The sequence below is a fragment of the Podarcis raffonei genome, chromosome 16, assembly GCF_027172205.1.
Source record: "Podarcis raffonei isolate rPodRaf1 chromosome 16, rPodRaf1.pri, whole genome shotgun sequence".
In the NCBI taxonomy this organism is placed as follows: domain Eukaryota; kingdom Metazoa; phylum Chordata; class Lepidosauria; order Squamata; family Lacertidae; genus Podarcis; species Podarcis raffonei.
The window spans coordinates 10,651,954-10,718,682 of NC_070617.1; the positions used below are offsets into that span (position 1 = coordinate 10,651,954).

The 66,729-nt window shown below is 49.5% G+C and overlaps 3 protein-coding genes across 7 annotated transcripts; 1 reads left to right on the plus strand and 2 right to left on the minus strand.

The window, feature by feature from the left end:
• Window positions 1–5,173: 5,173 nt before the first annotated feature.
• Window positions 5,174–19,586, minus strand: YIF1A (Yip1 interacting factor homolog A, membrane trafficking protein). Its single transcript, XM_053368592.1, has 8 exons — window positions 19,381–19,586; window positions 16,791–17,011; window positions 15,391–15,495; window positions 13,224–13,302; window positions 11,728–11,785; window positions 10,508–10,663; window positions 8,469–8,562; window positions 5,174–6,390 (listed from the first exon to the last, which is right to left on the minus strand). Exons 1-8 carry the CDS (start codon window positions 19,409–19,411, stop codon window positions 6,241–6,243), a joined length of 894 nt encoding a protein of 297 aa, XP_053224567.1. The 5' UTR covers window positions 19,412–19,586; the 3' UTR covers window positions 5,174–6,240.
• A 13,010-nt stretch (window positions 19,587–32,596) lies between these two features.
• TMEM151A (transmembrane protein 151A) lies at window positions 32,597–45,366 on the plus strand. 3 transcript variants are annotated; one of them, XR_008327984.1, is made up of 3 exons: window positions 32,597–33,206; window positions 40,374–43,522; window positions 43,559–45,366. XR_008327984.1 is itself a non-coding variant. In XM_053368590.1 (2 exons), the coding sequence occupies exons 1-2, from the start codon at window positions 33,114–33,116 to the stop codon at window positions 41,733–41,735; spliced, it is 1,455 nt and encodes a 484-aa protein (XP_053224565.1). In that variant the 5' UTR covers window positions 32,597–33,113; the 3' UTR covers window positions 41,736–45,366. The 3 variants fall into 3 exon arrangements, 1 of the variants encoding a protein (XP_053224565.1); XR_008327983.1 differs by having other exon boundaries at window positions 40,374–43,333; window positions 43,378–45,366; XM_053368590.1 differs by having other exon boundaries at window positions 40,374–45,366.
• A 5,080-nt stretch (window positions 45,367–50,446) lies between these two features.
• LOC128403636 (homeobox protein SIX6-like) lies at window positions 50,447–60,441 on the minus strand. 3 transcript variants are annotated; one of them, XR_008327986.1, is made up of 5 exons: window positions 59,277–60,441; window positions 56,426–56,783; window positions 54,575–54,738; window positions 51,326–54,046; window positions 50,447–50,952 (listed from the first exon to the last, which is right to left on the minus strand). XR_008327986.1 is itself a non-coding variant. In XM_053368593.1 (3 exons), the coding sequence occupies exons 1-3, from the start codon at window positions 56,822–56,824 to the stop codon at window positions 53,878–53,880; spliced, it is 732 nt and encodes a 243-aa protein (XP_053224568.1). In that variant the 5' UTR covers window positions 56,825–57,970; the 3' UTR covers window positions 50,965–53,877. The 3 variants fall into 3 exon arrangements, 1 of the variants encoding a protein (XP_053224568.1); XR_008327985.1 differs by lacking the exon at window positions 59,277–60,441 and having other exon boundaries at window positions 56,426–57,970; XM_053368593.1 differs by lacking the exons at window positions 50,447–50,952; window positions 59,277–60,441 and having other exon boundaries at window positions 50,965–54,046; window positions 56,426–57,970.
• Window positions 60,442–66,729: the final 6,288 nt, after the last annotated feature.

Consider the following 66,729-nt stretch of genomic DNA (forward strand, 5'->3'; position numbering starts at 1 on the left):
TAAGCTACATTTCGTTTGGGAGAAAGGATTACAGAGGGAAGGCAAAGGGCTTAATAGAAAAAAATTGAGTTTTGAGAAGCGATTTGGAAGAAAACAAAGAGGGAAAGACGGAGCCCTGCTGACTCAGACCACAAGGCCTCCCTCTCTAATCCAGCAACACACTTCCTATAGTGGACTGAAACTCCAGAAGGAAACCATCAGGCAGGACCTTCAGTGCAATCGCCTTCTTCTGCTATTCAACCCTGGTTAGAGGCTAGATGAATTTAAGGCTGTTTGGGACAGAGGTAGGGATCCTTTAGTTTAGCACACCAACTGTTGGTGGACTACAACTCCCATCATCTCCCATTGGCCACACTTGCTGCAGCTGGTGGGAATTGTGATCCAACAACAATTGGAGGGCCGAAGGTTCCTCACCTGTCCTTTAGGATGTCCCAGCACCTGCTTGAGGTGGCCTCATTCACTATGGATCTGGTCCTCCAAGTTGTTGAACTCCAACTCCCATCAACTCCAGCCAGTGTGGCCAATGGTCAGATGATGGGAGCTGGAGTACACCAAGACTTGGAAGGCCACACGCTCCCTACCCCATCCCTGCTATAGGGCATCAGAGGCTGTTACTGCTCTCACCTGAGCAATTCACAGATGTATCCCACGGAGCCTGAGCCATCCGCAGCTGGATTCCTCTTGAAATAGCAACGCTTTCTCGAAAAGCGGCAGTCCCGGCAGAATTTCCCTCCCCAGAGGAGCCAGTCAACCTGGAAACATCCTCTGCCTCCTGGCCGTTCCTTTTTCTGCAGCGGTGCAGAGGCCTCTTGCTTGATTTGAAACTAATGCACAAATTGATTTCGTCCGGCCAGGTGAGTCCCTCGTCTCCCATGCTCACAGAACCCAGATGCTTTGCCCCAGGGCAGAATAAGTCCCGCTGTTCCACACATACAGCCCAAACGTGCACCTGGTCTCCTGTGACTAGCAGCTACAATGAAGGACTGCAGCTGGGCCCTTTTGTGTACAACAGCATCTCTCTCTGGATGCGGAACAGAGGGGGGAAGGAATTGGTTTTCTGTTAGTTCCACGGTCCTGGCATTCAGCAACAATTGGAGAATTAATGGCGAGCTGCGCTGTTGTTTTGCAGCAGCAGTTATTGTGTTGGGAGGTGAGTGGCCCTCAGCCTGTTTTTAAACAGCAAACCTGTGTTCACTGACTGAGAGACCGTTCCCTAAATAAAACACACATATGGCTTTTGTGGCCTGCATTCAGTGACAAGAGGGCAAATGACCAACGGCTCATGAGGATCTAAGCTTGTAAAGGTGCAGGATCTGTCCCCGAGCATTGCCTCTTATCGGAAGAATCCTAGGCTGCTCTCTGCCTGTTTCCCTGCAAAACCCAGCACAGAGTGGGGTCAGCTGTTAGACTGCGTCTGAGAATATTCTGGGGGAGAGGGGTGAAATGCGTATGTGTGTTTTGTATAGGCACAGTTTATAAGAAGTACTGTGAATGGGGTGTCTGCGAGAGGGAGGGAAGACAGGACACATGGAGACGCTATTACACACACAAACAGCCGCCCCCACATCCACGAATGTGTGCAATCTCCACTTGTAGGCTGCAAAAAAAAAATGTAATCTGAAGCCGTTTGAAGGCTGTCAGCAGACCCATCTATCCATCTCTCCATCCTTCCACACTTCCCCTCCCTCTCCGCCTTAACCTTCTGCTTGCGAGGCTAAACATAGCCAGTTCTTTTCAGTCTTCCTTTCTCCTCTTATTGCTTAGGATTTTTTCCCCTTCTTCTGCCTCAAGCCAAAAGTGTAATTGTGCTCCATGATTTGGTTTCCTTTCGTGATTCATTTTAAACGCCGTGCTAACCGTTCTGCGTCCCCTGCATACGTTGGGGACAGATGTGCCTTTGTGAGAAGGGGGTGATGTTCTGAACTGGGGAGCAGTGGGGGGGCAGTCGATGGCCACCAAACTGGATGGCTTTAAAAGATTAGACCAATCCATGGCTGGAGCCCCACTGGTCCCATCACCTCCTGGCAAATAGAAGGGGAAGAAATGGAGGCAGTGAGAGATTTTACTTTCTTGGGCTCCAGGATCACTTCAGATGGTGACAGCAGCCACGAAATTAAAAGACGCCTGCTTCTTGGGAGAAAAGCAATGACAAACCTAGACAGCATCTTAAAAACTAGAGACATCACCTTGCCAGCAAAGGTCCGTATAGTAAAAGCCATGGTTTTCCCAGTAGTGATGTATGGAAGTGGGAGCTGGACCATAAAGAAGGCTGATCGCCAAAGAATGGATGCTTTTGGATTATGGTGCTGGAGGAGACTCTTGAGAGTCCCATGGACTGCAAGAAGATCAAACCTATCCATTCTGAAGGAAATCAGCCCTGAGTGCTCACTGGAAGGACAGATCGTGAAGCTGAGGCTCCAATACTTTGGCCACCTCATGAGAAGACTCCCTGGAAAAGACCCTGATGTTGGGAAAGATGGAGGGCATAAGGAGAAGGGGACGACAGAGGACGAGATGATTGGATAGTGTTCTCGAAGCTACCAGCATGAGTTTGACCAAACTGCAGAAGGCAGTGGAAGACAGAAGTGCCTGGCATGCTCTGGTCCATGGGGTCACGAAGAGTCAGACATGACTAAATGACTAAACAACAACAACAACAACATGGCTGGAGCCAGTGTATGCCTGTATAATGGTTAGAGCAGGTATAGGCAAACTTGGCCCTCCAGATGTTTTGAGACAATTCCCATCATACCTGACCACTGGTCCTGTTAGCTAGGGATGATGGGAGTTGTAGTCCCAAAACATCTGGAGGGCCGAGTTTGCCTATGCCTGGTGTTGGGACTAGGAGAGACCAGGGTTCGAATCCCCCACTCGGCCACAAATGCAGCTCACACTGGGTGTGACCTTGGGCCAGCCACTGTTTCTCAGCCTAACCTACTTCACATGGTATTTATGGCAGAGAGAACCATAAGGGGGAAAATATGGTAAGATACAAATGCAATCAGTAATGACTACTATGAATACTAGTTGCTGGAAACCACAGGAGGAGAGAGTTGCTGATACTCTCTTGCGATTTGGATCCATTGGTTCCGGTCCTGCCCTCTAGGGAGCAGCAGGAAACACTCTTCCTCCATCTTCCAATGCGACAGCCCTTTAGATATTTGAATATGGCTATCGTGTCACCTCCCAGCTTTCTCTTCCCCAGGCTAAACATACCCAACTCTTTCCACCGTTCCAGCAGGGCTGTCTGTACGCCTGTTGCACCCCTGCCTTCTCTCCCGACTTCATTAGCAATGCCACAAACGCGCCGCCTCTGCCCACACAAGCAGTGCCCACCCTCCCCGTTGCTTCCTGCGCTCATGGACCGAAGAAACAGCCACTGCGCGAAATCAAAAATTAAAGAGGTTTTGAATTTCTTCCTCAGAGCACCTGGCATTTGAGATGCAAAGGGTGAAGCCCTGGGCCTGGGAGTTCGGAATGGAAGGGAGTGTATGGAAAAGAGGCTTTGCGCAGATTAAATCCTTACACCGCAGTTTCGCATCGCAAGTTATGCAGCCTCTGAAGGGCTGCGTACGGGCACACAGACATCTAAGGCAACTTTGAAGAAAAGACAGGCCCTTGCAGGTATACATATCCAGGCACGTAGAAGAACACAGACAAGTATTTTTTTGTGTGCATTGTTTTTTTGCGTGCATTGTTGACTTTAGCTTTTAAATGTCTCCAAATATGTGCCAAGCTTCTTTCCAAAGGATAATTTTGATGTTTTAACTTTTTTTTGTAAACCGCTATAAGGTTTTTTATTACAGTTGAGTGAGATATAGAAATTTTGTTACATAGCAAGATATAGAAATATATATATATGAGAGAATGACTTTGGAGGGCCTGAGGTTCCCCACTTCTGCTGTAGAGTGAATACACTCAACACACAAATTATGTCCTAGAGAGTTCTGTGGGGCTTGGTGCTCATTATGCAGTTATTATACCTGCTGACAACGCAAGAAAGCAAATAAGAAGAGTGAACACCGAAAATCTCCTTAAAAGCTGCGTCCTACCATGACCCCCTGCAGCAGAGGGCTTTGGCCTCTCACCTTTCTGAATCTCACCTGTGTGAATTGACAGCCAAAGGGAGAATAGGAAATGCTCAGCAGCTGCCAGAGAACGTCTCCTTCAACTCCCTCCTGGGAACAAAAAACTGGTCCTCTGAGAAGTTCCCCCGTAATTGCAAACAGTGAACAAAATGTTTTTTTTTCTTCACTCCAATAAACGCTCCTTCAGACAAGCCACTGAAACACAAACAGGCACGCACACAGCCAAGTACCAAACCAGTCTCTCTGCAGCTGGTCCGTGATGTGTCTGCTGCCGCCTGGCGTCAGAGGTGAGTAACTATTCTAAGCTAAGAGGATAGCAGGGAAGTGAAGGCCCACATTCACTCCACACATTTAAAAGCACTAGTGTACCACTTAAAACAGCCGTGACGTCACCCAAAGAATCCTGGGAAATGTAGTTTGTTAAGGGTGCTGAGAGTTGTTATAGACTTGCCTGTTCTCCGTTCACAGAGCTACAATTTTCAGAGTAACCCTGGCCATTAAATCACTCTAGGAATTTTGGCCCTGTGAGGTGCTAGGTAGTCTGTGAACGATACTCAGCACTCTTCGGGGAAGTTTTTAATGATTGTTTTACTGTGTTTTTAGTATTTTGTTGAGGGCCACCCAGAGTGGCTGGGGCAACCCAGTGAGATGGATGGGGTATAAATAATAAAATTTATTATTATTATTATTTATTATTATTATTATTATTAACACTCCCCTATTCCTCACATGGCTACAGTTCCTAGAATGGCTACACAATATATCCCTCCTCCCAGGGGACTCTGGAAATTGTAGCTCTGTGAAGCAAAAAGGGGAGTCTCCTCACAGCACCCTTAACAAATGAGAGTTCCCAGAATTCTCTGGGGGATGCCATGACAGTTTAAAGTGTTATCATGCCCCTTTATGGTATGAATGTGCCCAAAGAGAAAACCATGAGGGGTTGCTTTTCGCAGCAGTACTAGATCAAGCAAAGCTCATTTAGTCACACCCCATTCTTAAAATAAAGAAGCACAGGCGCTTTGCTCGGGGAGGGAGAAAGTTGGCAGCCACCCCCCAGCCGGATGAAATGTGAACACACGCACAAGTTGTCAAGCACATTTTTATCGTCGCTTCCAAGAACGAACTCTCCCATAAACAGATGGGGGGAAAGTTGAAATGCGAAGTCTTTCCTCTGAAAGTTGGCTACAAGACACAACTTAGCGGCTTTGCAGATTTCGTTAAGATTTCCCCCCTGTCTCCCCAAACCCACCTCTTTGCTGGCTTGTATCTGTGGCAGTAAAGACATTTTTAAAAAACCCCAGCAAAGGTTAATTAATTATATATATATATATATATATATAAGAAAACAAATGGGGAATAGTTTGAAAGTACCTCAACAATACAGCATCTGAAGTGTTATGACCAGTAGTACACAGTCCTTGAGAGGTGAGGGCCTCTGCTCTCTGACAACACAATAGCAGAGGGTGGGGGGGGGGTTTGGGGGGTGCACTGTCAATACTCAGCTGGTGGTCAAAAGACCACCAGGTGGGGGGCAAGCAGGAGAAGTCATTTAAAGTAAACCAGCTGATTTTCAGAAGAGGGGGAAAGGGTGCTTTGCTCCAGAAGGCAATAATAATAATACACCAGAAGTCATGTTCTTAAAAATTCTTTGCATAGCAAAAGTGCTCCCAGGAGCACGAAGGGGGTGGGGGGAAGTGTCTGGAACAACCCTGCCCCACCCTATCTGAGTCTGCCCCCATGAACACCCCAAGCAAGGAGACGTTTGCAACGACCAGTGGAAATAGAACAAGCCACAGATTTGGGAGTCAAGCCGAGTGGGGGTGGACGGGCAGGCAGTGTCAAGCCTGGATAGTTTTGGCAGTCCTCACTTCCCCTCCGCTCTCATGATTTTGTGGGGGGCAGGGAGCCCCTCGAGAAGACGTGGCACCTCCCTTATTCGGCATCATTCTTTGCGTCAGTCGAGTCCCCGTCCTCCTTGGCGAGGCCCAGGATTTGGACGGCCAGGAAGAAGTGGAGTGTGTACTTCAGGGAATTTGGGGTGGGTGGGTGGGAGAAATAAGAGGGCAGGAAGAGAGAGGGGTCCTTGCAAAGCCAGCCCCCCCGCCAGGCAAACGTTGGGGCCGCCACGGACGGGTCATCTCCTCCACGTCGCCTAATGAACCAGCTGTGCAGTCAGCCAATAGAGGATCAGAGGCTGGAAGGCGGCGGCTGCTAGGGTGACGTACATCTGCGCCCTCCCGCTAGGCCGGCTCATCCCTTCCTGCACCATCGAAGGAAGGATCTTCATCCGCAAGGAGCGTACCTGGTTGAGAGAGAGGAAATATGCCACACATCAGAGGTTAAGGAAGAAGACTCGCCTCTCACCCCACCCCACAATTCACTCCTTTATTGTAAAAGCAAGGGTGGGCGACCTGCAGCCTCCCTAGGTGTTCATGCAGCTAGAAACTTGTGGCCCTGCTATCTCACAGAATAATATCGAGTTGGAAGGGGACGCTGGGGCTCATCTAGTACCAGTCCCCTTGACCTGCAAGAATAAGCAGTTGTCCCTTAACGGGGATCGAACCTGCAACCTTGGGGTTGTCAGCACCACGCTTTAACCTGCTGAGTGATGTTGCTGGACTCCTCAACTCCCATCAGCCCTGAGGCAGCATGGCAAATAGGGATGGTGGGAGTTGTAGGCCACAGCCACATTTAAAGCACTGTTATACCACTTTAAACCCTCAGGGCTTCCCCCAGAGAACCTTGGAAAGTACAGTTTGCTAAAGGTGCTGAGGGGTGTTATGAGACCCCCGTTTCCTATATATATATACATATATATGAAAACATATTGTCAGCAATCATTTAACACAATTTCATATCTTATACAATTTTTTGACTTCCGTCAATCACGTCTGAAAATTTTCCAATCTTTTCCACTTAATTTACATTTCTTAATTTCACTATTACTTTTAATTTTCTTAACTAATAACTCTCTTCATAATCTTCCTTGCAATATTCCATATATTCCTCCGTACAAAACTTCTGGTATTCCTACTAGCATAATCTGTTGATTACAATTGCTTTTCAAATAGTTCACATATTTATTCCAGTCCTCTGAGAATCTCTGGTCCCGCAGGTTTCAAATCCTTCCTGTCATCTTATCTAATTCTGCAGAGAGACCCCTTTTCCATTCAGAGCTGCAATTCCCAGAGTTCCCAGGGACAGATTGTATAACCACTCTGTGTGATAACTGTTAACTCGGTGGGAGTGCCGCCTGATAACTCTCTGCTCCCTTACACAAACTGCAGCTCCCAGCAGGGCCGCCTTACCCATAGGCGCTAGGGGTGCAGAGCACCCGGGCGCTGGGCTCTCAGGGGCACCAGGCCGAGAGTCCAGGGCCTGAGAGTTGAGTCCGGGGAAGAGCCCACCCGTCAGTCGGAGCACCGCGGCAGGCTCTTCTCATGCAGGCAGCTCTGTGCCTCGAGTTCGGGAGTGACCAAGCCAGCGAGACACTGAGGCGGCCGGCCAGCCAGTTCTGCCCTCCTGCGCGCCTGGGACTGGGCAACCGGGTGGGGGGGGGGCGAGGTGGATCTTTGCACCCTGGCGCCACATATGCTTAAGACAGCCCTGGCTCCCAGAATGCTTTGCGGGAAGCCATGACGGTTTAAAGTTATCGCCCGCTTGGACTACTGCAATGCACTCTACGTGGGGCTACCTTTGAAGGTGACCCAGAAACTACAACTAATCCAGAATGCGGCAGCTAGACTGGTGACTGGAAGCAGCCGCCGAGACCATATAACACCGGTCTTGAAAGACCTACACTGGCTCCCAGTACATTTCCGAGCACAATTCAAAGTGTTCGTGTTGACCTTTAAAGCCCTAAATGGCCTCGATCGTTCTGCCCGGACACTGAGGTCCAGCGCCGAGGGCCTTCTGGTGGTTCCCTCATTGCGAGAAGCCAAGTTACAGGGAACCAGCCAGAGGGCCTTCTCGGTAGTGGCGCCCACCCTGTGGAATGCCCTCCCACCAGATGTCAAAGAAATAAACAACTACCTAACATTTAGAAGACATCTGAAGGCAGCCCTGTTCAGGGAAGTTTTTATTGTGTGACATTCTAATGTATTTTTAATCTTTGTTGGAAGCCGCCCAGAGTGGCTGGGGAAACCCAGCCAGATGGGCGGGGTACAAATAATAAATTATTATTATTAAGTGGTGCCATAAATGTTTTAAATGTGAGTGTTGTTGTCGTTATCGTCTAGCAGCATGCAGAAGCTCGCAGGCTCCTCATTCCCTTTGGTCTGATCTACCAGGAACTCTGTACGTCCCCGGGAAAGGCCTGCTGACGAGACTTCCTGCCCCATGGCACCCTGGGAGTGCCAGGGCCCAGATCCCAGTACTCACCATGAAATACATAAGAGCACAGGAAGCCCAAGCCAAGGCGATATAATAGCCATTGCTGCCAAACGCGAGGCCGCCCACCACAGCTAGGATCATCCTGGAGGAGGAGGAGGAAATGGCAAGTGTGATCATGGCTGTTAAATCCCCTCCTGTCAAGGCTGTCATCCAGATCCAGCATTCTGAGATTCACAGCTGTTGTTAAGATCTCTGCCAATCACCCCCTTTTAGTCAGGCGAGACGCATGTCGGTTCTCAGCACTGAAAGCTTTATAGAAATTTTTAAAAGCTTACGAGGTGCCGGGACACAAAGGTGCCTACGCAGAGCATATTAAAAAGAAACTTTGGGGAAATGATGTAATCGTGAGGGCAGGAGATTCTTAAAATTGTTGGCATAAATATATTCGGCGCTGGAATCATACAAGTTCAACTTAAAATTTTGGGGGAGTAATACTGGAAGCATTATGGGAGGCAAAAATTCTGTTTATTAGTAAAAGCAGATGGCGGTAGTTTTTAAACAAGGTAACTGCAGAACTGTTTCCTTATATGTGACATTTATGTGTATGCATAATTTAGGGCTGCCAAAAGTCAGCAGTCAGAAACAGTGTCCAGGCAGAATTCACTTAAATGTCCAGGAAAACCCATGTATGGAAACCCATGTCTGAAGTCTAGATTTTGGCGACTTTCCTTAAAAACAGCTCAAAAACTTCAGGGTTGGGTTTGTTTTTTTTGAGCTCAACAACTTGTGTCCTAATTTTCACTTTTTGAAATGTGGCAACTCTAGCATAATTGTACAGACCCTCTGGATAGATACTGCAGATATCAATCACATATTTGCTAACTTACTGTGTTGGGAAACTTCCCCAGAACAATCTTTTCAGTTATAAAATTTAAATGTATATCACAATTTCAAATTTAACCAAATAAATATGTCTGTGCACGTGTGTTTTTAAAAGGCTGCCTGTACGTTCACCTTCTGAGTCAGAAGTCTTTGCTTCCCATCTGAACATGGATGGGACATTAGGTGGTGGCTGCATTTGGCAAATGCCCAGAGGCACATTATAGAGAATTTTTGGAGAGTGGCAGGACCTAGAATGGATGGGGAATGTGGATGGTGCTCCAGGTGTTGCTGGACTACAATTCCCATCATCCCTGATCCCTGCTGGCTAAGGCTGATGGGAGCTGGAGTCCAAGAACATTCAGAGGGCTGCACCTCACTGAGATGCCACCACAACACTGCGTGGAGGTGTGTGGCGAAGTCATTGCAAAAAGGGGGTGGATAATAATAATAATACTACTCTGTATATTCCTCACAAAAGTGACCCAAAGCAACTTACAAACACAAGGTAAACACTATAAACAATTGCAGCAAACACAACACTTCTAAACACAAACCAAAAACACAACTACACACACAAAAGACAGGTCTTACAGATACAGCCCCACTGAAAGAGGCCACAGGTACTCTAATTAAGGGCCAAAAGGTCACACTAAATACGTTATTGCCTGGTGCCTATAACTAGATAAAGAGGGTGCCAGGTGAGCCTCGCTGGGGAGAGCATTCCACAAGCAGGGAGCCACCACTGAAAAGGCCTGTCCCCATGTTGCCACCCTCTGGACAGCCCAGAGAGGGGAACACAGAGAAGAGCCTCAGATGGCAGGGTCTGATTCAGTTCGTGTGAGGAGAGGCAATCCTTGAGGTATTGTGGTCCTGAGCCACATTAAAGCCGCAACAAAGAAAATACAAGAGTCAGTTTAAACACCACTCAAGACCCCAAGTGGAAGAGCCAAGTTGGATGAACACATGACAAGAAGTCTGATCTCACATAAACACAGCCTCCTATGGACCCAAGGACTGCTAGGCCAGAGATGTGGCCCTCCTGATGTTACTGGACCCCAGCCGCCGTCATTCCTGACCACTGGCCTTGCTGGCTTGGACTGATAGGAGCTGGAGTCCATCCAATATTCAGAGGAATTATGGTTCCTTCCCAGTGCGCTAGGCCGACATTGTACCGGCCACAAGGCAGAAGGTAGAGGCGCACTTACCCAACGTATTTGTAGCCGCAGTAAGCAAGCAGGTCAAAGGTGCCCAGGTCGCTCTGAACCGTCACAAGGTACAGGCCCAGCAACAGGGCGAGAACCTCAATCACGACCCACACGAACGCCGTGCTGGCACACATGCCCAGGACCTCCGGTGAAAACCTAGGAAGGAACAAGGCAGAAAGAGCAGAACGGAATGAATGTCAGGAACGAACATAAATATGTAAGAAGAGTCTGGCTGTTGGAATGCAATGTTAATGTGCTGTCTAAAATGTCTAAGATATTATTGGATTGTCAGACAAAGGACGAGCAAGTAAAATCCTCAATGATACATTGGGCAATAGATATTGGTTATAATATAGATATGGAAGTGTGGGAACGATTGTGGAATTCGGATATAAAATTCACAGCATGCTACGGCTGAAGAGAAAAATATATGGAAATATTATATCGATGGTATCTAACACCGAGTAAACTGGCAAAAATGTATAAATTAAAATCGAATAAGTGTTGGAAATGCAAAGAGAAAGAAGGTACTTTTTATCATATGTGGTGGTCTTGCGGCAAGGTTAAAGCTTACTGGGAAATGATATATAATGAACTGAAAAAGATGTTTAAAATAACATATGTAAAAAAAAACCCCCACAAAAAACATAGCTTTTCTTCTGGGAATTATAGGGAGGGGCGGAACTACCTAAACAGCATAGAAATTTATTCAGCAGCAAGAACGTTATTTGCCCCAAAATGGAAAGAAGCCCCAACGAAAGAAGAATGGATACAAAAACTTACGGACTATGCAGAAAAATAAGAAATCAAGATAACAAACTTTTTATAAAAGCATGGAAATTGTTTATTGAATATTTAAAAAAACAAATTGTAAACAGATGAAGATTGGCAGGATTATTGCAATAACATGCAGTTTCATAAGAGTATATAATTAAAGTAGATGAAGAAAAGAATAAGTTAATTTGTAATATGCAGGATATGATAAAAATAAAAGTAAGGAACCACAGAAAGAGGAGGAAGGAAGTCGAGTTTTACAAGAGCATCTCTGCCTACTTGTAATCATAGAGTTGGAAGGGCCATCTAGCCCCTCCCAACTCTATGATTATTTAGCACCATTACTGCAGAGGGCAATTTATGAAATGAAGCAGGAATAAGGAATCTGTGACTCCAGATGTGGGAATTAAGAGTTTTTTTGGGGGGGAGGAAACCTCGTCGCTTACCTTTTCTGTAAACCAAGTGCCATCCCAGCAAGTAAGATATAGGTAATGAAAGCCATACCTAGAGAGAGGGGAAGAATAAGAATCACACTCATGAGAACTAGCCACTTTGATGGAACAAACTGCAGTTTCCCAGGGTGGCAGGGATGGAAAGGGTAGAGAGTTAGCTTCTACTATAATTAGCTATCCTGTCTAGCTTAACTCGAAAACAAGAACGGGGAGCCTGTAATTCTCATCAGCCCAGGTGACGAAAGGTTTGGGATGATGGGGGCTGGAGTCCAATGACACCCGCAGAGAAACAGGCTCCTCATCCCTGCTCTAGGAGATACACTAAAAATTCAAAACAATTCTTTAACACTGTTGCTTTGGAAACTGGATCCCATCTGCGCTGCACGTTTAAAGCAAGACCACAGCACTTTAAACAGTGATGGAGTCCCCCAGCAAATCCTGGAAAACCTAGTTTGTAAAGGGTACTGCGAGTTCTTAGAAGACATCGCCCCCAATTCCCCTCACAGAGCTGCAATATCCAGGGCTCCCTGTGAAAAGGGATTCATTGTTAAGCTACTTTGGGAGTTGTAGCTCCGTGAGAGAAATAGCGATGTCTCCTAAAGCACCCTAATACACTTAGTCCTCTGGCCCTGCCCACAAATTGAATGCAGCCCCCAGGAGGCTGCGCACACAGAAATGTGGCCCTCAGTCTGAAAACCACCCACACCTCTGCTTTAGAAAGTGCTTTTTAAAACTAACAAACCCTGTGTATTAGGCCAGGGCGGAGGTGAACATCAAGAAACACTGCTATGAATCACCTGTTCAGTTTTCCCAAAAACTATCAATACAGTGGTACCTCAGGTTAAGAACTTAATTCGTTCCGGAGGTCCGTTCTTAACCTGAAACTGTTCTTAACCTGAGGTACCACTTTAGCTAATGGGGCCTCCCGCTGCCGCCGCGCGATTTCTGTTCTCATCCTGAAGCAAAGTTCTTAACCCAAGGTACTATTTCTGGGTTAGCAGAGTCTGTAACCTGAAGCGTCTGTAACCTGAGGTATGTGGACAGGCAACATAAAACTTTGCCACTCTAAATAAATTTTGGCATGGACGTTAGCTAGGATTTCAGCAGCCCAGTAATGGAAAACCTTGAAAAAAAATATGCATTTGTGGTAAAAAAACAACAACTTGTGGACCTTGGCTACTGCAGAAAAAATAAACTGTGTTTCTGGGGGTACAGAAAGCTGGCGGAGGATCCAGAATGCTTTCTTGTCATCGGGTGAGATTTTATTTCCTGTGCTTCGTACTAAACATTCACCCTCCACGCCAGCTCGGGAAATAAGGATGGCCTGATTTATACTGGTGTGCCACCATTTCTATTGTTACTGATTGCTTGTTTGCTTTGAATATGGAACGATGAAACACTGTACTACCGTACTTTTGGGTTGCTACTAATGGTAAAATAAGGAATAAGTAAAGAAACCCTCGTATGTTCAAGAGAGGGCCTCCACTCACTAGGAATGTAGAGGTCTGGAGCGTTGACGTCCTGCCGAGGCGTGAGGGGGACATCTCTGTGGTAGCGGACTTCCCAGTTCTGCAGAGGAAAGAAAACAGGCGCAGGTGAGGGCAGGCTGCCCAAGACCCCTTTCAAAATACTTTTTTTTTTAAAGGGGGGGTTCACGTTTGTTCTCAAACAGCACTGAAGCTGAGGTGGGCAAAGCTTGGATATTTTATTTTTATTTTTCTGTACAGCTGTATCGTAGAATATTTGAGCAACGTTCACTGTTAAAACATAGGTAAAGGTAAAGGGACCCCTGACCATTAGGCCCAGTAGTGGCTGACTCTGGGATTGTGGCGCTCATCTCGCTTTATTGGCCGAGGGAGCCGACATACAGCTTCCGGGTCATGTGGCCAGCATGACTAAGCCGCTTCTGGCGAACCAGAGCAGCACACGGAAACACCGTTTACCTTCCTGCCGGAGTGGTACCTATTTATCTACTTGCACTTTGACGTGCTTTTGAACTGCTAGGTTGGCAGGAGCAGGGACTGAGCAACGGCAGCTCACCCCGTCGCGGGGATTCGAACTGCCGACCTTCTGATCAGCAAGTCCTAGCTTCTGTGGTTTAACCCACAGCGCCACCCGCATCCCTGTTAAAACATAAAGCACCACAAATTTTGTTTAAAAAAATACACATAAGCATTGAGGTGACGGGCAAATTAAACTTGAAACATCTGCCCAGGCCTGATAGCATTAAAAAGTCTTCAAGAGACTCATGAAAGTCAACAGCGAGGGTGCCTGCCGCATCTCTGACTGAAGTGTATTCAACAACTAAATGCCCAACTTTGAATTGAAGCCAGGCAGGGCCTCTGTAACACGGGGGAATAGCAAGCCACTCTCCTCCACATTATCTCAGTGATTGAGCTGGGATACAAGGCCTCTCAAGTAATCCTTAAGGTATCCTGCAACCAAGCTGTCCATTTCAAACAAAATGTAGGAGCATAAGAAGCTGCCTTCTAAGATGCCAGTCCTCATGGTTCCAAAATAAATGGCTGACATAACTTGAAACATAGGAACCTGCCTTATAGTTAACTACATATGCCGTGTGAAGAAGCCCTCCCTTTCATCTGTCCTGAATCTACCCCCCCCCTTTGCTTCAGTGGATGGCCTCCATTTCCAGTTATGAGAAAGGGAGAAAAAACTCCTCTATACTCTTCTGTACCATGCATAATTTTGTAAAACTTCACCTCGGCTCTGTATACCTGGAGATTCCCTCGTTGTGAGAAGTGAGGCTACGGGGAACCAGGCAGAGGGCCTTCTCGGTAGTGGCGCCTGCCCTGTGGAACGCCCTCCCATCAGATGTCAAGCAGATAAACAACTATCTGAATTTCTGAAGACATCTGAAGGCAGCCCTGTTTAGGGAAGTTTTTAATGTTTGATGTTTTGCTGTGTTTTTAATCTGTTGGAAGCCACCTAGAGTGGCTGGGGCAACCCAGTCAGATGGGCAAAGTATGGATAATAATATTATTATTATTATTATTATTATTATTATTATTATTATTATTATCCCCAACCACCACCCTTGCTGAAGCCCAGGCCAATGGCATGGGAAAGGCACTCTGTACATGCCTGGAAATACTGTGAGTACATGTCTTCTCTTTTTTGAACACACCCAGATTCTTTCCCCCACCCAGAGAAAGCAGAGAATGAAATCCAGCAGTGTAGTCTCTAAGTTGCTATAATCTTCTACCCATTAAGTCCCTTCCTGTGAATATCCTAACTGCTGCCAAGGAAAGAACTATGTGGCAGAAACTGTCCTGTCCTCCTGAACTAGATGTCTGTCACCTGCTCTGCTCCAGGATCTCATCCATGGGAGCGACACTGCTCTTTAACAAGGGCAAGAGTGCCAGAACCGCCACTGACACAGACTTTAACACTAAGAACTGTAACTTTGGAAACCTGTGCTTGAGCTTGCTATTTTCCTCCTCCCTCCTCCATCCTTTTTCCTCACGTGACACATCTTTTTAAGATGCTTAGCCTGAGGGCAGGGAGGGACCATCTCAGAACTGTACGCCACTATGAACAGCCTTTTCCAGCTGAAGGGCGTGATGTAGAAGCTGTAAATAAATAAAACAAGACCCCCAAACCGAAACAGCGGGCAAAGCGCCACCTCCCTATCTGTACCTGGTGTACATAAGGAAACACCAACAGGGCGAGCTTCTTCATCACGTAAGTGGTGTCCACTGCAAAGAAGTATTTCAGCTTGTTCATGGACATAAACCGATGGATCTGATGGAAGCAAAATTCAAGAATGAAAAATTATCCAGCTCAGAGGAAAGTATTCTTCTGAATTACACACCTACTATACCTGGGAGATAGCTCAGCCGATAAGAGTGTGAGATTCTTAACCTCAGGGTCGTGAGTTCGACCCCACATTGGACCAAACATTCCTGCATTACAGAGGGTTGGACTAGATGACCCTTGTGGTCCCTTCCTTCTCTACAATTCTACAATTCCATAAGGAATCTGACAACTGGACAGGATAAATGGATTTACTGTGCCCTTACTACACCCAAAAGACTGATATTGATGCACTGGGAATATAAATCTATGGCCCCTTTCAGTCAATGGACGGAAGATTACGACAACAATCACAACTTATGAACACATTGATTATAGGTGCAGACTTTGTGTGGACAAGTACAGTGGTACTTAATTCGTTCCGGAGGTCCGCTCTTAACCTGAAACTGTTCTTAACCTGAGGTACCACTTTAGCTAATGGGGCCTCCTGCTGCCGCCGCGTGATTTCTGTTCTCATCCTGAAGCAAAGTTCTTAACCTGAGGTTCTATTTCTGGGTTAGTGGAGTCTGTAACCTGAAGTGTATGTAATCCAAGGTACCACTGTATAATGATATCTCTTCCCCTATCCCTCCCCTCCACCAGTTTTGTAGCATGCTGGCAAAAAAAAGAGAGAGTGTTTTATATTAGAGAGGGGGTCCCAAAAGCATGAAGTGGGGCAAAACCTGTAGCTAGTTAAGAGCACAGGAAGCACACAAAACCCAGAAGGGGAGGATGAACCAACCCTAAGCTCAGCCCCACCTGCATTACACATTTAAAGTACTTTATCCAGTCATGGCTTCCCCCTTCCACCATTATTTGCTAATGGTGCTTGGAATTGTAGGTCTGCAAGGGGTGAACTACAGTTCCCAGGAATCTTTGGGGGTACGGAAGGAAATATGCAGCCATGGAAGCTTATGATACAATGACTTTAGGCCCCACATGCACCATACATTAAAAGCAGCACCATACCACTTTATACAGGCTTCCCCAGTTGACCTGGGAACTGTAGTTTGACATCGTTCGGAGACCCCTAGCCTCCTCCCAGAGCTGCAATTCCCAGATTTCCCTGGGAACAGAGACTGCTTGCTAAACCACACTGGGAGCTACCAACTCACAGCACACTTAAACTACAGTCCCCAGGGTCCTTTGGGGGAAGCCACAACTGTTTAGGAAGAGGCGTAACAGCGTTTTGGATGTACAGCACCGAGGCAAGCCTAGTCCATTGGATGAATGCCTCTTCCTACCTCCTTGTGCACGATGTCCTTGCCCTGAGATGCGATGGTGGTGCCGTAGGCCATCGCTACATTGGCCACGGGGTCGGCAAAGATCTGGTTGAAACCCATGTCGATGCCTGGGGCCGGGTAACCCGGCTGCTGGGGGCCATAGGCTGCACTGGTGTCATCAAAGAGCTGGGGGGCATCTGCGTTCTGCGGCACGGGAGGGATCCTCGTCCTGTGTTTAGAACCTACAAGAGATGGGGTTTTAGTAGGGAGGAGAGAGATTTTTTTTTAAAGAAAAGAAGGCATATCAGATGGTCAGATACACCCTTACAAGAGCTTGGAAGAGCAAACACCTACCATGGGTTACATAACGTCCCAAGGATCTTAGGTAAAGGTACCTCTGACCCTTACGTCCAGTCGCGGACGACTCTGGGGTTGCGGCGCTCATCTCGCTCTACAGGCCGAGGGAGCCGGCATTTGTCCGCAGACAGCTTCCGGGTCATGTGGCCAGCATGACTAAGCCGCTTCTGGCGAACCAGAGCAGCGCACGGAAACGCTGTTTACCTTCCCACCTGAGTGGTACCTATTTATCTACTTGCGTTTTGACGTGCTTTTGAACTGCTAAGTGGGCAGGAGCTGGGAGCGAACAACGGGAGCTCACCCCGTCGCGGGGATCCGAACCGCTGACCTTCTGATCGGCAAGCCCAAGGCTCTGTGGTTTAGACCACAGCGCCACCCGTGTCCCTCACGCAAGGATCTTATCTGAGCACAATTATTATAAAGGCCAATATGTGGTTTATTTCCTTACGGGACACTCAGCTCTGTTTCACAATGGTAGATAAGAATCTCAAGAGGACTAAGCGCCTTCAGGAAGGAAACTACTATCCCCCTGTAATAAGGTGGCTGCCGATTAGATACGAGACCAAGCTACCTGGCCCCTGCCCAACGAGAGAGTTTTGGGGCCACGACAAAACAGTCGCCAAGAGAGGCAAGCCCAGAGAGAATGTTTATGCTCCTGCAAAGGCCTCCAGCAGGAGGAAACGCTGCTTCTGAGCCCAAAGGTGGAGAGTAGGGAAGGAAAGGAGCAACGTGGTTTCTTGCTAAGCATGACAGAGTCTTCCAAGCCTCCGCCTGCAGAGAACTAAGTGGGAGGTGAGAGACGGAAGACTGAGCATTTGTGCCTCTGAAGGGTAGAAATCTTGAGAGAAAGGCGACTTGGCAAATGAGTTTTGCCTAAGGCAGAGGAGACAGGGATAGCTCGGTCGGTAGAGCATGAGACTGTTAATCGCAGGGTTGTGGGTTCGAGCTCCACATTGGTCAAAAGATTCCTGCATTGTGGGGGGGGGTGGACTAGATGACCCTTGAGGTCCCTTCCAACTCTACAATATGAGACCGGGGGTGGGGGGAGGAGAGAGTAAAGCTTACAATGCTTTACTCCGAAAGAGCCGCACAGTTGTAGTTAGACTTCAACTCCCATCAACCCCAGCTAACATGACTAATGGCAAGGGATGATGGGAGTTGTAGTTCAGCAGCAGCTGGACAGCCACACAGGCTCCCAAATTCTCATTGAGAAGCTTCACAGGAATCCTCATCATTTTTACTAAACTATGGCCTACTACCCCTTAAAGCCCACTGCTACAAACCTCTCAAGAGACCAGCGAACCCTCCTTTTTGCGAGACAAGACGCCACTCCAGCTAACCCAGTGTTATTATCCACCTGGCAGTGGTTCCCCCTAGCCTTCCCCCTTTTAACTGGGAATCCCAGGGGTTCATTATCGGGAATAAACAAACTAGAAACTGTTCTTAACCTGAAGCACCACTTTAGCTAATGGGGCCTCCCGCTGCCGCCACAAGATTTCTGATCTCATCCTGAAGCAAAGTTCTTAACCTGAAGCACTATTTCTGGGTTAGCTGAGTCTGTAACCTGAAGTGTATGTAACCCATGGTACCATTGTACAGTATAATGAAAATCAATTAAAAACAAAAAAAGGAAAACACTCACCCACCCACAACTTTTACAACACGTCACACAGCAATAACAACAAACTGTATCCAGTGCTAGTTTGGAATAGACCCACTTAAATTAAAAAGCATGACTAACTTAGGTCCATTAATTTCAGCAGTTAAATCCCAAGTGGAACTGAGTTGGGATACAACCCAGGACTAGTAATAATAATTTTTAAAACACACCAGAAAGAAAACGAAAGCACCAACATTTGTTTATTTTTTTTACTAAGGATTTGTGAAAGAGGCTAAGTCTCTCTTTCTTCTCTCTCTTTTATCCACGAGGGCAGAGCACGTAGCAAAGAGGACGCTATAATTATAAGTCTCTATGGAACTGAACCCGGTCCAAGGGCCAAAAAAGCACGTTGCTCTGCGGCCGACTTAAGGCCCCTTCCACTTTGCTCCCCTTAGGAAGCAACAGGATTATCGGGGGCGGGGAGAGAGAAAGGTCTTTTGGTGCTAAGGCCCCCATCCCGAGGCAAGCGCCACCCCCCTCTTCCATACTGTCTGGATACAACTGCGCGGGGGAGGAAATCGGCACCCCAACATTGAAGCCACGTCCGGGGCCTGTTACCCCTTTCCCCCCTCCGAGTCCCCCTCAAGGTCTTACCTGGGCCCCCATAGCCAGGGGGATAAGCCATGGCTCCCCGCGATAGTTTGCAAAACGGTAGCCCCCGCTTCTGAAAGTGTGATCAACTTGAAATCAAAGTGGGGGGGAGGGGGAGGGAGACTTGAAGACGGATCGAAAGGAAGGGGGAGGGAGACGCAAGTCCAAGCCACGTCCTCAAAGCCTCCAGCGCCGCAATCCTCAGCCTCCCATTGGCTGCTACGGTGGCTGCGCTCAGGGCTCTGAGCGCTGATTGGCGGGAAATGTATCCATTTCACTCTCTCTTTTTTCCTTGCTTCCTCGCAGCTGTTCCAAAGGGGCGGAGTTCCCGCTGTACATTCGGTAAGAAGTCCTCTTAAGGACGCATGCGCGCGAGGAAGTTCCGTTCACCCCGCCCCTCTTTTGTCGAAACAATTATTAGCAGTTAACAAACTGTATGTGGCAGTTGAAGAGTTTATGGCTTTGCCAGTGTGGTCTTTTTTTAAAAAAAAAAATCTGTATGATCCTTTTTGTTGGATGATTCAAATAAAACTGTTGTTTTTTTTAAGATAAGTTTTCAAGATGCTGTTGTTGTTTGACTCTTCGTGACCCCCTGGACCAGAGCACGCCAGGCACTCCTGTCTTCCACTGCCTCCCGCAGTTTGGTCAAACTCATGTTGGCAGCTTCAAGAACACTGTCCCACCATCTCATCCTCTGTCGTCCCCTTCTCCTTGTGCCCTCCATCTTTCCCAACATCAGAGTCTTTTCCAGGGAATCTTCTCTTCTCATGAGGTGGCCAAAGTATTGGAGCCTCAGCTTCAGGATCTGTCCTTCCAGTGAGCACTCGGCTGATTTCCTTCAGAATGGATGCGTTTGATCTTAGAATCATAGAATCATAGAGTTGGAAGAGACCACAAGGGCCATCAAGTCCAACCCCCTGCCAAGCCGGAAACACCATCAGAGCACTCCTGACATATGGTTGTCAAGCCTCTGCTTAAAGACCTCCAAAGAAGGAGACTCCACCACACTCCTTGGCAGCAAATTCCACTTTCGAACAGCTCTTACTGTCAGGAAGTTCTTCCTAATGTTTAGGTGGAATCTTCTTTCTTGTAGTTTGGATCCATTGCTCCGTGTCCGCTTCTCTGGAGCAGCAGAAAACAACCTTTCTCCCTCCTCTATGTGACATCCTTTTATATATTTGCAGTCCATGGGACTCTCAAGAGTCTCCTCCAGCAAAAGCATCAATTCTTCGGCGATCAGCCTTCTTTATGGTCCATCTCTCACTTCCATACATCACTACTGGGAAAACCATGGCTTTAACTATACGGACCTTTGTCGGCAAGGTGATGTCTCTGCTTTTTAAGATGCTGTCTAGGTTTGTCATTGCTTTTCTCCCAAGGAGCAGGCGTCTTTTAATTTCGTGACTGCTGTCACCATCTGCAGTGATCCTGGAGCCCAAGAAAGTAAAATCTCTCACCGCCTCCTTTTCTTCCCCTAAGATAAAATGTTGAAAGCTTGCCCAAAGGCTTCCAGCCTAAGAAGACACAATCACATTGGCCAGTGTGAGAACACCATGCTGGACTATTTGTGTATTTGGCCTGATCCAGCAGGCTCTTTTTATTTTCTGATGATACAAGAGGAAGAAGGAATGCGGAGGGAAGAGGAAAGCAAGGAAGGAGAATGTATAGGGATGAGATTGATGGGTCCAGCAACCAGATAGCACTCTGTGATGCTCACAAGCAAGGCATAAAGAAGCAGCGTCCTCCTTTGTCTACCCAGCACCTGTTATTTATGGGTAGCTGCCTCTGACCATGGGAGTTCCATTTTCCTATCATGCCCAATCCTGCTTTTAATAACAATCTAAGCCAATGGCTATTGCCATTTGCCACATCTTGTCACAACAAATCCCACTATTCTTTCTTTTCAGCAACTTTCCCAGCTCCACAATCTTCTTTTGTCAAAATGTGGTCACTGGCACTGAACTGTATCCCAAATGTAGCCAGACCACAGATGTAGAATCTTAGAACTGTAGAGTTGGAATGGACCCCCTCCCCAAATGGTCATCTAGTCCAACCATCTCGACTGAAGTGTTGGTGCTGACCTTTAAAGCCCTAAACGGCCTCGATCCAGTATACCTGAAGGAGCGTCTCCACCCCCATCGTTCAGCCCAGATACTGAGGTCCAGCTCCAAGGGCCTTCTGGTGGTTCCCTCATTGCGAGAAGTGAGGTTACAGGGAACCAGACAGAGGGCCTTCTCAGTAGTGGCACCCGCCCTGTGGAACACCCTCCCTTCAGATGTGAAGGAAATAAGCAGCTATCCTATCTTTAAAAGACATCTGAAGGCAGCCCTGTTCAAGGAAGTTTTTAATATTTAACGCTGTATTGTTTTTAACACTTGATTGGAAGCCGTCCAGAGTGGCTGGGGAAACTCAGCCAGATGGGCGGGGTATAAATATTATTATTATTATTATTATTATTATTATTATTATTATTATTATTATCTATGACAGCTGGCCATCCAACCTTAAAAACCTCCAGTGAGGGAAAGTCCACACCTTCTGAGGGAGTCCATTTGTGTGTCAAATAGCTCTTACTGTCAGAAAGTTCTTCCTGATGTTTAGTCGTAATCTCCTTTCTTATAACTTGAAGCCACTGGTTCGGGTCCTACCCTCAGGAGGAGAAAACAAGCTTGCTCCATCTTATATGTCACAGCCCTTGAGATATCTGAAGATGGCCATCGTATCTCAGTCTCCTCTTTTCCAGGCTAAACATACCCAGCTCCTTCAGCCGTTCCTCATCCGGCTTTGTTTCCAAAGCCTTGATCATCTTGGTTGCCCTCCTCTGCACACCTTCCAGCTTGTCAACATCCTTCTTAAATTGTGGTGCCCAGAACTGGACGCAGTGTTCCAGGTGTGGTCTCACCAAGGCAGAAGAGAGTGTCTACTTTTCTGTTTCTTTCTTTACAGTTCCTGGTGTGGAATCTGCTCACTGTAGTTGCACTCTTGAGTAAGCTATTCCCCATGACCTCAAGATCCCTTTTCTGTTCTCCTCTAGTGGAGGCCCCATTGGGGTATAGAATGGGTGGGTAACATCTGTCGTCCTCCACCAAGACCATATAACACCGCTCCTGAAAGACCTACATTGGCTCCCAGTACGTTTCTGAGCACAATTCAAAGTGTTGGTGCTGACCTTTAAAGCCCTAAACGGCCTCGGTCCAGTATACCTGAAGGAACGTCTCCACCCGCATCATTCTGCCCGGACACTGAGGTCCAGCTCCAGGGGCTTTCTGCTGGTTCCCTCACTGCGAGAAGTGAGGTTGCAGGGAACCAGGCGGAAGGCCTTCTCGGTAGTGGCACCCGCCCCATGGAACGCCCTACCATCAGATGTCAAGGAGATAAATAACTATACAGCTTTTAGAAGACATCTGAAGGCAGCCCTGTATAGGGAAGGTTTTAATGTTTGAAGTTTTATTGTGTTTTTAATATTCTGTTGGGAGCTGCCCAGAGTGGCTGGGGAAACCCAGCCAGATGGGTGGGGTATAAATAATAAATTATTATTATTATCCATATGTTTTTATCCCAGACAAATCAGGCCCCAGCCAATCAGGGATCACATCTTAAATGCACTTGCAGAGGTTTAAAGAGAGGGTGGGAAACCTGTGAACCTCGACATGTTGCTAGACTCCAGCTCCCATCATCCCCAGCCAGCAGGGCCAATGATCAGGGATGATTGAAGCTGCAGTCTGACATCTGCAGCATCAACAAGAGTTCTGGAAGCTGTCAACACGAGAACAGAGCTTTTTCAGTGGTGGCTCCCTGCATGTGGAACGCATTCCCCATGGAAGTTTACCTGGTACCACCTTTATGTATTTTTAGGCACCAGACAAATACTTCTTAGCTAGGCTTTTGGCCCTTCATTTGAAGGGTTTTTAAGTATTTGTGGCCTATTTTAGTAGGACAGGATCTCTAAAGCTTTTTATTGTTTGTGCTTAACCTAATTGGTTTTAGCATTTCTCCGTGGCTTTCAGTCATTTCCACAAGTACAGCGACTAAATAATAATAACAATAATATTTATTTTTCTATTTATTTATTAATTGCATTTATATCCCACGGGGTTTTTTTCTTCCAAGGTGGTTCTCCCCCTTCATTTAATCACCACAACAACCCTGTGAGGTAGGTTAGGCTGAGAGGCAGGGACTGGCCCAAAGTCACGCCCACTGAGCTTCCTTGCTGAGCAGAGGAGGATTTGGACCCTAGTCTCTAGGTCCCAGTCCAATGCTCTAACCACTAGACCACACTGTATTATATAACAACAACAACAACAACAACAACAACAACAACAACAACAACATATTTATTACAGTCATACCTTGGGTTACAGATGCTTCAAGTTGTGTTTTTTTGGGTTACGGACCACCGAAACCTGGAAGTACCGAAACTGGTTACTTCTGGGTTTTGGCAGTCACGCATGTGCAGAAGCGCTAAATCACGCTTTGCGCATGCACAGAAGCACCGAATCGCAACCCGCACATGCGCAGACGCACCACTGCGGGTTGCGAATGTGCATCCTGCACAGATCACGTTCGCAACACGAGCGTCCACTGTATTTTTATTATTATTGTGAGTGCAAGCAAACACATGCGCACACACTTTTCTATCCTGCTTCCATTTAATGAACGGAAGTGCGGCTGTACCCATTTCACTCAGCTCAGGTTAAATTTAGAATGCATTCACATTTTCTTAATTAACATCTTCTCCCTGGTAAAGTTTTGGATGCGAGTCGCGCGCTCCCTTGTCACAATCTGTTCAGGGGCTCCTGCCCTCCTCCCCGGCAAACTCTCCCCCCACATCCCCGCCGCCCTCCCGTGTCCCACTCTTCCTTCCTACCATCTGTGCTCAGAGAACTGAATCTGCACAGGCTCCTTCAGGACATCTCGAATGTGTGATCGAAAACATATGGGCCGTAAAATCTCCGGAGGGAACCTGCATGGCAGCAGCAGCGTGCAGCGAGTTCTTCAAGCCGTCTCCACTTTTCAAAGCGCTGGGTAGGCTCTGCACACCCACAGAAAGGGGAGACCAGAGAGGGGACTGTACCACTTTGGGCTAATTGATGGGGAAATTGATGTCACCCCAAGGGCCACATTTCCTTCTGGGCAATCTTCCAGGGGCCATTTGCCAGGGCTGGGTGGAGCCAGAAGCAAAATAACTGAGTCTGAATAACTATCAGGATTACAAATAATTTCTTTAAGACTTTCAAATTAAATTGCAGCTGTCCTCTGAACTTTAGAACTCCATGCCTTTAAGAAGACCTAGGGGATCTCATCTACCCCTTTAAATGCATATACAGTGGTACCTCAGGTTAAGTGCTTAATTCATTCCGGAGGTCTGTTCTTAACCTCAAACTGTTCTTAACCTGAAGCACCACTTTAGCTAATGGGGCTTCCTGCTGCTGCCGTGCCGTGGGAGCACGATTTCTGTTCTCATCCTGAAGCAAAGTTCTTAACCTGAAGCACTATTTCTGGGTTAGCGGAGTGTGTAACCTGAAGTGTATGTAACTTGAAGCGTGTGTAACCCGAGGTACCACTGTAAAAGGTAATAGGCTTACTTCCAAATTGAAAACGCACAGAAAAGCTCAAGATACATGTTGATCTACCCAGACTTAGGTGAGGAATCATATGATTATATGCTGATTTAGAGTTTTTAATTCGATTCAACACATGTAATTATTATTAATATTCATTATTTCCAGTCGTTATCTCTGAGAAACGTAGAAAATAACAGGATATATTTATACGAATTCTTCAAACTTACACGACCCCTTAAAAATTAGGTAAGGAACCAAAAGTTGCATAATACTGTTTTATAATTTATGATAATTTAGAATTTAAATGTATTTTCATGTAATGCTTGATACTTCCAGCTGATGAAGGTGAATACATCGAAACAGGGCCCTGTCCTGGTTTCTGATCCATAACTGACTTCTGCTCAATGATTGAAACTAAGATCTTCACGTCAAATCTGACTATGGACTAACATGAACTTATCTCTACTCATAAACTCTTATCTTTAATACTGTAACGAATTATTGTGTTGCACATATCCTTATGAGTTTGAGTTTGTAATCTCTGTTTGAGTTTGTAATCTCTATTTGAGTTTGTAATCCTTGTAAGAATACATACTTTTGAATGGATTAGTTTTTGTTACAACTGACTATCGATTTGCGAGTAGGGACCACTCCCACTTTTGAAACTTATATTGGCCAGAGTTCTTGGTGTGCTTTTTTCTTGGTACCGTATTTTTTGTCCCATAGGACGCTCCGTCCTATAGGACGCACCTAGTTTTTTGGGGGGGAAATAAAGGGGAAAAAAATTCCCCTTTATTTCCCCCCCAAAACCAGGTCGCCCCTTGCGCGGGAACTCCCGCGGGCTCCTCAGGCTTGCTGATAGCTTCCTGAAGCCTGGAGAGTGAGAGGGGTCGGTGCGCACCGACCCCTCTCGCTCTCCAAGCTTCAGCGAAAGCCTGTATTCACCCCATAGGACGCACACAGATTTCCCCTTCATTTTTGGAGGGGGAAAAGTGTGTCCTATAGGGCAAAAAATACGGTATATTTAATAACAAGAACTCCAACTTGTTTCTACATGCATTCACTCACCCTTCTCTGTGCTCCTCCCAGGCAGGGGTGGAGGAAGGGGGGCGGTGGGAGTGGTCTGCCCCGGGTGTCACCACTGAGGGGGGTGACAAAATGCCAGGCAGCTCTCACCGCAGGGCCTGCAGCACGTCCAAGCCATGCATCTCTCCTGGCAGTGACATGGTGGCTTGGGTGCCCGAAGGCTCTGCACTGCCCCAAATGGTCTGCCTGCTGCCTCCTCTTCAGCTGTAGGGTGGCAGAGTGGGAGGAGGCAGGCAGACTCCCCAGAGGCCCCACGGAGTGTCCCGCCCCTGCTGGCCCCAACCCTGGGTGCACGGCATGCGTACCGCCCCAGGCGCCCAATCAGCTAGCTTCGCTGCTGCTCCCAGTGTGGTGTAGTGGCTAAGAATGGTGGACTCGTAATCTGGTGAACCGGGTTCGCTTCCCCGCTCCTCCACGTGCAGCTGCTGGGTGACCTTGGGCTAGTCACACTTCTCTGAAGTCTCTCAGCCCCACTCACCTCACAGAGTGTTCGTTGTGGGGGAGGAAGAGAAAGGAGAATGTTAGCAGCTTTGAGACTCCTTCGGGTAGTGATAAAGCGGGATATCAAATCCAAACTCTTCTTCTTCTTCTTCTTCCCCCCAGGCAAGCATGATCAGAGGTCAAGGACACATTTCAGCCAGACAACAACATTCTAGGAGGGTGCACAGCAGGGCTGTGGCTTGGGGCACGAGCGTGGCTACGGGGTAGGGATGGCCGCACGTTTTTTTCAGCAGCACAACGAGAGAAGCAGCAAACTCAGTGACCGCCTGGGCGGCAAAAGCCCTAGCTACGCCTCTGGCCTGGGGAGAGACCCAAGGGCCAGGCAGGTGCCTGGAGGACTGCATTCTCCCCTTGGGCCTGAGGTTCCCCATCCCTGATGTGTGTGTGTCATTTTTGAATGCTTCCCCCCAATTTTTTTTTAAAGAAACACAACCCACTAATAACTCCCTGCAAGTAAATAATTAGCTCATCAGGGAAATAGGTTGTATCCCAGCCCTTTCCTTGCTCTGTCAGTTTTCTTCTTGATGGGGTTTTGGTTTATTGATTTAATGATGTGCATACACAGAGAGGATAATTGTAAATACGACCCCTGCAGTTGGATTCTGAAATGGCACAGCCTCGAACTCTTAGCACCTCATTCAGAGCCAATCTGCTCAATTAATTTCTCAGATTTTTTTTTAAGTGTTGCGCAGACTAGAACCAAATTAGTAATAGCAATTAATTTCAATGGGTCTGCTGAGGCTGGCATTGGTTAGAACCCTGAAACTATGTATATATGGCATTCCTGTCTGTCCCAAATCTCCCAAAATTCAGTTTTTTGGATTAGTACAAAGCTCTAGTGTTATGAGAGATGGAGAAAAATTATTTTCTATCCACCTTCTCCGTGCCTTAAATCATTTTATACACCTCTGTCATTACCTGCCCCCCTTCCCTTTTTTAAAATAAACTAATAAATCCACGGGTGGCGCTGTGGGTAAATGCCTCAGCGCCTAGGACTTGCCGATCGCATGGTCGGCGGTTCGAATCCCCACGGCGGGGTGCGCTCCCGTCGTTCGGTCCCAGCGCCTGCCAACCTAGCAGTTCGAAAGCACCTCCGGGTGCAAGTAGATAAATAGGGACCGCTTACTAGCGGGAAGGTAAACGGCGTTCCATGTGCTGCGCTGGCTTGCCAGATGCAGCTTGTCACGCTGGCCACGTGACCCGGAAGTGTCTCCGGACAGCGCTGGCCCCCGGCCTATAGAGTGAGATGAGCGCACAACCCTAGAGTCTGGCAAGACTGGCCCGTACGGGCAGGGGTACCTTTACCTTTAATAAATCCTAAATGCTGGTACATTTATTATAATTTATAGACGTAAACAGTAATTAATGACCATAGCAATATGTCCTCAGGCAAGCCTTTACCTGCCTACATCCTCGCCCCAATCAACATACCATCACACAACCATTACTGCAATATGATCGTAATGTTATATTTTTACAAGAGAATATTAACATTCGCTCCCAACGCTAATACTCCCTTAGGACTAATTCAGGTGCATTTCTCAACTCAATCCTGCCATCTACTGTGCAGCTCGGGAAATGCAAGTGTTCAGCGCCAGCCGGAGGGAACTCTGCTCTTATGCGGTTCCATGCAGGGATGTGCAACCGTCTGGGCTGTGCTAGGGCTGATGGAAGTTGTAGTCCAAGACATCGGGAGGACACAAGGTTGGGAGAAACTACCATAGGCCAATACGTATCCCCTCATTTGATAAGAAGAACCCGAGCTGATAGCAGCTTGCCCAAATTCACGCAGCTAATCCACAACTTTATGGGTTGAGATGAGGCCATGAGCAGGGAACCTTTTCCCCCCTGTCAAATTAGTCAAGGGCCACATTCCATCTGGGGTATTGTGTTGGGGGCTGTATACTCAATGATATCCAAGGCGACATGATGACCAAGTGCAACAATGCGATGTCAATATAAACTCTTTATATAATCTATACAGAACATTAAACAGTATGAAATACAGTGGTACCTCAGGTTAAGAGCTTAATTCGTTCTGGAGGTCCGTTCTTAACCTGAAACTGTTCTTAACCTGAAGCACCACTTTAGCTAATGGGGCCTCCCGCTGCTGCCACGCCGCTGCTGTGTGATTTCTGTTCTCATCCTGAAGCAAAGTTCTTAACCAGAGGTACTACTTCTGGGTTAGTGGAGTCTGTAACCTGAAGGGTCTGTAACCTGAAGCGTCTGTAACGCAAGGTACCACTGTATATGAAATATGCACTCTCTGCAAAACCAAATAACCAGAGATCTTATAAATCTCTGAAAGTCACAAAATATGCACTCTGGATGGATTCTCTTGAAAACATAGAACCAAATAAACATAAGTCTTATAAGTCTCTGAAAATCTTTGTAGACTATGCTAGTCTCTGAAAGAAGCAATGGATCAGATTCTTATCTGGTGAAAACAAGCCGTGAAGCTATGTTTTATGACGTCCGACGCTGCCGAAGTGGTCTGCAAACAGACATAGTGAACAGTGATTCCAGATATACCCACTGTTTTGTGGAATTCTTCTTCAGCAGAGCAGAAGGATTAAGAAATGCTTCATAAACCCATCTATATGGTGAATGGAATTGTATAACAACAATTGCTATGGAGCAGGGGTCATCAAGTTATATAAAGGGGGCTGTATACTGGCAGCTGACACAGCCAGAGACAAAAGTGGATGGAAACACCCCCCCCCTTCTGGGATAGCTCAGTCGGTAGAGCATGAGACTCTTAATCTCAGGGTCACAGGTTTGAGCCCCATGTTGGCTCAAAAATTCCTACATTGCAGGGGGTTGGACTGGATGACCCTTGGGGTCCCTTTCAGCTTTACAATTCTATTATTCTCTCCCTCTTTCTCTCTCTGCAACCCCCTGCAAACACTCTCCCCCCCATCCCTTCTCTCTCTCTTTGCCACCTTTTCTTTCTCTCTCTGCCACCCCTTATTTTTTCTTTGTCACCCCTCCCTCTGCCACTCCTTCTCTATATCTCTCTCCCTATGCCACCCCTCTGTTTCCCCCTGCCTGCCCACCAGGCTGCTTGAAGAGGGACAGGTGCCTCTTGCCAGAGGTCTGAAGTGTCAGGTCTCAAGGGTCAAAGGCTGCCCACCCCTGGAGCAGGATAGCTGAAATCCTGCCTCCTTCCATACTGTAATGAGTGCAGGGGTGCCAGACCCCCCCCAAAATTCCTTGATCTAGTAAATGTTAGAATTTAAGCAAGTGTCCTTGGGTGAAAATATAAGCCTGACCAGTTTCCCAATGAGGTACAGTGGTACCTCAGGTTACACACGCTTCAGGTTACATACGCTTCAGGTTACACACTCCACTAACCCAGAAATAGTGCTTCAGGTTAAGAACTTTGCTTCAGGATAAGAACAGAAATCAGGCTCCAGCGGCACGGCAGCAGCAGGAGGCCCCATTAGCTAAAGTGGTGCTTCAGGTTAAGAACAGTTTCAGGTTAAGAACGGACCTCCAGAACGAATTAAGTACTTAACCCGACGTACCACTGTAATCGCCTGGGAGATGAGCCATTAGAAAAACAAAAGGAAATGTAACGGTCCATTAAGAAAGGATAGGGAGCTCCCTGCCAGGTGCCAAAATGAATGGGGTCCCTCCTCCAGCTTAGCATTACTTAGAAGAACAAAAGCAAGGCTTTAGAGTTTAGAGTTGGCTGGAATATGACCTGAAGGGAAAAGGTTGCAGTCTGGTAAATGCGGCAAGCTGGAGAGAGGGTCAGAGCACAATGACTGAGATCTGGTTTTGGATCCAGGCTGTGCCTATCAGAGAAGCAAGATCCTGTGGGAGTGTTAGTGCTGTGAGCCCCTCCATCTCAGGCTCAGGTTACATATATGTGTAAATAAACCATATATCAGAAAGACACCACAGTCTCCACTGTCCCTCATTTCCAAAAGGAAACATGGAGCCTGGGTAAGCACACCTGGAACCCCTGGGATCTCGCACAACTCGGATAATGGCTTGGCATGCAACAATATGAACCAGTCTGCCTACTGAGAGCATTGTAAGAGGCCCCTTCTCCTGTGTGGCAGAATGGCCCCTGAAGTCTTCTTGCTTAGGGCCAGGGGGTTCAACTAGATGGCCCTTGGCATCCCTTCCAACTCTGCAGTTCTATGACCAGGAAGAGGTCCTCTTCAATGGCTGCACCCAGGCTCTGGGACCCTCCCAAGGGAAGCTCACCTCACCCCCTCCCTAGTGGCATCCATATCAGGGATGGGCCCTGCAGGTGTTCTTGGACTCCAATTCCCATCCCTCCCACCAGCCATTTTGAATCAAGATGGCGGAGAGAACTTTTCAAAGCTGCACTGATTTTAACCAGATTTTCCATGAGATCAAGGAGCAGGTTTTTGTCCTTGTTTGGATACGAATGGATCAAATCAAGATGGCAGGCTGAACTTTCAAAACTGCTCTGATTTTAGCCACTAGTTTAAAAACTGCACTGATTTCTTTGGGTTTTTGTGTGTGTGTTTTTAGACTTCCTGGGCAATGAAAGGCTGATACTAAATAATTGTAGCTTGACTAAAAATATTCCCACCAGCAAGCCTCAGGAAGATACCATGTTGGATCCATGTAAGAATCTATTTGCAAGTTTCACATCTTATACTTGAAATGTACCCAGGTGGTCTCTGTGTGCTTTTTCTGTGGGTGACGATGGAGAGAACCCACCTCGAAAACTGGATAATATGAAGCCCTGAATCGATAAAGGGAGCAAATATAACCAGCATTATATGAGTGAAGTAGGCACATGACTCCCCTCAAATAATAATGGGAACTGTAGTTTACCTCTCACAGAACTACAATTCCCAGCACCCTTCACATACTACAGTTCTCACTTGTGAGGAGGTCGATTTAAACCTATGGTGTGTACATCCTTGAAACTCATTGTGCCTTGAGGAGGCAAAACACTGTTTTGGGGCAACACAGCTAGAATAGAGAAACATCTAGGTCACAGATGGACTCCAGCCCTCAACAACCTGACCATTGGCTATGGCTGGGGCTGATGGGGGTTGGAGTCAGGCAGCACCTGGAGGCTCCCCAGCTTTCCCATCCCTGTTTTCTAGTTCCGACATCACTTGGATCTGGTCCACACATATTATATATACATCGACCAATGCCTCCAGGGACTTGGTACGTGCCAGGAAGCTGAGATTGCAATCCTATGACCTCCTTGCTTAGGAATAAGGTCCATTAGCTTCAGAAGGGCTGACTGCCAACTCCTGCGGAGGCTGGTGCTCATTGAGCAGAAGGCAGGGAGGCTAACAGTAGGTGGCGCCAGAGAAATGGCAGGCAGAGCCAAGTCATTCTAGTTTTGTCCCCCTCCTCCCCCCCTCCTTTTTGCTGAGTTCTGCAAGAGGCAACACTGAAACTTAGGGGGAGGGAGCTGACAGGTGGGGCCACCCCCCTTCTGGGCTGGATGTAAGTAAGAAGGCAGGCAGGAGGGAGCTGACTCAAGGCGGATTGAGGTTGGTGGAGCAGGGCTCCACTAACTTGGATTGCTTTCAAAAGATTATCAAACAAATTCATTGGTATCAATGGCTACTAACCAGGATGGCCGCGCTGTGCTCTGAATAGGAGCGGCTGGGATCTGCAACTGGGGAGAGTTCCCTTTTAGTCAAATCCTGCGTGCTGGTTTCCCCCAGGCACCTGCTTGGCCACTGTGAGAACAGGTAAAAGGTAAAGGTAAAGGGACCCCTGACCATTAGGTCCAGTCGTGACCGACTCGGGTTGCGGCGCTCATCATGCTGGACTAAACGGGGCCTGATGCTTAATTTTGTTCGCATCCCTGTGCGCCTCCAGGGGTGAAGTCAAACCACTGCGTTAGCACCACTGAAGTGACCACCCCGGGGCTCAAGCCTGGGCAGTTGTGTCTCGAGGTCCTGGGCTGCCCAGATGACAAGAAGACCACCCGCCCCTCGGCCTCACCAAAAAGGACCACCGTATGATGCCAAGGTGCATAGAACCGCGAAACGTCTGCAGGACTCCTCTTAAAGCAAAAGCAAGGCGCCTTCCCAAGTGACGTGAACATAAGATAGGAGAGGAGGAGCAGGAAGAGGCGCTCTCCGGAGTCGCGTGTGCTGCGTTCAGACGAGCAGCAGACCAGAACCCTTGACCGCGCGAATCACGGCGCAAACATGTGGGCATCTAGACAGTGCTTAGTCATGCCCCCAAGGAAGAGATGGAGGATTGGGGCGAAGCGGCTGGAGAGCTCCGGGAGGCGCTGAGGCGGAGGCCGCGTGTGGCCCCTGGCTTGGGCCTCGGGCGGGGGTGGCCCAGCGCGGGGAAGGCGGCCCTGGCTCGGTGCGGGCTCCCTTCCAGCCGCTAGGAGGAGGGCGGAGCCGGAGCTGAGCGCGCGGGCGGCGAGCGGAGAGCCCGGGGAAGGTGCGCGCCAGGCAGGCAGGCAAGCAAGCAAGCAGGCGAGGCGGCCGTCTCCATGCCCCGCTGCAGAGACTGGGCGAGTCGGCGCCGCTCCTGCCTCGGGGCCGCGGAGCCCCTCGCCCGCCCCTAACATGCGGCCGGGGCGCCTGCTGGCGGCGCCACGCGTGAACCATGCCAGGCTTGGCAGAAGAAGAGGGGGCGCAGCAGCCGGGGGCGGGGGAGCTCCCCACGCTCACCCCCGCGGGGGGACCCCCTCGGGAAGAGGTAAGGCCGGCCAGCCCCCGAAGCCCCGAGCCAGAGAAAGGCGCGCTTTGCGCTGCGCCCTGGGCGCACCGATTTGGAGACCCCGGGGGGCTTCTCCAAACTCCGGGAAAAGCGGGGTGGGGCAGGTGGTCGAGACTCCTGGATCGGGGCCCGCTTCTCCGAGCTTCGGCCCACTTACCCCACCCCCGATGGTGGGCGAGGCTGCGTGGGGGTGGGTGTTTTGGGTGGGGGGGGAAGGGAGACAACGGCGGTTTTGCTGCAGGGAACACGTGCTGCTTTGTGTCTTATTAATAGCCAGACGGGGGTTAAAAATAAACGGGGATGGGGGGGGAGCGGGTAGAGGGGACGGTGCGAGCAGGGCTTCATTTGTCCCATCATCACCATAGGAGACCCTCCCCCCCCAATTCCTCGCCTCCACCACCACCCTCGGCAGCATCGCAGGGATTTTTTTTTGCCGCGTTGTCATTTGGAGTTGTGTATTGTGCGCGTCCAGAAAGGGGTGACGGCGGCGGGTTTTCGCGGGGGATTCCGAGCTCGGGGATGGAGGGAGGGAGAGAAATCGGTTAGGGCTGGAGGAAGCCTTCATGGATCTGCAAAGAAAGGGGTGTGTGTTTTGCTACCGGCGTTGGGGGAGGGGGTCGTGGCGGGTGGGGTGGGGGGAAACGTCCGCCCGCACGAAGTTCTGCATTGCACCAGAAGCAGGAAACGTCCTTCTCTCCGCTTTGCTGCTCGCTCTCTCGCTCTCTCTTTTTTTCCCCTGCTGGTGGCAGCGACTCCTGATGGGAATGATGGAGGGATTGTCTCTGAAGAAAGGGGAGTTGTCGGGGGTGGGAGACAAAGCGAGCAGGCAAAGGGACGAGGGAGGGGTGGTGGCTTGGTGGGGTTTTTAATGTGAGGGGCGTCCGATGGCGAGGGGGAGAAAATCTTGCCACCAAGCCTTGCAGGTGGAAGAGGAATAATGAAAAAAGGGGGAGGAAAGGCTGTATTTTGGGAGATGATTGCGCACCATTGGGAGTTGATGATGGTGCAACCTTTCCACCATTTCTCTCCTAAGCCTGCAGAAAAAGCTGGTGTTAGGTGTCTTGTGGCAAGAGGAGAGAGATAAATGGGAACAGTTTCTCCTTTAGCTGATGGGAGAAAATTCAGATTTATCTGGAGGACAAACCTGCCCCGCTTCCTTCCTCCAAAGCTCCCCAGATCAATATCCCCACGCACGCACACGTATTTATTGTTTGTTTACTTACAGGAGGGGTTTATACCCCGCCCTTTTGCGAAAGAAAAAGGCTTTCCGACAGTGGCTTGCAAAAGTCATTCAGAGACAATCCCTGCCCTCAAGCTTTTTAATCTGAAGAGACATGACACACAAGGAAAAAGGAACGGGGAGGGAGGAGGATAAAGCAAGCTTAAACACAAGTGCACAAGTTACATGTTTTAAAATGCAGTTGAGAGCCCTAGCTGGTGCTAGCAGCATTTCTGGGTTTCTTGGCCTTGATAAACAGAGCCCGCCTGCTCGGATCCAGGAGCAGAACTGATGACAACATCCAGGCCAGGAAAACAAGGTAGCTCCTGCAGTACAGCCTGATAGTTGGTGGTTGCTAGAATCCACACAGAAGCGAGCTTATTGGAGTCACCCATCTGCCTCATCAACAACTGAGGCAATATTTAAAGTACAGGGAGCTGAAATGGGAAGGAGAATGTTTTTGGTAAGATGTCTAATGGATTTGCTCAAAGAACATAATAAGAGCCTGCTGGATCACGCCGATGGCCTATCTAGTCCAGCGTCCTGTTCCTTGCAATGGTCAACTAGGTGTCTTGAATCTGCAAGCCGGACCTTAATTGCAACAGCATCTCTTCCTGCTTACGATTCTCATCATCTGGCATTCAGAGGCCCCATCTGCACTTCAGGCAATATCACACCGCTTTAAACAGTCCTGGCATCCCCCAAAGAATCCTGGGAAGTGAAGTTTGTTAAGGGTGCTGACAGTTGTTCGGACACCCCTATTCCCCTCACAGAGCTGCAGTTCCCAGAGTTCCCTGGGACGAAGGATATATTGTGTAACTACCCTTGCAACAGCAGTTGTTAACAGACACCCCTGTTCCTCACAGGACCAAATGCCCAGAGTGAATTAATGGTCAGTTCATCTGCCCAGGGTGCTCTGGGAATTGTGGCTCTGTGAAGAGGAATGGGGGAGTCTCTTAAAGGATTGGCTGCTAAGTCACTCTGGGAATTGTAGCTGTGCACAAGGAACAGGGGTCTCCAAACAGCGCTCGGCACCCTTAACAAACTGCAGTTCCCAAGATTAAGTCAGGACAATTGAAAGTGACAGGATATTGCTAGCCTTCTAGCCTCCGACTCTTCACCTTACATCTTTCAAGGTCCTTCATGGTCCCTCTTCTTGAGCTGCCTCTTTCCTGTCTGCCAATTCCAGTGTCCTTCACCCCCCGTATCAGCCTGATCCTGCCAAGCGGTGGCACCAACTATTTTCCCTGCCTGGGCTGAGATGACAGTTGTTCTGAGCCCCAGTAGAATATAAGGCAAAGCCCATTCTGCCACATTGGCCCAGTGGATCCTCCTGTCTGGTATGGGGTGGACCAGTGGCCCTTTGGATCTTGTTGGACTCTAACTCCCATCAGTCCCAGCCAGCATGGCCGATGGTCAGGAATGATGGGAGTTGGAGTCCAGCATCATCTGGAGCAGGGTTTCCCAAATGTGGGTCTCCAGCTGTTGCTGGACTACAACTCCCATCATCCCTAGCTAGCAGGACCAGTGGTCAGGGATGATGGGAGCTGTAGTTCAAAAACCGCAGGAGACCCAAGTTTGGGAAACACCGTCCTTCCTGCTCTGATCTATTATAAGAGTTTGGATTTGATATCCCGCTTTATCACTACCCTAAGGAGTCTCAAAGTGGCTAACATTCTCCTTTCCCTTCCTCCCCCACAACAAATACTCTGTGAGATGAGAGGGTCTGAGAGACTTCAGAGAAGTGTGACGAGTCCAAGGTCACCCAGCAGCTGCATGTGGAGGAGCAGGGAAGCGAACCCGGTTCCCCAGATTACGAGACTACCGCTCTTAACCACTACACCACACTGGCTCTCAAACTAGAAAAAGACATAAAGCAGTGGCTATGATCTATTATGACAGTGAAGGCTAGACGTTAGTCCTGCCAGGCAGGAAGGGGGTCTTGATGGCTTCTCTCCTCCAGGAGGCAGTGATGGCCGCCATCTTGGATGGACACTGTGAGAACAGGATGCTGGACTAGTTAGGCCACTGGACTGATTCAGCAGGCTCTCTTTCTGCTGGTGTCTTGATGGGTGAAGCCAAGGATTGCCAACATTTTGTGCCCAGTGGGCACATTCTGAATTTTGAGAGGTTGCTGGTGGCACCAGTCACAAATCAATAGCTCTGTGGGTGTGGGTGTGGCGTAACACAAAATGGCTGCCACAGGGAGCACAACATAACATGAACTTGGAGAGATGGCCACCTCTGGCAACCTTACGTTTCCTGCGGGATGTCAGCAGCGTCCTGCTGGCCCTGATTGTGAAGATCACACAATATTGATTACATACACACAGGCCCTGGCGCTGCTTCTGCCTAACAGCAACAGGGAGCAGTCTTCAGCGCCAGGAGAAATATACAAGGCAGCTGCAATGCAATCTCACTTCACATAAATCGCTTAGAAGGTTACCTGCACATTTTGCCACATTTTGTGCTTTCCAGGAGAGCTAGAGATTTTTAAAGAAAGAATGAAATGAAATGGGAGCTCTGAGCCTTTGGTGGTGCTGGGTTGGCGATTCCTGGGCTAAGCCCCCCACAGCTTTCAGGGGCACCTGTATTTCAGTGCTGCAAGATCCTTGTATCCTAGATCCCATGAGCACCTAAAAATTTGGCATTTCAAGTATCTAAAACATTTTTTCAAAAATCTTGACTCGGGTCAGTGCCCGAATATTGTTGGGGAGAAAGAATCTTAACCATATCTTTATAGAATTATGATTAAATAACATAGTCAAATCAGTAATTTAAAAAATACCCTTCAGGCATACTGTGCACTTAAGCAACTAGAAGCAGATATACTTCCTATGATGCCCTGTCCATTTCCCATAATTCCTTGTGCCCCCCCACCCTACTGGCCAGGAGTAGTAGTGCAGGCCAGTGCCATGTTGTGTGTTCCAGTCTGGATGGAAATTCTATTAATATCGACATGAGAAATTAAACAAGGGGGCTCTCAGCTTGTTTTCTTCAACATCTGTGGGGTAGTGCGGCCCTTTTCAGAGCTAGGTGCCCGTGCAGTTTGTGGGCCTGATTATTGATTCCCCCCCAGTCTGGTTTTAGTGTTTTCATTCCTGTTTATACACTTGGCAGAACTGAGTGTGGGCTGAACCACATCAGGCTTTTGCTTGCAGCTGGTGGGAGGAGTTTTGCATGATTAAATGTAATTCCACTAAAATAAAGCACATGTCACTGCATATAGAAATCTAGCAAGCCAAGGAGAAAACTTAAGCGGAACGCTTTTCCCTGACGCTCTGGCTTTTTACATGCAGGGAGCTTGCTGCGTACTTTTCTTTAAAACAAAAACCAGTATAGAAATTATGACGGTGATAATGATAAAACTCATTGGGGGAAAAGGTGCCTAGGCATTCTGTTGTGGAGACCAAACCAAGGTTTAAGGTGCCCTTTGGCTTATAGATCTGAGTTTCTAACACTTCTCTGAGGAACTGGATTCTGGACTCCATAAGCTTTTTAGTTCAACCAAGCCGCAGTCCTCTTACACTCTCATTGAGTGTTTTCCTTCCTCTTCTCTACCTCCTGCTCTCTGAGTGCAGGACTGCAAATGGACAAGCTCCTTCCCAATGCCTCTCCCTGCCCCCCCCAGGGACCACCCTAATAGCCATTTGCTCTTGGCACATTTCCCAGAAGCCTTTGCCAAAACCTTTGCGTCCTGGGATGGGAAACCAGGGTGGGAGGATGTGGGCAGCGCTGGTCCGAGGCAGAACGACTATTGGCGCATAAACCCAGAGCATCGCTTCCCACAACAGAGGGCGCAGTTCGCGAGGGAGATGGGCCAACCATAAACCTCGTTGAAAAGTTTTAAGCCAGATGATCCACGTGCCAGGAGCATGGTTCGATCTGTGTCAGGAGGACAGTGACCACACACAAAATGAAAACACACCCCTGCTCGCCTAACCTGGAACCAGTGTGGTTGTAATAAAACCCAGGGGTGAGGGGTGGGGACAAGGACCGGACAGCAGTACAGTTTCTGTAGGTTCAGAAGTTTGTTGGGGTCTGAATGGAGCCTCCATGCTCAGGAGCAGTCTACCCCCAATGCTAAAGGGTTTCCAATGGAAGGAAGACATGCTGGTTTCCTAGAAACACCAACCTATTCTCCACGAGAAGCAGGGTACTGGGTTAGACCCTTTGGGTCTGATGTAGCAACAGCGTTCTTCTTAATGTCCCTAAAAAGACTGCTCCCCTCCAGTGTTGGCTAAACAGCCTAAATCCAAGTCGTGTGCTGTGTTCCTTGATGTGTCTAGTAGTTCTGATAACGGCAACAGCAAGATGTGGCCAGGCCTGTCATTCATCATAGCTGCCAGGATGCAGGAAAGCAGGAGAAACTTGTTTCTCTTAACGATCAGATGGTCAGAATCCTGCCAATATGCTTTCTTCCATATACCAGTACTTTCCAGGCTGGTCTATTAGGGCAACTGGGGCACTGCCCCATTAAGCTCTGCCTGCCTTCTTACTTCCAGCCAGTCTAGAGGGATGACTTTGCCTGTCCTCCTCCTCCTAAGTCTCAGTGTTGCCCCTTGGAGAACTCAGCAGGGAGGAGGAGGAGGATGTGGAAGAAGCTGGAATTCATTGGCTCTGCCTGTCACTGGCTCTCTAGCTCCCCCTACTGTTGGGCTCCCTGCCTTCCACCCTACCAATCCCAGTGGGCACCAGCAGGATGACTAGCGACTTGCGTTGTATATGCTGTTTTTAACAGAACCTGGGCATTCAGGGACAGGGTCTGGAATATCTAGCTGTCAGGGAGCCAGCCAGCAATAAATCACACAAGGGTACACAAATTTAACTCTTTATTAGCAGAAACAAGGCCTTCTCAGGGCAGCTGAGCCTACTGAGCACAGCAACTCTTCTTGGTAGGCCTTGCCCCTATGAGGCAGTTGTGGAGGCTGAGGATCTCCACCTTCCCACAGCTGCCTAAATCTCCTCTGCGTCCTTCCCAAGCCACCTGATACTCAGCCTACTTGCCTATCTCTGCTCCTTTCTCTTCATACCTCTTCTGGTCCTAGGAGTCGCCCCCATGGATCAGTTGCAGAGAAGTCCCTGCATCCCCATAGCCAGCTATGTCTTCTCGTCTCTCCAGGGTTTCCTCCCAAGCAATCAGAAACTGCGCCTTTGTGCCTGTCTTTCCTCTTCCTGGGGGGGGGGACAGGGGGGGAGCTTGTTGCAGCAGGAGTGGGAGACACCCGTGACTCTTCACAAGCCTCACCCATCTGCTTCTTGGCCTCCCTTCTCCAGCTTCTGACTCTGACTCTGGACTGCCACAGTCTCCCCACTCACTAAACCCTGCTGCCTCTTCACCATCTGACACCTCTTCCCCACAGTCTTCTCCCTCTGACCCACAACTATTCCCTGAGCTCTGAGCCTTCTCACCTTAGTGGTTCCCCAGCTGGTTGTTGTTGTTGTTGTTTATTGAATTTATATACCGCCCTATACCTGGGGGTCTCAGGGCGGTTCACAGAATAAAATCAATATATAAAACCACAAAATCCCTAACAGAAATAAAAACAACAACCCAATAGCCCCCCCCCAAAAAACCACTTTAAAAGGGCATAGGATGTTAATCGGATCAACCAAAGGCCTGATTAAAAAGGAATATTTTTGCCTGGTGCCTAAAGGTATAATGAAGGCGAACTTCTCTGGGGAGAGCATTCCACAGACAGGGAGCCACTGCAGAGAAGGCCCCTTCTCGTGTTGCCACCCTCCGGACCTCTCAAGGAGGGGGCACACGAAGGAGGGCCTCGGAAGGTGATCTCGGGGTCCGGGTAGGTTCATATGGAAAGAGGCGGTCCTTGAGGTATTGGGGTTCCTCCACCATTCCTCTACGGCCGGCCAGCCCGTGACACTAACCTACCATTTTGTTTTTCTCTGTCTCTCTCTCTGAGCAGCAGCGCCCCCTCAAGCAATCTCTGAGCAGCTCCCTCTGCCGTGAGTCCCACTGGAAATGCCTGGTGCTGACGCTGCTGATGTACGGCTGCTTTGGCGTCATGGCCTGGTGCCGCCTCTCGACGGTGACGCGCCTGAACTACGTCGACTCCTACCGCGATGCCTCCCTGGTCTACCACGACAGCCCGTGCTCCAACGGCTACATCTACATCCCCCTGGCCTTCCTGGGGATGCTGTACGTGGTCTACCTGGTGGAGTGCTGGCACCGCTTCGCCAAGGGCCAGATGCAGTACCGCGTGGACACGGCCAGCGTCTACGAGAAGGTGCAGCGCATGCAGCAGGCCACGCCCTGCATCTGGTGGAAGGCCATCAGCTACCACTACATCCGCCGCACGCGGCAGGTCACCCGCTACCGCAACGGCGACGCCTACACCACCACACAGGTCTACCACGAGCGCGTCAACACCCACGTGGCTGAGACCGAGTTCGACTACGCCGGCCACGGCGTCAAGGACGTCTCCAAGGAGCTGCTGGGCCTCTCAGATTACCCTGTCACCAAGCTGCGCTTCACCAAGTGCTTCAGCTTCGCCACGGGGGAGGCCGAGGCGGCCTACCTCACCCAGCGGGCCCGCTTCTTCGGCGAGAACGAAGGCCTGGACGACTACATGGAGGCCCGCGAGGGCATGCACCTCAAGAACGTGGACTTCAAAGAGCACATGATGGTTTTCCCCGACCCCGGGCGTCCGCCCTGGTACACCCGCCGGTGGGTCTTCTGGCTGGCCTCCTTCCTTCTCCTCTCCTGGCCCTTGCGGGTGCTGGCGGAGTACCGCACCGCCAACGTCCACTACCACGTGGAGAAACTCTTTGGGGCGGACGACGGGCCCAGCCCGCTGGACGCGGTGGGCGGCTACGTCCGGCGCATCTCCCGCGTCAACACGGTGGACATGACCGAGCTGGAGTGGCACATCCGCTCCAACCAGCAGCTGGTGCCCAGCTACTCGGAGGCCGTTCTCATGGACTCCACCGTGGTGGCCGGGGCGGCCTACCTGCGCAGCTGCCAGCGCTGCCGCCGGACTGTCAGCAGCAACTCCTTGCCCTCGCGCGGCACCCGGGCCCTGTACGCCCGGCTGCCCTTCAGCTGCAGCCGCTTCTCGCTGAGCGGAGCCCGGCGCTGCGGGGGGATCCTGCGCAGCCTGAGCGGCAGCCATGTGGGCAGCAGCATCGAGACGGAGCCCCTCGAGAGCCCCCCCTGCTACCAGGACGCGCTCTACTTCCCCGTGCTGATCGTGCACGGCGGGGAGGGCTGCCACCGCAATGGGCAGAGGCCGGGCCCCGCGGGGAGGGCCTCAGGGACTCCACTGTGACCCCAGAGAGAGAGGAGCCCCACCGGGTGGGAAGATGAAATGGAAAAGCAACCCAAAAGCCTCCGCCCTGGCTTGTTCCCTTATTACCTGAGTGCCCCTGCAAAAAAACAAAAACAAAAAATGGGCTGTAGGTTGATTTGGCCCACCCATTTCCAACCCCCTCTAAGTTATCTGGGGAATGGGGAAACGAAGGACCCTTTTTGTGTGTGTGAGTGTGTGTGTGCACGCGCACGTGTGTGCAAACAGAGCCAGTTGTGCCAAAGCTGGCTTGTTTTGCACAACCCATTGCTTCAAAACAAAATGCCCTTCTTCTTTTTCTTAGAACGTGGTTGTTCAACAAGTTTTATGAGAATGGAAGGAAGTGGGGGACGGGACATAGAGGAAGGGGTGTCTGGCTTTGAAGCAGGCCGTTTCTGGGGCTGAGGGAGAGAGGAGAGACCAAGAGCAACATGGGGTATGTGAACCTCTGTGTTTGGGCTGCTTTAGAAGCCTTGACATCACTTCTCCCCTTAAGTTTTGTTTTTTTACTCTGCACCACTGAGCCCTCCATGATCACGAGGGCTAAGCATCACACTCAGGGTGTCAGGAGGCCTGCAGATCTTTCTGGCATTGTAGTTACAGGAGACTGACTGCTCCTGGCCTTTAGATGCATTAAAAGGGGGGCGGGTTAGAGGATTCCCTTCTGAAGCCTGACTGGGAGTTGGGTGGCCCCATTTTTCACCAGTTGAGGATCTGTGCCTTTGAACAGCTTTGTAACAGGGAGAGATCAAAGGGCCAGGCGCCTTGACCCACCCCAGTTTTTTTTGCCTGCCGTTTAAAACGACAACACCACACATGCACACCTTTCTTTGTGGGCTCAGCTCCTTGGCTACCTAAATGTAGCCTCTGGGTTCAAGGACAGTGCAGGCAACTCCCCGGTTATGTGCAATCAAGGCACCCGAGCTTCGCCACAAACCCAGAAGTGGCAAAAACGTCCTTTAAAGAGTGCGATAGTTGCAAAAATAGCGCCCAGCAATCTCAGGAGCCTTTGACCTCTGAGGCCTGTGGAAAGTTGGGAGTTTGAGTGAGGTGGTTTGGAGGGAGCAATTGTGGTGAAGTTTGGTGCATTATTTTTTAAAGGGTTTTTTCCAGAAGTTCAGGTGGCGTTTACAGGCTTTTTCAACAGCGTTCCCAAAACACGCAATTTCAGTTAAAGGCCTTGGGATGTAACCAACGCGTAAAAATGGGGGATTGCCTGTATGCCTTCGAACGCCAGGTGCTGGGGACAGGTAAATGGGGAGAGCTCTTGCCTTCCTGCCTCGCTGGTCAGCTGTCAGAAACGGGATACTAGACTAGACGGACTTTGAGTCTCATTCAGGGAGACGGTACTTCGCTTCCAAAGTAAGCTGTCGGGGCAGGCGAATGCTCTCGCTTTTGGCTATCCATCCATCAAAAGCTTTGTGCAGAATCGACGGACCAAATGTTATTGCGGAAGGGGGGGGACACCTCCACCGCAAAAAAAAAAAAGAGTAACTGAACGGCTTCAGGAATCCTGGGACCAGACAGGGCCGGTCCTCCCATTGGGTAGAATGAGGTGGCGGGTGTTGGGGGCGCTGGGGGTGGAGCCCTATTCAGCTGTTCCTCCTGATTGGCTGTCCAGCAGTGACACTTCCTTGGTTGCTTGTGTGACTGGCTGTGTTGCCTGTTCTCGGCACAGCCTAACGGGAAAACTTTGCTGGCTCAACAAGGAAAAGCAGAAAAGCAACCAGCCCCAGCCGCACACTCCAGGAAGCGTTTTGTAAGCGCGTGTGTGCCTTGGCTCCTGGAAGTGCTGCTCTTTGCAGTGTCTGAGCTGGCAGGGCAGTGAGTGAGCGGTGGGAGGAGGCTGGAGCTTGAGTGTGGGCCACAGAGCTGGCCCCCTAAACTAGCCTGCGGCCCTCAGGTGCCTCTGTAGCTAGCAGGGAAGCTATCGCCTACTGAGTTGGCTTGCATACGTGAAAAGCAAGATTCCTAGGGACGTAGCCATCATTCAGTAGTTCAGGGCTGCTGAGGATCCTGGAAGGTGGAAAAGGATGTTGGACCTAGGCTATAAAGCAAGACAGGACTTGGCTGACCTGTCCTGGCTTGCAGTGGAGGGCCCAGGCGCACATTCTCCATACAGTCATTCATGCCTGTCTCCTGTGGTTGTGGGCCCTTTCCACACCGTTCGTTGTGGCCAGCTATGTTCTCCTCAGGAGCAGAGGCACTGGTTTTTCAATGCTAAATTAGTCACACCCAATCGTTTTAACGGATCTGCCTTGAATGCTGGGAACACCACCACACAGTTAAAACGGCCCTTGAACTTCCACCAAAGAATCTCAGGTACTGTTGTTTGTCAGGGGGGCTGAGAGTTGTTAGGAGACCCCCTTGGTGCCACAGTTCCCTGCACCCTAAGTAAACTACAGTTCCCAGAATTCTTTGGGGGCAAGGAGACACGGCTTAAGGTGGCAGGAGGGTGTTTTTGCATATCTGGTGTGGGTGCGACCTTGGGACAGCCACAGATTTAGGCTGGCTTAACAATTGGTTCTCCCTTTTCTGAGCAAATGACGGGAGCACCATTTTAATTTTTCTTTTAATGAGGCTTGGGCTAATTCTGAGCACTCCTGGAATGCCGCCATCCTCCGGGGAGGGTGGGAGCCTCAGCAAAGCCAATAACAAGCTTGTAGTGTAGATACACCCTGGAGTAGCTCAGTAGGTTGAGCATGAGACTCTTAATCTTAGGTTCATGGGTTCGAGCCCCAGTTGGGAAAAAGATCCCCGCCCTATGGGGCTGGGTTGGATTAGGTGACCCTTGTGGTCCCTTCAGACTCTACGATTCTATAAAAAAGTTTATAAACAAACACATTTGCTTTCTTCCTGCCTCTTCCAGTATTCTGGATCCCAACCATTGTTCCATGTTCCTGAGATAGGACTTTTCTGGACTGTAGTGGTTCTGCCTCTCCCCAAATCTTAAGGAGGCAGGGCTTCTTCCAGCCTTCAAATGGCCTCCTGCCAGGGACTTTTTAGTTGTGGCTCCTGCATTGCTGCAGGTTATGTCAAGGGGTGGGACACACACCCTTTTTCCGGACTTCCTGATGCTCCTTAGACTCTACCATGCGCAGGCTACAATGCTCTCACCTCGTGAGGAAAGCATGTGTGTGCGTGAAGGGACCGGCGTGTGAGTGTCCGGGGGGAGATGTTGCCATTCCCGACCCCACCATCCCATTATTATGACGGGGGGGGGGGTGTCTCCACATTTGACAGGCCCAAAGAGTCCCAGGTGGGGGCCTCCATCGCCATGCTGTTGTAACTTCAGTGTGAGTTTGCATCGAGACCACCGGCTTCTTCCTGTTTTCCTGGGGGACGGGGTGGGGGGGTGGCGAGGTATAGAAGCTCCCCCCCCCACACACATTCTCCCTCCCTCCTGCTCTCTCTCCTCCCGTCTCCATGCCAACACAGGCGCAATTCAAGAGAAGAGACTCTTTTTATTGTGCAACATGAATGTGGACGTGGAACTGTTAACCTAAATCGGAGGGTGTGGGGGTGGGGCGACGTTGGGACTTGTTGATGTTGGAGTGAAATAAAAATTACTTCGAGTCCCTCGCTCATAGGACAATAAAGATCTTTCGAGGTAGGCAGGCTCTCGTGTCCTTTTGGGGGTCTTCTGGATGGGGGGAGCGGGAGGGGAAACATTGGAAAGGAAGATTGGGGTTCAGGGACTCTCAACTCCCATCAGCCCCCAGCCAGCATGCCCAGTGGCAAGGGATGATGGGAGTTGTAGTCCAACAGCCTCTGAAGGTTCTGAGCCTCCTATATGCAGGGTTAAACCACAGTGCCTAGGACTTGCCGATCAGAAGGTCAGCGGTTCGAATCCCCGCGACGGGGTGAGCTCCCGTTGCTCGGTCCCTGCTCCTGCCAACCTAGCATTTCGAAAGCACGTCAAAGTGCAAGTAGATAAATAGGTACCGCTCCGGTGGGAAGGTAAACGGCGTTTCCGTGCGCTGCTCTTAGTCATGCTGGCCACATGACCCGGAAGCTGTACGCCGGCTCCCTCGGCCAATAAAGCGAGATGAGCGCCACAACCCCAGAGTCGGTCATGACTGGACCTAATGGTCAGAGGTCCCTTTACCTTTTACTGACCTGTGACCTCTCAAATATACCTGCCACCTGCTGTTGCAGCCAAGTTGGGGCTGAGCCAACGGAGTGATTGACAGGCACTCGAACCTATGAAGGGTGACTTAACACTGGGGTGGCTTCTGCCAGCTTTCTGCAGCCTGGTGCCCTCTCTGGGTGTTTTAGACTGTAGCCAAGGGCCAGGCACAGAAGCTGGGAGGGCCACATTCTGCCCCTTTCCTAACCTTGGTCTGTAGTGACCACCAGCAGGCTCTCTGGCATTTCTCAGCCCTAGGGATGGTGGGGATCAAATGGGGGTTCTTAGCCATGCAAACCACAGCTCTTTCCCTTTTGAGTTAGCCTCTTAGCCAGGGGTCGGCAAGGCTTACTAGGCATGAGCTGGAACACAAATGCAGAGATCATCTGTGGGCCAGGCCAGCACAGCATGACACCGAAAATTGCGTCTGCGCATGCCCAGACGCCAAAAATTGCTTCTGCGCAGAAGCGATTTTTGGAGCCGTGGAAGAGAGTTCCCCCCCTCCCACCGCGCAGCACGTAGAGACTCGTTGAGTGGGTGGCTCGGTTCGGGGGTGACTCATGGACCGGTTACTGGGGTCAGCAAACTTTTTCAGCAGGGGGCCAGTCCACTGTCCCTCAGACCTTGTGGAGGGCCGGACTATATTTTGGAAAAAAACACCAATTCCTTTGTTGTTGTTGTTCTTGTCGTCGTTTAGTCGTGTCCGACTCTTCATGACCCCATGGACCAGAGCACGCCAGGCACTCCTGTCTTCCACAGCCTCCCGCAGTTTAGTCAAACTTATGTTGGCAGCTTCAAGAACACTGTCCAACCATGTCGCCCAACCAATTCCTATGCCCCACAAATAACCCAGAGATGCATTTTAAATAAAAGCACACATTCTACTCATGTAAAAACACCAGGCAGGCCCCACAAATAACCCAGAGATGCATTTTAAATAAAAGGACACATGCTACTCATGTAAAAACACGCTGATTCCCGGACCAGGCCGGATTTAGAAGGCGATTGGGCCGGATCCGGCCCCCGGGCCTTAGTTTGCCTACCCATGGGTTAAGCGATCCTCATGGGCTGCTTCCGGCCCATGGGCCTTAGGTTGCCGACCTCTGCTCTTAGCCCATCACAGAACAGTCCTGCTGTTCTGGTCCTGCTGACCATCTCCCCAGGGGCCTCGGACACTGCATAAATTATTTCAGCAAGGTACGTACGATCTGTAATAGTAAAAAAAAGTAATGTAAAGCTGAGTGTTAAAAGAATAGAATGAAACTGGCATTTTCCCACTTAAAACTGGGCAAGATGCCATAATTTGCACCCAACTTTTTTGGCTTTATGACTTTGGGGGTGGTTGCCCAATTTTTGAGATTTGGCAGTGAAAGAAACGTTTAAAAAGCACCAACTAACTTTTTGGGTCTCTGGTTTAATTTTAAAGCAGTAAAAATTACAAACTTGCCAAATAGATTGGTTTGAATATTAGCCTCCCAAATCTGCCATGTATAAAACCTGAGTGCAGCCTATCATTGCCCTCATAAGGTGGAGAAGCTGCGATCTAAGAGATGGGGGGGGGGAGAGGCTACTTTCAGACCAGTACAGTATACTGTATAGTCCAATACAATATATGTTTCCTTGGTGCTTACTCCCAGGTAAGAAGGGCAGCTTAGTTCCACCCCCCCCATCCATCAGTGGAAAACCTAAAGGGAAACAATTAGATTGGGGTGGTGAGCCTGTTGCCCTCCAGAAGCTGCTGGACTACAATTCCCATCATCCATTTCCCATGCTGGCTGGGGCTGATGGGAGTTGGAGTCCAACACCATCTGAAGAACCATGGATGCCCCATCCTCTAAGATATGGGATCCCTGATTGGTTAGGACATGTGCCTATGACACGAGTGGGGAACCTGTGGCCTTCCACATGTTGGACTCCAATTCCCATCATCCCTCAATATTTTAGTGCTGGCTGGGGCTGATGGGAGTTGAAGTCCAACTGCCTCTGGAGTGTACCCAGTTGGCTACCCCTGCTGTAGCCCATCATCTGTTGGGCCCTCCTGACGTTGCTGGACTCAACTCCCATCAACCCCAGCCAGCATGGCAAATGGGGATGATGGGCACTGTAGTCCAGGGACACCCGGAGAGCCACATCGCCACTCTCCTCCCTCTCATTTATTTGCCGGTGTGTTTTATTTTTTCATGACCAATTAAGCCCAGGCAGAGCAAGGCCAAGGTTTTGAGGCCCTGCAGCCAAGTTTTCTGTATCTCTTTCCCACTTCTGCCCTGGCAACCGCAGCAGCTGAGGAGAGATGCCCGCCTTGGCAGCGAGCAGATGGGAGTCAATTGCTCGGAAGTAAGTCGCTTCTCCCCGGGTGGTGGCTGCAAGGAAGCCTGTGGTGCTGTCCGATCCCTGCATCCTTGCACGCCTCAGAGCATCCTCTCATCCTCCCGGCGTTGCCATGGAGATGATGGCAGAGTGGCGGGGAGGCTCAGGCAGGCGGGAGAGATGGGAACAGATCTCCCCCTGCTCTCTTCCTCCCCCTCGTGCGGCTGCCCAGTCTTGGCCTGTAAAATCTCAACCTGCTGCTTTTTTCGCATAGCCAAGAACAGCAGAAGAGCCCAGCTACATCGAGCCCACCATCTTGTTTTCACAGTGGCCAACCAGATGGCAACCCCAGAATCACCCCCCAGCAGGACTGGAGTGCAACAGCTACTCTCGCCACTTGTGATTCCCAGTAACTCTCATTGAGAGGAACATTTGCTGCCTCCCAACACGAGGAGGAGAACATAGCTGTTGTGGCTAGCAGCCGTCGAGGGTCTTACTCTTCGTCATTTTGCCCAATCCTCTTTTAAAAGTCGGCGGCAGTCACTGAACAACTGAACCTTTCAAAACCAATCATTTCCCACACTATCGATCTACAGGTTCTTCTCACTTCCTCTACCCCAGGGGTCCCCAAACCAAGGCCCGTGGGCCAGATAAGGCCTGAGGGACTCGTTTATCTGGCCTGCAGCGACCCCCGCCACCCACTCTTACTGACGCTGCGCGGCTGCCCACTTCTGGGTCGGAGGAGCAACGGAAATAGCTTGTGCGCATGCGCAAGCATTATTTGCACATGCACAAGCATTATTTCTGGGGCACATCTGGGTTGGAGGAGGCCCGTGCACATGCGCACAAGCTATTTCTGGTGCTTCTCCAACCCGGAAGTGTGCCGGAAATAGCATGTGTGCACGCGTATGGGCATGCACTCCTCCGCCCTCCGGCCTGCCACGTGATCGGCGCTGCAGACATCGGCCCGAGGCGCGGTAAATTTGCTGAGCCCTGCTCTACCCCATCCCTGCTCCCCAGCTTTACCTAACGGCATATTCCGTCTTTCGTTTGATTCCAGGAAGATGGTGCTACAGGGGCAGTCTTGTTAGGGTGTGGATAATTGGGCCTGACCCCCTGCCAAGATCTGCCCTTCCCCACCTTAAAAAAATAAAACAAAAATGGCCCGCATCCACAGTTTAAAGGGCATCTGGTCTCACAAAGACCCCAGCACTCCCATTTTATTTTGTCCAGAAGCATAAGTTTCCACAAACTCTTATTTTATTACTACATTTATCTCCTGCCTTTCTTCACAAGGAGTTCAAGGGGGCAGACGTGTTTCTTCCCCACTCTCCATTTTACTTGCACAACAGCCCTGTGAGGTAGGTTAGGCTGAGAGGCAGCGACTCCCTCCCTACCAAAGTCACCCAGTGCGATTAGTTTGCGGCCAAGTGGGGATTTGGACCCTGGTCTCTCAGGTCCTACTCCGGTAACCCTAACTGCTGCACCCCTGCTGGTAAATTTGTGGTGTGTCCTGAGGCTTCTTAGGAATGGAGCAAAGGGCCCTGCTGTGCTGGCTTGGAAAGGCTGGCTCTAGATTTGGGAGCAATTAAAAAAACAAACAAACCCGTATAGATTGAAACCTTCCTTTCCCCTGTGGGCTTGTCTTGCTGCTGTGATCCCAGGAATCAAGGCTGCTTTGGAGCCAGACGTATCTGATAGCTCAGGAGAGGAGACTAAGGGCTTATCCTCACTTATCTTATGCCCTGCTCTTTCCAGGCAGAGGTCCACACTTTAGCACGCCTTGTTAAATCATTTTTGGATTTTTGCCCCAAGCTTTCCCTGCAAAAAGACACTATTTAAAGCAGTGGTGTAGTGTGGGGGTGGGGCATAGGGGCTGTTGCCCCGGGCGCAAAATTGTTAGGGGGCACAAAAATTCCAACACCTGGTGCTGCCTCAATGCAGCCGTGTGCTTTCATCGTTGAAAATGGCTTCTCCACACGAACCAGGAAGTGAACTCTCCAGACAACTTAAACATTCTTCTTACCTCTGTCGCTGCGATCTCCTGGGTGACGCAGCCGCCGTTAGGCAGTTGAATGCACATGTGTACTCCGTTCTTTTCCCTCTCTGCCACCCGCCACATCCACGCAGCCCTGAGTGCTGGCAACTGTTGTAAACAAAATCTGGTCTTGTTCCCTTATGGGGCCCTTATAGAGTCCTTTGTAGGTTCCCCATTGATAGGAGAAAATAACAGGCCAACCAGAGAATATTGAGAAGCAAAGCAGCTAGTAAGCCTGATCTTTATTAACGCTGTTGCAACAGGGTGCTCCCCTCACACGCAGGAGGACGGAGGAGGACCCAGAACAAAGTTGTGCCTCCCCTTATATAGACATTTTGAAATTCCCTGCCCTGGAGCTCAAGACCACCCCCAGAAACATCATACATACATCACAGAAGGGGTGTAGCCCAAGACCACCCTCAGAAACATCATACATACATCATAGAAAAGGCGGTCTACAACAGAAATCTGAATGCTTTCTTTATCCCTTGTCTGCCAGGTTATCTGATAATGCCTTCTCTGATTGTTTTTCCTGGTAGTCTGGCCATTCCTTTGAGATGGTAATCACTTAATTCCCTCTCCCTCCTTGCAGAGAAACATTTGGTCAGTTTAGGAGTCAAAATGGTTTCAGGACTGTATTCCTGTGCTGCTCCAGACATGTGGTTTATATATTTATGTACGTGTTTGCTTGGTACATTTATGAACATTTATTATATATCTAAGACCTTAAACTGAGGGACGCGGGTGGCGCTGTGGGTAAAAGCCTCAGCGCCTAGGGCTTGCCGATCGAAAGGTCGGCGGTTCGAATCCCTGCGGCGGGGTGCGCTCCCGTTGTTTGGTCCCAGCACCTGCCAACCTAGCAGTTCGAAAGCACTCCCGGGTGCAAGTAGATAAATAGGGACTGCTTACTAGCGGGAAGGTAAACGGCGTTTCCATGTGCTGCGCTGGCTCGCCAGAGCAGCGATGTCACGCTGGCCACGTGACCCGGAAGTGTCTCCGGACAGCGCTGGCCCCCGGCCTCTTGAGTGAGATGGGCGCACAACCCTAGAGTCTGTCAAGACTGGCCCGTACGGGCAGGGGTACCTTTACCTTTAAGACCTTAAAATTTTTATAACACCACCCACAGAACACCACTACTTTAAAGCTGAATCGGAGCAAAAGTAAATCCAGCTTTTATGCAGATTGCCGCTTGCTCCAATTGAGCTTTAAAAGAGCAGGTTTTGTGGGCCAACCAAAATAAAGGGTTTGCTCAGACATGGAGCTTTCAATCATGGACCATGCCTGGAAAGAGCAGAGGAAAAGGTAAGTGTTAATAAGCCCTGAGAGTGGAACTGGTTGGAATTAATACAACCAGGACCTTTAAACAAAATGCTGCCAAGTGGCGTGCTTCTATTCAGGGTTCGAGCCATGTCCCTTCCCAGCACGCTCCATGCCATGCCTATGCTATGCACTCAGTCCACACTGGAGCTGTTTCAGGTTCCTTTTAATGGTGGCTGGTGCCCATTGGGGCAGAAGGCAGGGAGCACACCAGTAGGTGGCGCCAGAGCCATTGACAGGCTGAGCCATTCTAAGTTTGGTCCCCATCCTCGCTGAGTTCTACAAGGAACAACACTGGGACTAAGGAAGAATAAGGTTTCAGGCAGCAGCACCCTGTGGCCTGGATGCAAGCTAGAATATTTGAGTGGGGGACCTGTGGCCTTCCAGAACTTGCTGGATTACAACTCCCATCCTCCTGGGCCACTTGCAATGCTGACAGGGCAGTGCCTCATTTGCCCTAATGGACCAGCCTCCACTTGGATCCCCAGGTGCGGTTTTTTTGCCTACATATGGAGAATGACTTGACTCTTGGATGTGACTTAGCAGCAGATTTTAGGGAGGACAAGGCTTTCAATGGCTACTAATCACACCTCCACTTTCAGAGGTATCTTGTGCCTCTGAATATCGGCCTAAGCCAGCAGGCTTGCCTTAGCTCATGGATAGGTAAATTAAGGCCCGGGGGTCGGATCCAGCCCAATCGCCTTCTAAATCCGGCCCGCAGACGGTCCGGGAATCAGCATGTTTTTACATGAGTAGAATGTGTCTTTTTATTTAAAATGCATCTCTGGGTTATTTGTGGGGCATAGGAATTTGTTCATTTCCCCCCAAAAAATATAGTCCAGCCCCCCACAAAGTCTGAGGGACAGTGGACCGGCCCCCTGCCGAAAAAGTTTGCTGACCCCTGGCTTAGCTCTTCTTACTACACAGGGTTCCATCCTTTTGAAAGCGTTGCTCATAGCTGTATCCCTTCATTCTTTCTCATTCCAAACGCTTCTCTTCTCAACCTCATGCCTGCAAAAGGGAGCCACTTGAGCATCCCTTTGTTTGTTTTTAAGTGACGCATCGCCTCTGGAATGCAAAGCCACCATCATTTATTAATGCGGCGCTGGCATTTTTAGTGGTGCTCTCCACATATTAGAATAGAATCGTTTTATTGATACTGTGCCGTAAATATACTCAGCAGTTTACACAGAGAGAGATAAACAAACAACCCGGAAAGACAGGCCTCTGCAGCCCCCGCCCCTCCGGGGAGACCTCAATCTAAATTTATGTGGCAGAGGATGAAATCGGAGGCATGAGCCAAACTAAACAAGGGATTAATGCAAGGAGATGCAGGTTACCTGTACGGACATCTTGTTTCAACTGAGGGATGGAGGGATGCAAAGGGTTTAGCCGAAAGCTTCATGGACACAGTGGCTGGGCCCCAACCCCTAGGTGTGGCTGCAAGTGCCCTGGCTGCTAGTATGTCTCTGACAAAGTACACCCAGTGACCAAAAATGTGCGGAAAGCTGCTTTCGATCGTTCCCCAGAAGGTGATTGGTGCTGTCAGTTATTTAACAGACATTCCTTTGGATCAAAATCAGCAAGAGCCTCACTGATATAGGTGCATCCATCCTTAACCCCTGCCCCAGACCTCTTTTTAATCTACAAATACCCCCATATATGCTCTCTTTCTCTCCTGACTGCTCATTCACTTTTGCTTTAACTCCGAAACCTCCCAAATCTATTTCCTCTCCCCTCACTCCTGGCTCCTCCTCACCCTCTTCTCTCCAGTCCTGGCTACAGACTCAGCAACACGTCATCCTGGATGCCTTCGTGAGCAGGGAGCCCTTCCCTCCTGCTGGTTTAGGACCCAGAGAACTACAAAAGGGCCTGGTGGTGTGAAGTGAAGATCTGGAGAGGCTTATTGTTTCATTCTGGTTAAATTAGATGCTGCCCAAGGCAGGCTTGAGAGAAGAAAGCCTGGAGTCTTCACTGCTGTACTTCTTAAGCCCGGGTCCTGGCGCCCCTTCTCTCGAGGCAAATAAACCTATTTTTTGTAAAGTGGCAACGAGACTCCAGTTTTATCTCCTTTGAAGGACACCAGCGCTGCAAAGCTGCTCAGGGGAAGGCAAGCGGGATAACAGGGAAGTTAGCCAATAAACTCTCCGTTCCCATAATTCCTGCCACACCCTCAATCTTGCACCTGGTTCCCTTTCCTTAAAACCTCCCCAACCCCATTCCATAAGTAATGGGGTTCGTGATGACTGCATCTCATTCCCATTGGTCGTGCCCTGCGTCTCCCACACACCCCAGCCAGTCATTTCTGTTGAACAGAGAACCCCTCGGCTGGATCAGTCTTCCCAGGTCTCCCCTGCTCTTTGGCTGTTTTCATCATCACTGGTGGCTGCGGTGGGATCTGTCTGCTCCCCAGGTGCGCTGCTCTCTTCCGCCAAGCGCAGCTTGCTGTTTAGGGTCTCGGTTTGGACGTCTCTAGGCTGGGTTGACGGCTCCTTTTGCTGCCTAATAATAATAATAATAATAACCTGGGTGGGTTGCCCCAGCCACTCTGGGCGGCTCCCAACAGAATATTAAAAATATGATAAAACATTAAAAACTTCCCAATACAGGGCTGCCTTCAGATGTCTTCTAAAAGTCAGATGGTTGTTTATTTCTTTGACACCTGAAGGGAGGGCGTTCCACAGGGCAGGTGCCACTACCGAGAAGGCCCTCTGCCTGCCTCCCTGTGACCTCACTTCTCACAGTAAGGGAGGCTGATAACAAATGGAGGGAGCAGAACAATGGAATAATTTTTTTAAAAGCCATGTGGATTTTTTAAAAAGGGGGCAGGGAAGGAACCACACACACCCCATGGTTACTGAAGAGTATGGTCGATTCATCCCAGCCCGTCTTCTTGAGACTGCTGCTTAGGTATTCTTATGAAATGGAGATGCCAGAGATTCCAGTGGGGAACTTTGGCATGATAGAGATGTTCTCCCGCAGCTGGAGTTAGGCCAGGCCTGCCTTGCACTCTCTCCAGCTCTTTCTCACCTGTGCTTGGCTGATGCTGCGCGGTCTCTCTGCCGGCGGTTTTTAAACCAGTTCCCCACTTGGGTGGGGGTGAGCCCTGTCGCCTGGGCCAGGTGCCTCTTGCGGGAAGGGTTAGGGTACGGATCCTGAAGGTACCACTCCCGCAGGAGGTTCCGTGTCCTTTCCTGGGGGGGAAGAAGAAGAAGAAGAAGAAGAGTTTGGATTTGATATCCCGCCTTTCACTCCCTTTAAGGAGTCTCAAAGCGGCTAACATTCTCCTTCCCCTTCCTTCCCCACAACAAACACTCTGTGGGGTGAGTGAGGCTGAGAGACTTCAGAGAAGTGTGACTGGCCCAAGGTCACCCAGCAGCTGCATGTGAAGGAGCAGGGAAGCGAACCCAGTTCACCAGATTACGAGACTACCGCTCTTAACCACTACACCACACTGGCTCTCACACTGGAAGGAGAACGGATGGCAGGCCACAGGACAGGTGCAGAGGAACGAGGAAAGAAAATACTCTTCTGCTGAGGCTGAAAAGCAGAATCAACTTATGCTCCATTGAATGATGTCTTTACTCTCAAATTCCCTACCCTTCAAGAGGTGTCCTTGTCTCCACCCTTCTATTCTTGTTCCCGCCTGCTATTCTTTTTCATATTTTCTTTTTACGATCACTTGTTTTTCTTTTAAATTCATTGTCTTTTGCTGGTTTTAATATATGTGTGTATGTGATTCTTTTTTTGCTTACAATATTGTGAGTCACTTTGAACTGGCATAGTAAAAAAGAAAAAAACTAATACATATAATTACTGATAATAATAATAATAATAATAATAATAATAATAATAATAATAATAATAAATAATATTATTAAATTCCCACCCCCTTAATGTAATGGATCCTGCTGTTTGCCAACACTTGCTCAACTTGTTTTATAAGTGGGACAAGCCAGCCTGCTAGCTGTTCCTTCCTTCCGGACAGTCCATCCCATAATCCCACTCCATTTGACCACCACCCTTCCTCCCCCCCCCCCGTCCATCCAACAGGCAGCTAGCAGTCTGTGACCACAAAGTATACTCAGTCAGCCCTCGTTGCTTTTGGGCAGTGGGGTGGGGAGTTTCTAGTGGAGAAGCACACAAATGCGTCTGCTGCCCCTGATTGCTTTGCTTGCCAAACTCACCTCCCCATTTGCCCTTCTCACACATCACACCAAATTGCCCCATTTGGTAAATTGCTGTGTGAAGCGCCCCCCCCTTTTGTTAAGCATCACTTCTGGCGCATTTGATGGAGTTTGGAGCTGCTTCCATTAAACAGCTCACTTGCCCGTTTGCATGGCTGCCTATTGGCAGCCAAGCGAACTGCAGAGCGTGACAACACCTTGCATTTTTATGTATATAGGAAGATATATACAAGTGGGGTTTTTTGCCAGGCTGGAATGTATCTCTGTACTCTGATCATGCCTCTCATCTGCCTGGATGGAGGATAGAGAGTGCTGTGTGAGTGCATGTAGAAACTAGCCTATTGAAGAGCAGTAATTTGCATGTGTTGCTCCACCCACTTTTGCATGTGGCCCTCGGAAGGTTGCCTGGAAGGCAGTGTGGCCCTTGTGCTGAAAATGGTTCCCGATCCCTAACGCAGATCTAGATCCCGTTTGTCTCCATGGCAACAGGGCAACCTCTTTAGACATGTAAATGGCGGTACTCAACTGGCCAGCTAAGGACGTTAACTTACAAAGAAACCAGTCTGACCAGTTCGGGGTCTCTTCTAAGATTCCAAGCCTCCTTGATACAGAAACACAGGCATGGAAGGGACACAAAGATATCATACAGACTGACATCCCTCTCCCCAAAGCAATATAATCAGGTCCTGCTCACCTTGAAGCCATTCACTTTCTGCTCCCCATCTTGGCAAGAGTCCCTCGGCAGACCAGGGACCTTCTTCCGGGCAGGTGATCGGTCTGGTGGATGTATTGAGAACCTGTCTCCGGGCCGCAGGGCACCGAACGGTTCCAGGTGGTAGGTGGCCACAGTGGCCTGGCTGCAGTAGGGCGCCAACCACGCAGCCGAGGGAATCGGGCTGCTGAACAACTCCAAGTCATGGCAATTGGCGTGAGTGCAGCCCAGGCCTTCGGGGTGCCGGAGGGCGAGCGACGGCGGGAGGGACCACAGGAAGCGGGCGAGGCGCTCAAATTCTCCGCTCTCCTGCAGGGCTTCGCAGACGCGAGCCACCTGGCTTGGGGAGAAGAGGGGGACACTTGGTGGGGGCAAGGTCATCTTGGGGGACGGGCTGAGGCTACTGGGAAGCTAGGCGAGGCAGGCCTACTGGGAGAGGGGGAGCAAGATGGCGGAGGTAGGAGTGCGGGGAAGGGTCTACGGGAAATGGTGGCAGAGCACCCGGAATGCCTTGGGTGGAGGAGGGAGGGAGGGAAGTATGAAGGAGAAGGAGAAATAATACGAAACAACACAAGTATTGTCAGTAGAAGCCCTCAGTGATGTTGTCATAGGAACAGGGGCGAGGAGTTGCAACCCTCTCCCCAAATCAGATTCTCTTCTGGAATAGAAGAGCCTCAGTTGCCGGATCAGGCCCAAGGCCCATCTAGACCAGCATCCTGTTCTCACAGTGGCCAACAGAGGCCTCACGGAAGCCTGGAAGGTGGACATCAGGGCAGTAGGTCCACTGCTGTTCTCTTCTAACAACAGCCTCTGATTCTGGAAGCAGAAGCCACTGTTGGTTCCCAGCAACTGGTATTCAGAGGCATCTGGACTATTTTTAATGTATTTCTATTTATTTTCGGGACCCCACACTCATAATCTGATGCCCTTCTTTGTGTGGCCCCTCCATGAGAAGTCTGGAGGGCAGCAACACAAGAACAGGCATTTTTTGTGGTTGCTCCTCATTTGTGGTTGCTCCCCAGGGAGGCCCGCCAGGCACCTTCCTTACGTATCTTTAGGCGCCAGGCAAAACCTTTCCTCTATAACAAGGCCTTTGGCCTTTAACTACCTGTAGCCTTTTAGGAAATGGGCGGGATGTTTAAATGTATTTTTATTTCCACTTGGTTTTAATGTATACCCTCCAACACTTTGAAGCCAACATCCGGGATGCCATCTTCCTGGTTTCCAACTTCCCATTTTTTAATCACAACTATGCCCATTTGGTTGTCGTAATCTTGCATGATTTCGCGCCCTGGCTTACTCCTCCCAAAGATGCACCAAAAGATGCACATTTTGGGTGCCTGCGCAAGATCGCAGCCCCCCAAAATAGTGCTTTTGGGGGTGGGGAATGGCCTCTGTTTTCTCGCAATAAAAAACGGGATGCCACAGTTTATCCCGGACACTTGCAAGGTCTGTTAATGTCTCTGTGTGGGGTTTATTGTCTGTTTGGTTGGTTGTAAGTCTTTCTGGGCGGCCTTGGGCATGATAAAACAACAAAATAAATAAAATAAATAAATAACAACAACAATAAATGTACACCCTGCCCACCCTCTCAGAGGAACCCAAGGGAGCAAACAGCAAATGATAAAATAAACTTTTATCAGCATAACAGCAAATGATAAAATAAACTTTAAAACTTCTTAAAAGCCAGTTCCAATGCAGATGCAGACTGGGATGAATATCTCTTCTTAAAAGGCTCATAGGAAGAGGAAGGTCTTTGCTAGGCTGCAAAAAGACAACAGAGATGGCCAGGCTGTCTAATAGCTAAGGAGAGGGACTTCCAAAGTTGGGGCCACCACACAAAAGGCCCAATTCCTACATTGTGAGGAAGGGACATCCTAGAAAGATAGTCTCTGTGGGACTCCTTCCCCTGAAGAGTGAACTGACTGATTTGGTATATAAGAGGTGAGATGATCCTGGTCCCAAGTTCTTATAGGGATTTATGCAACCAAAACCAACGCCTTGAACTTAGCCCGGTAGTTAATTGGCTGCTAGACTCTTCTAGCCAGAGGGAATTTCCCCGGGCACCATATCCACTTGATGTATTTAGAAACCCACCCTACTATGCAAAGGTTGGGGGCACCATTGATGGAGGAGGGGGGTGGGACACCCTTTGCTCCTCTCCCCAGCCAAAATGGCTTTAGATCACATGTAATGATTCTTGAGGAGAGCAACTACAACTCTGTCTCAGGAGATCACAAAAAGCACACCCTAGAGCAAACCATCTCAAGATTCCTGCCCCCCCCCTCCTTTCCAACTTTGCAATTCCAAATCACACCCCTCTGAAACTCCCTTGTCACCCCCACACACCTTGGCACTCAGATTGCCAACTTTCACACAAGCCTCTTTCCGCTGCCCCTTTACCAGTGACTTGATCTGCAGGAATAAACAGGCCGTCCATCACCTTTATTTCCTCTCCCCTCGTTGATTTCCACAGATCAAGACGCCATTAACGGTGCAGTAACAGGCCGGGATTTCCGCCCCACCCTCCCAAACAGTTGGCAACTCCACCTTGAACTGAAACCTGAAATCGCACCTATACCAGACCTTTCCCCAGTGGCGTAGCATGGGTTGTCAGCACCCGGGGCAAGGCAAGTAATTTGCGCCCCCTAACCTGGTAGGGGCAGAGAGCTGCGAGTGCGAGCGCGCCCCCCCCCAGATGTTGCGCCCGGTGCGGCCAGCCCCCCCTGCACCCCCCACACTACGCCACTGCCTTTCCCTATAGATATCCAAGCCCCGCTCATCTCAACTCCCCCCATTTTTAAAAAGCTATTCATACGCAAATGTTGTTTACCTTTTTTATACACCCCCAGTGCCTTCCTTTGTGGGTTTTAGAGCCGGGGAATAGCCAGGGACACCCAGGTGGAGAATCTAGAGGTGCAGGGTCATCCTTAAAGGTCCCAGCGCTCCGCGGGGACCCTCGGCCGGTTGCTGTTTGCGGCAAAAGAATCGCCCTTTCTGCATCTAGAGTTTCTTCTTGAACGCCTTGGGATGAAGCTTTGATGCTTTGGCACCCTGATTACCGGGAGCTAATCGCCACGCAAGAGGGTTTTAAACAGCTCAGGGAGAGGTTGCCTTGTGAGTGGTTTGAAGCGCTGACTTATTAATGTGTCAAAGGGGAGGTTCGACTTCAGCCGCTAGGCGATCACAGAAGGTCTTTCTGGCATTAGGCGCTGTGAAGGAAGGGAGAGGCAGATGGGTGGGTGAGATTGGGAGACCCGAGTTCCCCCCCTGAAGTGAATCTGGGGGTCTCCTGCTGATTCTATCGGGGTCAACCCCAGATTCTGACCCCAGTTTCCCCCAGCGTGGTTGATGCCGCAGTTTAATCCGGCGCTTAAATTTTTTGCATCTATTTTACACGCACAGATACACACTTCCTTGGGTGGGTGGGTGAGAATCACCACTTGAATTGACTTCCACACAAACGGGTCTGGGCCTTAAGGTCAGCTTTGGAGGTCATGATTTGTTTCCCCAACAGCCCTGATAGTGAGGGGGAGAAATTTGTGTTCAGTTCATCGGCCTAGTGCAAAGTTGTGTGCTGAAATTCATATATTTGTGAAAACAACATACAAAAAGCATTATATTTCAGGAAATTGCTCAGCGAAAATGTGTATATTTAGGCAACGTTTCAGAGGAAAATGTGTCTATTTGGGAGATATTTGTTCTGAAATGTGGGTGAATTTTTTGAGGACTTAAAAAAAGCAACTCATTTTCAAACTGATGTGGAAGTGCTGAGAACTTAAGACTAGAAAAAATGAGAAACTGAGAGAAACAAAAATTGACAGATTTGCCCCTCCCTTTATATTGTTTATGGCATAAATCCACCAAGCCCTTTCATTTCCTACATTTAGGAGGACACCTTAGAACAGGCTTTTAAAATATATAAATAGTGTGTGTGGCTTATTCTGATGCATCATATGAGCTGCTTTTAGTTTATTCTGATGTTATTATGATTCTCATTCTTGGATTTTTTTTAAAGGTTTGCATTAAAAACATTTTTTAAAATTAAAAACATTCTTTTAAATGTTTGTATTTGATTCTGTTCATTCGGTTTTACAGTTTTCCGCTGTTGCCCATGCTCCCGTATGTGTCATGTGACCTGTGTGAGCTCACAGCAGCCCAAAGACACACTGTTTGGGGGCGCCATACTCGCATGGTGCTGAAAAATGTGCATTTTGGAGAGCCAGACAAGATTGCTGCCCTGAAAAGGGTGCTTTTTTCAGTGTGGGGTGCTTGGGGGGGGGAAGATCTTGGCATGAAATCGTGCAAGATCATGGTGCCCAAAATGGCCGCCATGTTCTTGTACGAGAAAACAGGATGTCCCATTTTACCCCCAGGACACCTGCTGTGTACAGTGGTACCTCGGGTTAAGAACTTAATTTGTTCTGGAGGTGCGTTCTTAACCTGAAACTGTTCTTAACCTGAAGCACCACTTTAGCTAATGGGGCCTCCCGCTGCTCCGCTGCCGCTGCCGTGCAATTTCTGTTCTCATCCTGAAGCAAAGTTCTTAACCCGAGGTACTATTTCTGGGTTAGCGGAGTCTGTAACCTGAAGCGTCTGAAACCTGAAGCGTCTGTAAACCGAGGTACCACTGCATGGGCTTGCTGGGCTTTCGGCCTGATCCCATGTTCTTATGAGTAACAAATAACTGTGATGGTTATGATAAAGACGAAGTCACTGGACTGGTAATTTAGGACAGATTCATTTGCAAGATTCCTTTCACCCACCCCCACAAAGAATCATATCCATATAGCACAGGGATGTTGCCATGCACCAGGGCCTGCCCTATTTTGGGCCTGGCCTGAATAGAATGAGACAACCCTCTGTAGCTAGAAAGCAGGAAAATGTGAGGATCTCTCCACCCTCTGGGTGTTTGCTTAGGCATGAAGTGAGGTCATTAAGCAGCAGCAGGATGGAGACAGGCGTCAGGTTTTAAGAGCAGTCGCAGCGGGGTCTTCACCCGAAGTCTTTAAAATTTGCATTCGAGATGGGTATATCTGGACCACTTTTGCCCTTCGGCTCTGTGGGAGGGAGTTATCCCTGCCATGTTTATTCATTTATACATCCACTCCATCCTTCCCTTAAAAAAAACAACAAACTAAATTGCTAACATTTGAAAGAGGGGGAAAAAACACTTGCAAAATGGCCCCGGGGATTGGGGAGGGTTTGTCACGTTATGGATGCTAGCCAATCAGTGTCTACCATAACCAGTCTCCCACTTGGCCCAAGAGTTCCAGAACTCATTTCTTAAGCACTCATCCTGGGAGGATAAGAGATAACAGTGGAAGGGGCTCAATGGCACAGGGGCAAAGCATCTGCTTTGCGTGCAGAAGGTCCCAGGTTCAATCCCTGGAGTCTCTAGGTAGGGCTGGGAAAGACTTTCTGCCAGAAACCCTGGAGAGCTGCTGCCCATCAGTGTGTAGTAGATAGTACTAAGTGAGATGGACCAATTCCGTATCCCATCCCCATCCTCTCCAACAAAAGGGCTCTCAAGGGGCAGGTGAGGATAAGACCTTCTGTTGGAGCCAGTGTGGTGTAGTGGTTAAGAGCGGTAGTCTCGTAATCTGGTGAACTGGGTTCGCTTCCCCGCTCCTCCACCTGCAGCTGCTGGGTGACCTTGGGCCAGTCACACTTCTCTGAAGTCTCTCAGCCTCACTCACCTCACAGAGTGTTTGTTGTGGGGGAGGAAGGGAAAGGAGAATGTGAGCCGCTTTGAGACTCCTTTGGGTAGTGATAAAGCGGGATATCAAATCCAAACTCTTCTTCTTCTTTTTAAGAACTCCTGAGAGAACTGCTGTCGGCCAGGGCAGGCGACACAATATCTCATAACCTCCAAGCGTCCTGATTTTCCAGGGAGAGACCAAAGGCTTCTGATTTGATACCTAAATGTCCCTATTTTCCTCAGCAACAACTCCTGCACCAAGCTGGGGGAGGACAATGAGGAGCTCTGGAAGGTGCAGTCGGAGGGCAGGGCTGTCCTGGGTGAGAGGAAAGGGAAAACAAGGAGCGCAAGGAGCCTCAATTTTTTAAAAATTGCTTTGTGCATCCACATCTCATCTTGCGTCTTTCTAACATTTATTTATCGGTGTGTTTTTTTCTGTTTTTGTAAATCTACCAAATAATAAAATGAAATTAGGATTAAGGGGCTTTCTCGGGACAGTGGAGGAGGGCGTGGGGGCTGCCTCCCATTGGCATAGTGGTGGAGGAGATGCTTGGGGGGGTGGACAAAAAAATGGGGGGGTCAGTTGTTGGGGAGTGGGAAATGTCTCTATTTTCTTGTGTTGGAGGGTATGGTGTCTTCCTTTGAGCAAAGAGATTGTTCCCTGGGGCCAACTTCTTGGTGTGTCTGGTTCCTAGCAAGCCCACGAAGGGCAGGGGGGGGATTTTGGCAGGGGGGGGAGAGACAAAGGGGGTGAGGGGGGGATTTAAGCTGCTGAGAGGCTGGTGGCACACAAAGCGGATTGCCTGCGCCCAGGGTGTGCGCCAAGCGGCAGCTGTGTTAAATAGCCTTTCCCAGGATCAGGCCAGCAAGTAGCTTCCCCTGAAGCAGGAATTGATGAGCCTTAAGGGATTAGGGTGACAACAGCCACACCGATCAGCCACTTAGCATTCCTGCACTGGGTTAAATAACACCTGTTTGACCCACCGGCCCCTTGCTAAGCTGCCAGGGAGGCCCACGCCACACACACACACACACACACACACACACACGTCCAGGCAAGGGGGTCTCCATACGGGTGGAGGAGTCTGGGCATGGCGAAAGGACCATTGGACTGTCCACAACCGGAATCTGCAATTCTGTACAGCCACAGGTTGGCTTCTTCGTGATTCCTTTGTGGGAAGAGTCTGGCTCAGTGGGTTCAGTCCCCAATGGGATCTCCAGGTAGGGCTGAGAGAGACCCCTGCCTGAAACCCCGGACAGCTGCTGCCAGTCAGTGAAGACAATACTGAGCTGGATAGCCTGATTCAGGGTAAGGCAGCAGCACCCTACATTCCCAGTGCAGGCGTGCAGGGGACCAGTCTCAGCCCAAGGGCCACATTCGCTTATGAGCAATCTTCCAGGGGCCGCATGCCAGGGACAAAAGGGGGTGAAGCATCGGGTGGCAATCTGCCTTCCTACAGTGAGCCCCACTAAAGCAAACCCTGCAAGTGTCCTGGGGAAAAACAGGACATCCCGTTTCTCCTTGCAGGAGAACAGCAGCCATTTCAGGTGCTGTAGTGGAGGAGATGGAAGACTTTAAAAACTCACATCTTCTCTCAGAGAATCCTGGCAACTGTAGTTTGAGAAGAGTGATGGGCTGTTGTTGTTGTTGTTGTTTATTAAATTTGTGTACTGCCCTTCAGCTGAAGATCACAGGGCGGTTCATAACATAACAATACAAAATGAGAACACAAAATGCTTAATAAAACAAAAGCAAACCAGTAGCCCCCTCCCACAAAGACATTTCAATGTTCAGTCAGCCAAAGGCCTGGTTACAGAGGAATGTTTTTGCCTAAAGATATGTAATGAAGGTGTCAGACAAGCCTCCCTGGGGAGAGTATTCCACAAATGGGAAGCCACCGTAGAAAAGGCCAGTTCTCATGTTGCCACCTTCAGGGCCTCATCACACGAAGAAGGGCCTCCAGGTTGATTCAGATTGGGAGAGGAAGTCCTTGAGGTACTGCGGTCCTGAGTTGTTTAAGGTTTCATAGGTCAAAACCAGCACTTTGCCTTGGCCCAGAAACTAATTGGCACCCAGTACTGTTGGCCCAAGGGACGCGGGTGGCGCTGTGGGTAAAACCGCAGCGCCTAGGACTTGCCGATCGCATGGTCGGCGGTTCAAATCCCCGTTGCTCGGTCCCAGCGCCTGCCAACCTAGCAGTTCGAAAGCACCCCCGGGTGCAAGTAGATAAATAGGGACCGCTTACCAGCGGGAAGGTAAACGGCGTTCCGTGTGCTGCGCTGGCTCGCCAGATGCAGCTTGTCACGCTGGCCACGTGACCCGGAAGTGTCTGCGAACAGCGCTGGCTCCCGGCCTCTAGAGTGAGATGAGCGCACAACCCGAGAGTCTGTCAAGACTGGCCCGTACGGGCAGGGGTACCTTTACCTTTACCTACTGTTGGCCCAGGATCGGTGTAAAAGCTCACATTGCCTTGCTCCGGTGAGCAACGTGGCCACTGAATTCTGCACCAGCTGAAGTTTCCGAACCATCTTCAGAGGCAGCTCTACGTATAATGTGATAAACAAGCGGTTATCAGAGCATAGGCGACAAAAAATAGGCTATCCCTGTCCAGACAGGGGCGTAGCTGGGCCACCAGCCGAAGCTGATGAAAGGCACTCTGGGCCACTGAGGCCACCTGAGCCTCGAGTGACAGCAAAAGATCCAGGAGGACCCCCAGGCTACGAATCTGCTCCTTCAGAGGGAGTGTAAGCTATGGTTACCAGACATCCCCATTTCCCGGGGACAGCCCCTGGATTTACAAATCTGCCCCCAGACAAAATCTGTCCCCGGAATGTCCCCGGATTTCATTTAATGTCCCTGGAATTATGTTTTAAGTGTTGTAGATTTATTAGTAGGGAATGAATGTTGCATGATTGGTTCAATGGCACACATTGTATGGGGACTTCCGGTGAGGCAAAATGGCGGGCGCCACGGCAGCGAGCAGCTCCTGAAGCCAGCCAGAGCCAACTGCGCTACCAGTCTGGCTCCGGGCTGCTGAGACTGCCGCTGCCGAGGGGGAACTGGGGGTGCCCGGTGCGTCAACAAGGGGAACCACTGACTGACACACACACAGACACATCCTGTGACCCCAATTGAGCTGGGAGCGAGAGCGCCCGGCCAACTGCCCAGGGGCGCTCTGGGGCCAGTAAAAACCCTGGAGCCAACGCAGGGAGAAGGAGGAGAGGAGAAGGAGGAGAGATAAAGAGGAAGGAGAAAAAAGAGGGGAGACCCGAGCTTGCTGCGCCGCTGCTGCCGCTGCCACCGCTGAGGAGAGGAAGGAGAGCACAAGGAGGGCAAGGACACGTGGCCGAGCCCAGGCCCGACCCAAGCCTACTCCATGGTGTCTAACGCTCCAAGAGAGCAGGCCAGGGCCCAGAGGAAAGCCACACGACAGAGGAGACCATAGAAGAGAATATATTTCTTCTTCTTTTTTAAAAATAATAATAACTTTTTCCCTCTCTCTTTTTTTTTTAAAGTGTCCCCGGATTCTTTGAAAAAAGTCTGGTAACCTTAGTGTAACCCCATCGATCTCCCACCCATCTGGTCTAGGGAACCACCCACAAGCAGTGCCTCTGCTTTATCTGGACTGAGTCTCCGTCTGTTGGCTCTCATTCAGTCCATCGCTGAGGCAAGACCACCTTGAGAATTGTAGCTCTAACAGGGACGGGAGAAGAACCTCAAAAAAGCTCAGTGAGGTCTGAATATTATCAGCAGCCATGGAATGGTGGCTGGCTGTTGGGTATGAATGGACCAGGAGATGAAATGGAGTATCTTAGGAGGGAGTGGCTGGCTAGAGCTCCGAACAGGCACTTTCTACACTGCAACACTTGGTTGCGAGTGCCATTTGTATTTTATTTTTCACTATCTAAAAGCAACGGCTGATCAGTTCACACCTCCATCAAAATCTCATACAGAATTTGTTTCTGAGCATGATACAGGCTCTGCAGTACAGATTTAACATATTTTCAGTCGAGGATCGGCTGGTTTGCAACCCGTTTTTTTTCTGGTTAATAGCTAAAACAATAAATCAGAACCGAAACAGAATGGCCTGTGACTTCCAGCCAAATGGCTGTTCTGGTTCAACACAGCTAATTTAGGGAGGTTTTTAATGTTTGACGTTTTATTGTGTTTTTAATATTCTGTTGGGAGCTGCCCAGAGTGGCTGGGGAAACCCAGCCAGATGGATGGGTATAATGCATACATGCATACATACATACATACATACATACATACATACATACATACCGTATTGGCTTGAATATAAGCTGCACCCGAATATAAGCCACACCTTTAAAACTGGGGGGGGGGGAGAAAAAAAGAAAAAAATACCTGAATATAAGCCACTCCATTCCTTGCTGCTCCTGACTGCATACTGGGTGGGAGTGGGGGAGCCATGCTGCATTGCCAATGGCCTTTCCCCTTCCTCGCTGTCTCCCTTCCCAGCCTTGGGGGAGAGGACGGGGAACTATGCACAGGGCAGGCACTGCTTTGCCACGCTCCTGGCGCTGCTTGCCCTATGCTCCCGGCTGCATACCATAAGGTTGC

Bases quoted from the DNA above. Each gene is read 5' to 3' on its own strand.
- YIF1A (XM_053368592.1), bottom strand. From the start codon at position 19,411: ATGGCTTATCCCCCTGGCTATGGGGGCCCAG. The intron at 10,664-11,727 runs GTAAGCGACGAG...GTTCCTTCCTAG, and splicing joins GCACTTGGTTTACAGAAAAG to GTTTTCACCGGAGGTCCTGG. The intron at 8,563-10,507 runs GTAAGTGCGCCT...CTCCTCCTCCAG, and splicing joins TGCGGCTACAAATACGTTGG to GATGATCCTAGCTGTGGTGG.
- TMEM151A (XM_053368590.1), top strand. From the start codon at position 33,114: ATGCCAGGCTTGGCAGAAGAAGAGGGGGCGCAGCAGCCGGGGGCGGGG. The intron at 33,207-40,373 runs GTAAGGCCGGCC...CTCTCTGAGCAG, and splicing joins GGGGACCCCCTCGGGAAGAG to CAGCGCCCCCTCAAGCAATC.
- LOC128403636 (XM_053368593.1), bottom strand. From the start codon at position 56,824: ATGACCTTGCCCCCACCAAGTGTCCCCCTCTTCTCCCCAAGCCAGGTG. The intron at 54,739-56,425 runs GTGAGCAGGACC...CTTCCCCCCCAG, and splicing joins AGAAAGTGAATGGCTTCAAG to GAAAGGACACGGAACCTCCT. The intron at 54,047-54,574 runs GTGAGAAAGAGC...TATTATTATTAG, and splicing joins GCAGCATCAGCCAAGCACAG to GCAGCAAAAGGAGCCGTCAA.